The sequence below is a fragment of the Syzygium oleosum genome, unplaced genomic scaffold (assembly GCF_021117445.2).
Source record: "Syzygium oleosum isolate NSW1041296 unplaced genomic scaffold, Sole_v2.1 Sole_v2.01, whole genome shotgun sequence".
Classification (NCBI taxonomy): domain Eukaryota; kingdom Viridiplantae; phylum Streptophyta; class Magnoliopsida; order Myrtales; family Myrtaceae; genus Syzygium; species Syzygium oleosum.
In genome coordinates, this window is record NW_026607485.1 from 18492881 (window position 1) to 18564969 (window position 72089).

The window sequence follows — 72089 nt, forward strand, 5'->3', positions numbered from 1 at the left end:
ATCGAGATTATTGGTATTGGAGTTGTTAGAATTTCATTAACAACTTGCTCATAAAAAATGGTTCCCCAATAGTTGCTCCTTCCATTGTTGTTCTGCTTCCATTGTTGTTGTTCTACTGAGTCAATCAATTCAGCAACCATTTGGGATCTTGTTGGTTTTCTAACCATATATCCTCTCTGATTCTGATTCGCTAGCTATTATCCACTTTCCATCTCATCTCCTTTGAAATGGGTTCTCTATTCATTAGTAGGCTTTGCCAACCCCATAAAGGGTGAGAGCCCTTGGAAGCATATCATAGTTTGGGAAGTACCTTCCTTTTAGTATTTTGTACCATAAAGCATTCGAAGCTTGCATGACTTTCTAGGCTTGTTTTCTCAACATTGCTTTGTTGAAAGTAAGGATATCTATAAATCCCCAACCACCTTTGTCTTTCCTTTTCTTTGGCATTTTCCATTTTTCCATTGAAAGCCAGCTTTGGAGGCATGTGTTTTCCACTAGAATGAAGCTATCTTTCTTTTTATGACTTTGCAAATAGATACTGGAATTTAAATATAGACATTGCATATTGTGGTAAAGTCTGTGCTATTGCTTTGATTAATATTTCTTTTCTAGCTTTGCAGATAAAATTCTCTTTCAAGCCTTTCGACTCTATGTTTATTTTTACCAATATCCATGCGAACATTTGTTTTTTTTTTTTTTTTTTGTTTAGCCCCAATCTGATGAGATGCCCAAATACTTTCCAATTTTGCCAATCTCAGTATGCACATCTCTTGGGTCATGTTCCTTCTCAGCTGAAATGGGCATCCGACACTAAAAAAGATACCCGATTTGTTTAGGTTGATTTCTTGACTCAATGCGAGCAATATTGATGAAGGATAGATGCTAGGTTTTGGCACTCCCTGACCTTTCCAATCTAAGAAGAAGATAGAATCGTCTACGAACAGTAAATGAAATAGTGTGAGGTAATACCTGTTAAATCTTAGTCCTTTTTCTCACCAAAAAAAAATCCGATTCCTTTGAAACTCACGTCATCTTCTGCTTTTTTCACAATAATGACTGCATATGGGAACAAAGGGTCTCTCTGGCGTTGACCTCTTGAGGGGTTCTCCATGAAAATTAATGCTAAGAGAGGCGGTGGAGACACATTGCATAATCCAAGAAACCCATCTTGTGCTGATACCAAGCCCATTTTATGGTTAACACTCTTGATCGCCAATTCCAAAAAAATATTTCAAATCCATATTTGAAGATTTAAAGATCACCTCTTGTCATTATTAGAAATGAGAATACAATATGTTTTCTCGATCTGTAAAATTATTCTAAACAATTATGTATTGCGTTTATTTAGATTAGGAATTTGATGATACCGTTATTTATGTGAATTCGTATTTTAGGTATGCTGTACTTCTTTACTTGGGGTTACTCAAAAAGGTCCTAGGTTCTCAGCTCCCTAGGTCGTTTATTACAATACACAATTGAGAGGATAATAAATCTCAAGTGCCGTAACTTTTTTACGACGTTCACTTGAGTATAATAACTTTTTTTTATCACTTAGTGTGCATTTGTTTCGCGAATAATGAATTCCTAAAAGTGATTGATTATATTGCTCACAAAAATGAATCTTTGAAAAGTATTTTCATTGTCCACGAAAATATTTAGACATAAATTATTGTCAATAATGAAAATATTTTTCATTAATTAATTATTTAGAAAAATATTTTCCAATTCATTCACTTTATGCGAAACAAACGGAGCCTTAATGCAATAACTTCTAAAAAACGTTCATTTGAGTGCCATAACTTTCGATCAATCACTTAAGTGCCAAAAATTTTAAAAACTTTCACCCAAGTGCCGAAAATTCAACGTGGCATAGCACTTGTGGTGAACTTTTTTAAAAAATTATGAACTCAAGTGATCGATTGAAAAGTTATATGGCGCTTAAGTGATCGGAAAAAGGTTATGGCATTCAAGTGAGCGCTATACGAAAGTTATGGTACCTGCAGTGTCATTTTCCTCAAAATTGAGTTAGTGAATAAAGTTAAAATCTTGGGAGTCATCTCTTGTTATCTTTCTCTTTGTTTTCCCTCGGTCTCTTTTGATGGATTCACTATGCTCATGAGTGATCGAAAGTTTTGTAACCTCAGGATGGCTTACCAAGGTGTGATCACTAAGGGAAATTTAGATCATATAGTTTCTTTCTTCCTATTCTCGGTAGTGAGATTATCAACATCGCCAAGATTGAAAATTCGTTCAAGACATTTTTGTCACGCCGCACCTTTTGGGGCACGCTAAGGAGGTATTTCCATTTGTCGCGAATGGGAAAACTGTCCCCGAACGGGCTACTAAGGTCCGATGTAAATATTTCGTCCAGACGTCCCACAAACATCCCATCACTAGACAAACGGGAGGCCTCTCTCAAATCATACCTCACGTGATAGCGGGTTGTGATTTTCTTATTATTCTATTCAATCTAGGTTTTTGATTTGGAGTCGCCACTAGTCATTATTGGTAGGTTGACTGGAAACCTAATCGAGGTACGGGAGAAATACCACGATTCTGCGAACCATAGATTCTGAATACGGGGATTTGATTACACTAATGATTCCGAATCGAGATCCCTAACCTCTTTCGGTACCTAAAACGATATGATGTGTCTAACATGCCACACGAGTTTCCAAGGTCTATCTACTAACACTAACCATTCTAAACGTGAGAACTCAATTAATCAATATAAGCAACGCAATCAATTGCAATCAAACAAAATAATCCTAATTTGGGTCTCTAAAATGACAATCAATTCAAAACTCCAAAACCCTAGTAAAGCCCTAAAGGCTTATTCATTCAGTCATGTGTGTTGTTTTGGGATTTTAGGATTTTTTAGGGGTAAAAACCCCTAAACTAAGGATTTTCTAGAAATTATAATTTCACTTGCAAAGGTTAGCCACAATGTTTTTAGGTCATTCTGTGAATTTTTGAAACTTTTGATTTTTTTTTTGAAGTCAGGTTTTTTATTTTCTGAAAATTTTTCTGAAATTTTTATCGGATTTTGGGTTTTTTTTTTCAAATTTTTAAGAATTTTCTAAATTTTTCTCATTTTTATGAATTTTCTAAGAATTTTTTAGATTTTTATGGATTTTCTAAAATTTTTGATTTTTTAAGATTTTCTGGACTTTTATGATTTTTTTTATGATTTTTTCTGGATTTTTTACATTTTTGTCGATTTTCTGAAATTTTTTTAATTTTTATGAATTTTTATAGAAATTTTTAAATTTTTTAGAATTTTTTTTGGAATTTTTGTCTGCATTTTTTATTGATTTTTTTTATTTTATATATTTTAAAACTTTTCCCGCCGAGAAAGCGAACCATACCGGCCCAGTTAAGGTCGGTTCGGCCGAACCGAACCGAGCATCGCCAGTATCGGCTGACTCTCTAAAGAGAAAAAATGCAAAACGACGCAGTTTTGCATTTTTTCTCTTCAGCATTTCGCTGAGCACCTAGTGTGCATGATTCTGAATTTATTGTTATCAAGACTGTCAGTTCAAGCTCACTGTCGACGACCTTCCCGGTGAGATTTTAACCATTTCAGTTGGTTTAATGAAGAGTTCGTATCACCTGTTATCAGTCTAACCTAACTAGTTCGTCGCCGAACCACCGCCGGCCGATGAAAAACCGATAAAAAAAACCTAACTTGCAAACTATCCTAAACAATCCATTTAAGCTCACAAATTCTCATACAGATCGCCCTAGCCGTCTACATTGGTCCAAATCAATATAAAATCATCAAGGTGAGAAAAAGCTAACTTGGATGGCTTATGGCCACGGGGAACACTCTGGCGAGGATGTACAGGCTCTGGCGAGGTGGTTCATGGACAACCGACTCGGTTTATGCAGGTTTAACCATCAAAATGCAATCAAACAACGAAAAAATGTTTAGAAACATGTTTCGATCATCAAAGAACTCAAAGTTACAAAAGAAATCACGTGATCAGCAAGATTGAACTTAAGTCCATATTTGGGAATTTTGTAGAACTGTGATTTTGAACGAACTTTTGAACGAACTTTACCTGCTTCGTCAGAGGATCAAATGAAGTTTCTGAGCGAATCCGTGGCTATAGAACTCTTCCTTAGCACTTGAACTCTGAGCTGGTGGCCTCGGCTTCGTCAGAGAACGTCCGGATATGCCAGCCGAGCTTGACTTTTAGGCCAATGTGACTAGCTTCAACACAAGTTCACCGGTGAGGAGGTTCACCCTTTAGGCTGGAAAAGCGCCGATCACTCGATCTTGGGAGCTTCGACTCACTTTTTCTCTAGAAATCTCTCTTTCTCTCTCTGGTTCTCTCCCCCTTTCTCTCAGGAATTTTCTCAAACGGGTTCTCTTCTCGGATAATGATTTTTTCCTCTCTTTTGTAGCTCGATTTCCTGCCCAAAATTAGTTATCACCGACTCCAAATTGGTTAAATCAAATCTCCGATGCCAGCCAGAGATTCTCCAGCTGGAATCGGATATTAACACGTGTTTATTTGGCTGGATTAAGTCGATCAAGAGGCGGGCACGGGACATTTTCTGGGTTTAGAATGTTCTGGGCGAGTCAAGTGAGGAAGAAGGCCGACCCGGGTCCGGTCAGGTCGATCCGTTCAACCCGGCAGACCCGGGTTGGTCTAAATTCGCAAATTCGACCCGATTTTGACCCTATTTTTTTTTTAATCCCAAAATTGGATTCATCATCACATTTTACACCAAAATATGAGATTTGCCCTAATTTTTGTCACGATTAAACCCAAAATTCTCAAATTGTAAATTAGGATTATTAGGGTTTTTGTTCAATTTAACATCTAGATGACCTTATTGGGAAAAATTGATGCCAAAATTGGATTATCCATGACTGATTAACCCTAGAAATGATGGTCTCATGGTTCGACAATTTTAAATTGATAATGATCCTCAATTTGGGCTAAAAATCCCTAATCTTCAATTGGATTTTGGGGCTTTTCCATTTCTTTGGTAAATTGTGCAATTGGACCCACTATTATGCAATTCAAGGTTCCAGAATCATTTGTTGTGAAGACACTACAACTGAAAAATGACTAGAATTGAATTAATTGAATTTTTTATTCAATTTGGGCTTGTTTTTACCCAATTTTGCGAAAAACACATTCCCAATTGAATTTTTATAAAATTGACACTGTATTAATGAAATTGGATTTAAAATAAGACTAATGACTATTTTTATGGAGTTTTTGGATTCCATTTGCTATTTTTCTTGATTTTCACCCTTATTTTGACCAAAAGAAATTAAAAAAAATTCAGGAAAATTATAAAAAATTTATTTTTGGTTTAGAAATAGATTTCTAAGCTTGGCCAAGGTTCCTAATCCTAATTTTGTGATTTTTGGAAAAATCTGAAAAATGAGCTAAAAATGAGGTGTTAACAATTTTGCTTCATTTGTGAAGAAATACCAAAAAAGTCCAGAATCTAATGCAATTATGTCAATTCAGTTCTAAAATTTTTTTTTTGTTAATTGAGTCACAAACCTTTTGCATTTGTATCAATTTAGTCCATCTGGCCAATTTTGATTGGAAATTGCTAACATGGACACTGGCCATCCTATGAGGCGCAGCCGGCATTGACGTTGACATTTTTAAATAATATTTTCAATTTGTTTATTTATATTTTTTATTTTTTTATATTTTTTATATTTTTTCCCTTCTTCCTCTAGCCGATTGCCGAGGTCCGGTGACTAGCCAGATGTGAGGGCCAACGAGGGTGACCCTTTCTCACCCCCTGACGAGGCTAGAGGAAGGCTGGCATCTATGTCAGCAAATTTAGGTCAAAATTGATCGGATAGATTAAATTGGCGTAAATACATAAATTTTAGGACTCAATTGATAAAAAAAAAACTTATGACTGAATTGACACAATTGTAATAAGTTTATGAATTTTTTTGGTAATTCTCCCTTTCATTTGGTATTAGAGCTAAGGTTCAAATGCCTCAGGGTCAAAGAAATAATGCCGATCAAGTCAGGGATTTACACATACACCGAGATGGAGGCGATGCATGTCAGATTCAACAGCTCCAAGAAGGAATGCGATGTGTTAATCAACGTTAAGAGCGTGGTGCCGACTAGTGCTCGCGAAGATAGCGAAAGTTCTTATGGAGATTGTGATATAGATTCTTCAGGCAACTCTAGCAAGCTATCTTCCGAAGAAGATGGGAAGACCAATCCCTCAATGGAGATGGAGAATCTTCATCTACCAATGTATGACAATGCTGCAGAGAAAGGAGAACTCATTCCGATCAAGATCTTGGTGTTAACACGGAGATTATTCCTGATTTTGGAGGGCGAATGCAGCCTGATGAGTTCATTGATTGGCTCCACGCAGCTGAACGTGTTCTCGAGCTCGAAGAAGTTCGTAATGATAGGAGAGTCAGATTAGTTTCTGCTAAGTTGAAGTAGTACGCATCGATGTGGTGGGAGAACTTAGAAGCGAAGACATGAACAAGAAGGACGAAGCAAGATCAGAGCTTGGGACAAGATGCAAAGAGAGTTGACGCAAAAGTTTTTGCCCGTGCAGTATCGCCAAGACAAGTCCTTGAAAATTCACAAACTTCGTCAACATGAAATGTGTGTTGAAGAATACACCATGGAGTTTGAGCCAATAATGATGGCATGCGATACTAAAGAGCCAAAAAAAAGCAAAGGCTTGAAATCTGATACTGAGAATGCGATCAAGTCCAACCTTATAGGATAACTGCGGAAACAGGACTACTTAAAGTTCTGGGACTTGCGATATTAAAGAAACCTCGATGAAGTCTCGAACACACTATTGGCGATATTCTCCAAAATCCGACATGGCTCCTGATGCTTGAATTTCTCTAACATCAAGTTCGAAACATGATTAGGCTTTTTCAAAACCTTAAGTTCTTAATCGACCAAAATAATATCTTTAGATCCTCAATTGAGTGATGGTCTATGTTTCCGTGTTATTTCCCAACCTTATTTGTTTTTTTTTGGACAAACCCAACCTTATTGGACGTTGAATAATGTTATTGTGTTCCATCATCTCGATACATTTTATTGTGAAAGTTTGAATTTTTCATATACATGTTAATTTGAATGCAAGATGAATGTCATCCTTGAAAGTGGGTGACTGGTTGTGTTGACACTACGTGCGGGCAATCGGCCTGTTCAATCTAGAATCTGAATTGCACTGGTCTTACCCGGCTGGTGCCAAGCAATTCCACAGGGACCGGTTTGGTTCCTAGGTAAAAAATTTTGGAACCGGCCTTCAACCAGTTGTTCTACTTGGATAGAATCGGTTTTGTACCAGTTTTGATCGTGAGGTTGTAAGGTAAAAAATTGCTGAATAACTGACAAAAATGGGAATGGCGATTATGGTATTCTTTTTGTGGGTTAAATAGAGTTTGAAAGGTCAACTAGAAGACACATGCAGGTTTTTGTCTAGGAGACGGGGGAAAGTATTCAGTGGACACGTGTTAATTTGTGATTAGATTTTGGTCTGTGAATACTAACCATGTCAGCTTATGATAATAAAAATATACTTGAGTAGCCTCTCTTTTTTCTCTCTCTTCATTGCCGGTCCCTGGCCAAGCCACCACTTCGTCGTCACTCACGGTCAGCTAGTCCTTCGGTAGTTTGAAAGGTCCATCACCGAGCCACCCCTGTCTCATAAACAAAGCCACCCCCTTCATCGTAGCTCGCGGCCATGCTCGTCCTTTGCCAGATTCGGAGGAACGGTCCATGTCTGAGCCACCCCCTTCATCATTGCTCACGATCGGTGTCGTCCATAGCTAGATATGGAGCCATGGTCCAGTGCCGAGCCACCCCCTTCGTCAGTCGCCAAATCAAGGAACATGGCGGGGGCATAGCAAATTGTTTATGGGGTTCAACTTCAATGTTGTTAGCATTCAAGTTTATGTGAAGTGCCAATATCTTTCATTTTTTTCCCTCTCCCAGTGAAGCAAATGGACAAGTTGTAACGAAGTGGGTGGCTCAACCATGGACGGCAACAACTGCGAGCTATCGCGACGATGGAGGGAGTGGCTCGTGTTGGTGTTGTTTGAAAAACAAACAAATAAGGCTCTTTTCTTATCCCACGTAAGAAAGAAATGAAAGTTTTGGTCTATTTATAAGTTAAGATATTATTTCTCATTGTAAATGGAGAAAAATGGGTGAATATGCTAGACTCTACAATATCCGCATGCGGGTGTTCAAAGAGTTGTGTCCGAATTACAACTTTTCGAACATGAACGGTTGTGTCCGAATGGCAGTTTTCACACACGAAGGTTTATGTCCGAATTGCAATTTTTCGGACATGAATGGGTATGTCTGTATTGGCAGTTAGACACCAAAAGGTGTATTCAATTTGCTTATATATATTGGACAATTCTGTTCAATTGACACATGAACAAAACTCCTTTTATTTTCGTCCTTTTTAAGAGAAAAACGAGTCAGATGGGCGCCATTTGTCTCATTTCTACATCCATTCTCCGATAAAAGGGGAGCAGAGGACGTAGAGAAGCAAGCAAGCCGAGAAGAGAGCTCCAGAAGAGAGGTGTGAGCTCAGAGATATTCGTGCGTAGAGAGAGAGAGAGTCCATCGAGTTGAGTTATTAAATATTATGGGTATTGGATATATATTAGGGCTGGTAAATACTTGAGCGTGAGTGATTGTAATCCTATAATTCTTTAATTTATTAGTGGATTATTTTCCGATTTTCCCCGTGAATGTAGGTTCCGACATTCGGATCGAATCACGTAAATTTCTCGTGTCCTTTTATTGTTCCTCATTTTATTTCTCTATCGATTCTACGGCTCCCAACTTAATTACAAAGTTACGATCTGTTTTCGCCGCGTCGCCGATTCATACAACAATTTTGGTGGCAACAATTTTGCTCGTTGGAGTGAAGGAACTACCCAACAACTACAACAATGGCTCCACGATCAACGATTCAAAGAATGGAGACCTTTTTGTTCACTTCTGAATCCGTGAATGGGCCACCCCGACAAGTTGCGTGACCAGATCTCCGATGCTGTTCTTGATGCCTGCCTCAAGCAAGACCCTGACAGCAAGGTTGCTTGCGAAACATACACCAAGACCAACATGGTCATGGTGTTCGGAGAAATTATCAGCAAGGCCAATGTAGACTATGAAAAAATTCAAAGCCCTGATATTGTCCAGGGAGTCCACGACCGTCTCACCAAGCGCCCAGAAGAGATAGGTGCCGGTGATCAGGTCCACATTTTTGGATATGCCACCGATGAAACCCCTGAATCTGATGCCTATAGAGATCCAAAGCCTCCCACCTTCGTGCCCAACATCGAGGATGCCGAGACTCCGATCCACGAGATCAAGCGCAAGATGAGGAGGCTTTGTAGATACGGCCACTGTTATCGCAATCTCACTTGGGAGTACAATCTATCTCTGCCTACTGTGTCGCTCGGTGTTGTACCTACAATTGCGAATCCTCGGTCTTCGCATTGGATATAGTGGGGTTGTCCACGTCTTGTTGGAGTTTCGATGAATTCCTGTTTCCCCTACAGCACTCGGCTTCCATGGTCGGGGTCGCTGTGCACGAATGTTTTTGCACGGATGTTGTGTTGTTGGGGCGACCTGAAGACGGTTGTGGCATCGAGGACGATGATTTCAATAGCGATGCCGATAAGGCTTTGATATGGGGAGAAGATAGCATTCTGGTTCTTCACGTGGGTGGGGCGCTGGGAAGATTACGAACACGGGCCTCAGGCTTATAACGCGATGATTGACATACTATCAAGTACAAAGTACAAGGCAAACAGTTTTGAATTATCTGTGACGTGTTGGATCAGGAAGTGTTTGGACAGAACACTATGATAAGGTTTTATTCTCTCTATGGTGTCTGGCTATGCGCGACATGGCCAGGGAAGAGATCCCTTTGTGCTGTTAAATAAGATGAAGGAAGCAGGGTTACAACAAAGCTGCGATCTCCTTTGTTGGAGTCTTGAATGCATGTAATCATGCTTGGATTTTGAAAGAAGGTTGGCTTGTTTTTTTTTTTTTTGGGTAAGGGGGTTGGCTTGTTTTTGAGTCTCTTAAAAAAAATTTAATATCATGAAGAAACGAGGTAAGCCATAAATTCGTTTCACTATGTTTCATGAAAAGATAGAAAATCCACTTGGCTTATTTATTCATATCAGCCATTTGGTCATATGGAGGGCCATGACGATGATGTCTAGTTGATCTTGTGCCTAAGACTGCCTAGCTTGTGCTGCAGGTGGTCATATGGCTATATTTGATGTTAGCCTTAGTCATCTCAGACTCTTCATTCTGTAATAGAGTGGAAGACAATGATGATTGCAGGTACTTATGATGGCTTACTATTTCTGGATGTCTCCTGGTGCAGCAAACTATATTTGTGCTCAGCTTCCAAGACATATATGCATGACTTTCATCAACAGGACATCTGATTCTATTATGCTAACCATTTTCAAAATGTTTTTGCACTATCGATTGAAAGTACACTAAGGCCTTGGAACAAAAGGAATGCATGTGCAAGTTGCTTTTCTTCTTTTCATGATATTTCAGTGTGTTTATACATTAATGATATTCTTATTTTTGGAACTAATATGACTGGAGTCATTGAGACTAACAAGTATCTAACTTCAAATTTTAAAAATGAAAGATTTGGGTGAAATAGATACTATATTGGGCATTAAAGTTCAAAAAAAAAAAACATAGCGAGGGTTATTCTTTGAGCCAAGGAGATTACATTGAAAAAATGTTAAATAAATTTCAACATATTGGTTTCAAAGGAATAAGTACTCCATTTGATCCCAATATGAAATTAAATTATAATTCTAGTAGAGCAATAGAACAACTTGAATATGCGAGTACTATAGGGTCTTTAATGTATGCAATGCATTGTACTAAACCTGATATTGCCTTTTCTGTGTGTAAGTTGAGTAGATACACTAGTAATCCAAATATAGAACATTGGAATGCTGTTACCAGAATTTTTGGCTATCTTAAGACAATCGAAAATTTGAGATTGTTCTATAATAATTATCCAGCTATACTAAAAGGATACACTGATGCTAGTTGGATTACAAGAGTAGGAGATAAATATTCTACTTCTGGATGGATTTTCACATTAGGTGGATGTGCTGTATCTTGGGTGAGCAAGAAACAGACATGCATATCACACTCAACGATGGAATCCGAATTTATTGCTTCAGCAGCAGCTAGGAAAGAAGCCGAGTGGATTAAGAATTTGTTGTTGGACATCAAATTGTGGCCTAGTCCTATGCCTCTTATTTCTATCCATTGTAATAGTTAGGCTACTTTGGCAAGAGCTTATAGTAGCACTTATGATGGTAAGTCTAGGCATATTAGCCTAGGCATGAGTAGGTGAGACAATTGATTCAAAATGGTATCATAACAATTGTCTATGTGAGGTCAAGCAAGAATCTGGTTGACCCTTTTACAAAGGCACTACCAAGAGAGGTAGGTACAAATGAGCTCAAAAGAAATGGGGCCGAAACCCTTTAATTAAAATCACCAGTAATGGTAACTCGACCAAATACTAGCACATCACTAGTTATATGGTTTAATGGGTAAGAACAAGTTACTGAAAGTGATTGTATGATACTGACATAGCCTCGATATGAGAAATCAATATCGTCTGTTACGTTTTAGAGGTTGAATTATATTCTTAATGAAGTATAATACATTAATGTATCGTGTTCATGAGTAACAGAAAGACGTGATAGATACTTCATCTTTATCCGCTTCTTACGAAAGTTAGGGTTACTTTCTAGAGAGTTCATGAAAAGGTACAAACATAAGGCCATAACAGTGCTAAGTAAATTATAAACTTCTCATTGAAACAAGAGATTAGTATATGTATAGTATGTCCGGTTTTATTACTAAAAGTACCAAGTTTAAAGCCAGCATCTACTTGTGACTTTGATAGAGCTTTGAGATACTTGCACTAAATGAAGGCTTAACTCGAAAGAGACCTTCATGTATGTATATTGATCTTATTAAAAATTTTGGTTGTATCTTATTTTAATTTTTTATTATTATTTATTTTACAAACAAAGTGGGAGATCGTTGGTGATTGTGTGGCATTCTGAATTTTCGACCCATTTTCAGGATTTATGAAATGAATATTTCATCGATGCACTTTTAGTTAAATCTCAATCAGAATTGATAACTCTTGAGAAGACTAACTGTTAGAGAAATGCTAGCTAGGAATTAAGTACGTGGACATAAGAACTCGACCATAGATCGACACTTCGACCATAAGGATTGACGATGGAATATTTTGGGCATTATAGGCCGATCCAAGGAGGGTTATGGAATGATTCGCAAATATTATACGATCGGAACGCGGGTGATTCCGCTTGACCATTGTATGAGTTTCGAACGATTCTAAGCCAATTCCGAACGATCGTGTCCTTCGAAACTAGTGATTGACCCTCGCAATTACATGATAATCGAGATCGCGATGGCTTGAGTAAACTTAAACATGGTTGGATATTTGAATCAATCACGAGTCGATATGCGTAACTCCTAAAAGCCACCCGTTAGTTTGAGATATACTAAACTTGCGATTGATTGATTTTGACCATGAAATGGAATCCGAAATTTGGGTATCGAACTTTCAAGGTTCCACGACTAATTTATTGGACGTCGCCTCACTAAGTTTGGCCAATTGTCGGACCGATAAGAAATTATCAAAAAAATGAAATTTGGACCGGGTTTTGGAAATGACCATATTACCCCTAAGATATTTGAATTCCTTTGAAATGTTGAAGGACAACTTGGACAATTGCATTTTCCCTCCATAGCCGAAATTTATGGACAAGATTGCTTCTCTCCTCTTTGCTTATTCCCATTTTTGCCCTTGGATATTTTGACTAGAAGACTCAATGTGGACCCTTGGATCAATTTGATGAGGCAAGATGCAAGCCTAGCCCTTGGTTTTAGTTAGTGGGGTTAGTAGATGGTCAATCACTCTTGTCTCTCTTGCTCTCACTCTTGTTACCTTTGACTCACTCTCTCTCCTTCATTCTCTCCCTCTCTTCCACGATCACTCTCCCTCCCTCTCCTCTCTTCATCTTCGGCGACCACTTCCCCAGCTGAGACCGACCTTACTCAACCGCTCCAGCCACCGTCTAGCTGCCGGAGACACGTCGGAGCTGCCGACCGCCGCTGCTACTTACCACCGCCACCACCCTCTCTCTCCCTCCTTCCTTCTCATTTTCGGTCACCACCACCTCTAGCCGAGACCAGCACCACCCCTCACCGTCACTACCACCCCGTGCTCGTCCCAGTCGTGGTCCGCCGATGACCAACGCCGCCGCTGAGCCACCCGTCCGTCCGTTGGAGCAGCTGCTGCTGGCTTGGCTTTGCTTAGGACTCCTAATAAGTGACTCCCTAAACCTTGATTAGGATAATGAGTTACTAATGGACATGTTAGGGGCTGATTAGGGGCTATTGATAGGTAGTTTTGTTGTTGAATGAGCTTGGTTTGCTTGATGGTTTATGTTGGTTGATTCTCGGATTCTTTACTGCTGTGCCTCTGTGATCTGCTATTTTTGTGGAGATTGTTGTGGATCGAATCTGGAGCGGTGTTCTGCATGAAAGTTGTTCCTCACACCTTGAAGTATGACATATATTAAATCTGGAATTTTTGGAGGTCATGTGGGGTCATTCGGAAGTTCATCTTCAGACCATGTACAAACTGCCCTGAATTACTGTTCTTCGACCTTCCTGTCTTTCCGAATTTTTATAAATCTTTCCAAACCTCTTTTCAACAAAATTCCTTCACAAAAAGGGTTAAGGACATTTCTTTCTACGACATATAAAAATTTCAAAGCTTTCGAAAGAGATTTGGGTACTGAAAGAGGTGCGTTTTGAGGGCCAAGCAGCCGGTTCGGACGAGCTGGTTTCGGTCTGACTTTTAGTGACAAAAATACATGTTTACAGTTTGAACTGGGTTTCATGTTCTTCATAAGAAATGTTTATCAAGATGTTTTCTATGATATATCCAAAATTTAGAATTTTTGGAGTTCATTTACTATTTATTTTGAAAGGATTTCGATTACTGTACGAGCTGCCCATATTACCCCAGTTTTATAAAGGTGTTTGAAAATGTTTTTTATGTGCCGGATGGAGCAAGGACGTTCTAAAATGATATTGTGTAAAGTTTGATGGGTCAATTCTATGTGCACGATGGCGTGAGATTATTTTATGACACTTTTACGTGTGAAAGTTGTAATATGTTGACGCATGAGCACGGACCACGTTTGCAATAGCTAATTGAGAAAGATAACAATTGGCATTGAGTGATTTCTATGTGTGCTTATGTGGTCACGTAAAGATTCCGTTCGAGGCTGCATATGGTGGGGATTCCGGACGATGCCCAGCGGGAGTTCGGATGCCGCAGTGGTGAGGGTTCCAAACGATGCTGATCGTGGTGGAGGCCGGATCGATGCTCCTAAGTGGAATGCCGTCTCGTACCCGGCTTGCTTGGGGGCATTCGATCTCAGACGTTGTTGTCGCCGACGTAGCAGGACGATGCCTGGTTACGCCAGAAGATCGGCGGGAGTTCGGTGGCCTGGGGGGTCATTAATAATCTAGACAACTACAAGTGTGATGTGCATGGATGATTGCATTGGGCCTGAGTGTGGCAATTTTGCGTGTCTAGATTATTAATCGAATATTGTGTCTACTTACATACTGTTATGCCTCTGATTCATGAAATCATGCGATATTGTATGTGCTTGAGAAGCAATTGCCATGTTGTGACGGTTTACTAACGTGCAGGGCATGTGTATGTGCCGAAGCGAGGTAAGGGCGCTTGTGATTGTTATGGCACGTTGTCATGCTAGACTTGCATGTTTAGGGTGATCCGGAGATAACGTATTCTTCTAAACGAGGTTTAGGGAGTTTACTTGCTGAGTTTATCTCACCCCCCGTGGTTTAACATTTTCAGGTTTGGAGTGACGTATAGACGTCACGGGCAGTTCGAAGATCAAGGGTGATGATGCTGCTTTGGATGTATCATCCTTTCTGGATGCCTGTTTGATTAGAGGAGTTAGGTTAACCCGACCACCCAATTCCTTTTTGTATGTTTGGTTTGTTAGGAAGTTACCTTGGATAGGCTCGTAATTGTATATTTTGTGATTAGCGTTATGTTTATACAAGAGACTTGTTGGTTGGTGTAATTGATGTCTCCTTTGCTATCTCGATTCTTGGATGTTGATGGGTGTTATAGTTCGCTTCCGCATGCTTTACTTGTTAGTGATTCGATTGGGTCGGTGATAAGTCTTGGGATGTCGCGTACTTAACGACTGCTGAGGGGTGTCGTGCGCTCGTTGGGGTTCGGGGCGTGACAGTTTGTTTGTAAAACAAACACATAAGGCTATTTTCTTGTCCCACATAGGAAAGAAAGGAAAATTTTGGTATATTTATAAGTTAAGGTATTATTCCTTATTGTAAATGGAGGAAAATGGGTGAATGTGCTAGACCCCACAATACCTGCGTGCGGGTGCACGGTATATCTAAAATTGACAGTTTTCATGTTCGAAGAGTTGTGTTCGAATTGCAACTTTTCGGAAATGAACGGTTGTGTCTGACTGGCGGTTTTCACACACAAAGGGTTATGTCCGAATTGCAATTTTTCGGACATGAATGGGTGTGTCCGTATTGGCAGTTAGACACCAAGAGGTGTGTTCTATTTGCTTATATATATTGGACAATTCTGTTCAATTGACACATGAACATAACTCCCTTCATTTTCGTCTTCCTTAAGAGAAAAATGAGACAGCCATTTTCTCAATTGTTTCGCAGAGAGTTTTAGAAGAAATACTGGAATTGCTATTTAGTATTCTAACCGTGACTTTGTTGTATCCTGAAGAGAATTTGCTAGTAACTTATAGCAACTTCGTGGGGACAAATTGATCCTAAAAGAGAGTGATTACATGCATCAAAGTTCGATTACATTCCGATTCCATTTCCTACAAACACATTTTTCCAACAATCTAGACGCGCAACAGGGGTCGGCTTGAACGCAGCACTGGCGACTGCAGATGGAGGAGGTGGCTGCGGATGAAGGAGGAACAAGAGAGCTCAAAAAAGGGTGGCAGATTTTTAATTTTTTTATTTGCTTGTCACGTTATGGACACGCGTCTATAAGTGATTGGATTTCGGTATTGAAATGCTTGCTACGTCAGCCTATGATGTGGTACTACGCAACTGCTAAATACTTTCTCGGGAGATGGACTGATAGCGTCTTTGTGATTGTATTTGTATCACTTGAGCTTGATACTTATTTTTCTCACTTGAATTCTTATGATGCTTTCAACGATTCATAGTCATCAAGACATGAAAAATGTGGGCACTCTGGAGAGTATAAACAATCTTTGTTGCTCTGCTTAGCTGCGCATAATGGGTTGACACGGGGGACAGAAAAATGACAGCAGAAAAGTAAAAAAAAATAGATTAGGCCCGTTCTGTAAATCGACCTGTTTGGTACTAGAAACTAGAAACTAGCCCTGATAAGTTAGTTCCTATCCACTTTAGAACCGATCACTCCTAATTGACACTTAAGAGGGATGCCTCATACCATTCACAATATAACGTTTTAGGACCGGTCAGAACAGATCCTGTAAATACAAGTGAATAGGGACTGAACTTTGAGAATAACTATTAGGGGTGGGATAGTCGCTCCTGTTAGATATATTGTATATATTAAGTTATAGGGTTAATACCATGAAAAACCCCAAACTTGTATACTTGTGACAAATTTACCCCAAACTAATTTTTTGACCACAAAAAACTCTAAACTAGTATACCTGTAACAAATTTACCCTTAGTTTATTTCCGTTAAATTTTACTGTCAAATTGCTTTGTTAAATGGCATGCGGCAGTTAACAGATATATCGATTTTATGTTTTACCCTCCGTTTGTCCCAGATGTATTAGTTTATGATTTTTTTTGTATTAATCCAGTTTAACGAAAACTAACAGAGGGTAAATTTGTCATAAATGTACCAATTTGGGGTTTTTGGTAATCAAAAAATTAGTTTGGAGTAAAATTGTCACAAGTGTACCCGTTTGGGGTTTTTGATGGTCAAAAAATTAGTTTGGAGTAAATTTGTCACATGTGTATCAGATTTGGGGTTTTCGTAGTATTAACCCTAGGTTATATTGTATATCTTAGGGTTGAATGTATTTACGCTTATACCCTTCCTTGTATCTATATATTGGCCTTGTGCCTAATGAGAAATGTATCCATTCTAATTATCTAAACCTAACATGGTATCAGAGTTAGGGTTTTGCTTCTTGTAATTACTGTACACCAATTATGGCATTCCAGGCACGCCCCTTCCTAAGAGTCATTCTAACCTTACGAGTATAAGAATTCGCATGTAGAAGACGCTTCTCCTTAAGAACAACATTTATAACATGAATTATAATTAAGGAAAGTCTACTACTATAATTGATAGTACAGAAACTAAACTTCAAGCTTCTTCTTATTTATAAGCATAGGGTGATACAACAGTGAGTTTACATTTAGAAGGTTAACTGTAGGACTACTCCCTACCCGGTCTATCTACATGTACCCAACACTTACGTCAATCAAAATGGATCACCCTCCACACAACTCTGTCCAAAACATCAGTCATGCTAAAAAATGGTACTTCCCTGCTCCTCCCTCTCCAAGTCACTCCACTTCGCTGTCCCCGTCGTAAGCTCTATCCCCGTTGAAGTTGGGTAATGTCCTATCAATTGCCCACCCACTCGGGCAAAAACTGCTACAAACCCCATGAGAATAGGGTCCACTGGAGACCCAATGTCGACAGTTAAAATCAAGATGCAGCTCATGAACATCACATGTGGAAAATCCGGGTCCTGGAACTCCGTTAAATAGGCCGAGAAATCTATAGGGACACCATAGCTAATAAAGGACGAGGCAGGGAGGATCGGTATCTCAACTAGTCTGAAAAAGTTTAACCACTACAAGAATGAGCAATAGCTTAGCGGTGCAATGTCTATTAACCTATACCAAACAAAAATAACATGCATATCAATAGGCAAATGTATGACAGTCTTCCATCTGGATTTACTAATCAAACAAAACGCACGTCAATGTTCCATATCAGGAACTAACTCAAATGCGATACTTTAACCCCACAATTACAATAGCACGATTCAAACATACACACATATTCGACCAAAAAATAAAAACATACACACATAACTTCACACTTGCATGGGTATCATTATCTCACTCCAAGTCATAAGCTTGGTGCGCTCACCTGTCACGCAAGGAGGAAAACTCCTGTTTGACGGGGTTTGGTGCACACTCCGATCTACCGCGATGTACGCCAGAATTCTCAATGGCCCATGCAGGCTTCGTGATCCATTGACCACGGCATCCTGATCAAACTCCCGGGGTATCTAAAGGAATCCTCCTAGGCAACCGGTTCCCATAACCGGGCATCCCGCTTTCCCTTCGGCACCTCGGGGCATCGTTGGTTCACTGACCGACGACATTCAATAACTTAGCAAGCCCATACACATAATCAACTCATACAGTGCACATATCACCAACAGCAATCTATCTTTCAATGTCGCATAGACACCAACACAACAATCAATCCTTTGTAGCATCGCTTGCCAGTTCCAGGCTTGTTTATGAACTTGGCCTCACTTGCCCATCATTTGACATCCAATCAAGGTCTATCATATTTTATTTGAAAGCTCAGAATGTTTAGACTCTATCTCTAGAAGATATCCAATTGAGATTCCCATGTTTTCACATAGAAAATAATGAATCTTTGAAAAAAAAAGTAAAACTGGTAGTTTCGCACCATTTTTGAAATCAGCTTAAAATAATTAGTGAATGAACTCTAAAAATTATAAATTTTAAATATGTCATAGAGGACACCTTGATAAACAATTTTCATGCAGAACTCAAAGTCTAATTCTTTCTATAAATACCTCATTCGGAAGCATTAAAGTCAGACTAAACACTGTTTATTGGAATAGAATCCTTGCCTCTCAAAATGAGCTCAGTTCAGCACCCAAATCCTCTCTAAAAAATCTCAAATTTAAATATGTTGTAGAGAAAGAAGTTCCCAAGGAATTTTGTGGAGGGAGTTTGTTGGAATCCTTCTAGAAAATTTTATAAAAATTCAAGAACGTGAAAAGGTCCCTGAAACAGAGCACTCGGACATTGTAGCACGGGTTGGAGATTGGCCTTCGTGCTACCCAAAACAACTTCAAAAATTCTGAAATTAAAATATGTTATATTCCCAGATGTTTTGAACAACTTTCATGAAGTTTTGCAAAATTTGGACCACATAATTCTCTACAAAATTGGGAAGTAGTAAAGGTCCAGCAAAACCGAGTCTGGAATTCACCACCCAAGTTCAAAAACAACTAAATACTTGATCCCCACGACTTTGGTGTTCAAAAACACCCACAACTAGAAGCTAATTTTTCCTCATCGCCATCTATTTTCATCAATATCCTACACCTACAACCAATTGAACATGCAACCCATTCCAATCTAATATAGGGAGGCAGGATTTCACTTGCCTTAACGACGGCTCACGAGAAAAATTGTCGGAGAAGATGGGGATGTCGCTGTGCTTTCCGGCCCTCTGATCGGGGTTTTCGGCTCATAGCTCGGAGGACTTGTTAGTGCGAGGAACGTTTTGATCTGTCCCGTGGGGGGTTGCTCAGGCGGAATGGCGAATCATGGCTGGTTCGTCGGGGAAAGAAAGGCCGACCAGAAGATGAGAAATTGAGGAGGTAATTCGGTTGTGAAAGGTGAAATGAGAAGGAGAGATCAAATGATCTTCCCCCCCTTCTTCTGCATGTATTAGCGACTGAGTGTGTTGTGGTGTGGGCGTGAGAGTTGGACGATTAGCAAGGGAGCGCTACAAAAAAACAAGGGATTAGCGACGAATTTTGTGACGAAAAATTAGGCAAAATTTGTCGCAAATCGAATTTGCGACGAAATTAGTGACAGAAAAAATTCCGTCGCTAATAGGGCGTCGCAAAATTTTGCGACGGAAACAAATTCGTCGCAAATTAGCCACGAACACTATCCGTCGCAAAATTCGTCGCAAATAATTCGCCGCAAAATTCGTCGGAAATTTCGTCGAAAAATTCGTCGTAAATTTCGTCGCAAATTTCGTCGCAAAATTAGTCGCAAATTTCGTTGCAAATTTAGTCGCAAAATTCGTCGCAAAATTCGAATTTAAAAAAATGAGGTTTTAGCGACGAATTTTGCAACGAAAAATTTGGCAAAATTCGTCGCTAAACGAATTTGCGACGAAAAAAATTCCGTCGCTAATTCGGCATCGCAAAATGTAGCGACGAAAAATATCAATTTTCGTAGCTAATTTGCGACGAAATATATTCGTCGCAAAATTCATCGCAAAAGTCGTCGCTAATTATTCGTCACAAAATTCGTCGCCAAATTCGTGGCAAATTATTCGTCGCAAAATTCGTCACTAGTTATTCGTCGTAAAATTCGTCACAAAATTCGTTGCAAAATTCGTCGCTAATTATTCGTCGCAAAATTCATCTCTAATTATTTATCGCTAATTTCGACCAAAAAAAAATTCATCGCTAATTTGCCAATTTTTTTTTTCGGGTCCGTAATTTTTTTTTTGGTCAATAATAGCAACGAATTTTTATTAATTATTTAGCGACGAATTTTTATTAATTCTTTAGCGACGAATATTGTTTAGGGACGACTTCGATTTTAAATCTAATTAACAGCAAAATGAATTCCTACAATTTATATTTAACATTGATTAAGCACTTAATAACATCAAAATATTATAATAATATGAAAATGAAATGCATTCATCTGCATTTTCCACAAGAATGACATATATTTTTCTTTATAGTACACATAATGAGAGAATAAATAATCTTTCCTTACCAAAAAAATAAAATAAAATAAATAATCTTGAGCACTTTAAAGCACTTGCTTAAGCAACCTCAGGATGGCAATTCTTTCCAGGGCAGGAACATATTGGGCCAACTGCACTTCTAGCACTGAAGATGCTGAAGCAAAGCTTATCCCCGATATGTATGAAAAGATACTTCCAATCTTGCGCCCACTCTGCTTTCTCCTATAAGGTTTGCATGAAGTGCTTCATCACTTTCTCCAAAGAAGTGACATTCACTTGTTGACATACAATGCGATACTCAAAGTCCCACAAGCCCAGAGAAGAAAGTGAAATACCTACAATTGCCAAAATTTCACATCCAAAATTAAAAGGATTGCACTTAGAACATTTATATATCTTTAGGCCATGAAAGCAATTGCTAGAAATTTCTGGTGACACATTTGCAGTCTAATTGATCCTCTGAAAGAGCAAATTAAGAAGCCTAGATTAATGGACCTACCAATCAATATGCACACCGCACAAGGTTAGATTGGCTCTCATTGTACAATGATGTGTAATAATCCTCTTCTCTAATGTCCAATGTATCCCGCCTCAAAGTAACCTGCAGGGAAAGTGAAGAGAGCAGGAAGTGGTGGATTTAAGTTAAAAATCTTCGACATGCCGAATTGCAATTGTACACATATGCAAGAGAACTCACAATTCTAGGTGGAAGTGCAAGATCAGCAGCTCTTCCCTTTTTTGTGCGTCTCAGCAAAATGTTTTTCAAAATTGTGTTTTAGTAATATCATTGCTCGCCTTCTGCCAACGGCATTTCCATGTGCTTGTATAGGATTCGCTATATACTAGATAGAATATATACTCCATATCAGAGTTCAAATGAAAACATTCCATATGATTTGCCCAAAAAAAAAGAGAGAGAGGCCAAAGGACCAATGAAAATGCAACTCACTCGATTCCACCAACAAAAGTGCCATACAGAACTGTGAGAGCATTCAGAACATTGTTTTGAGGAACTGCAAATGAACAACAGACTTACAAAATAGGTAACAAAGGAAAAATACATTCACTGAACTCAGTGCATGCAATCAGCAGGTGAAGCTCTAAGACCAATCGATAAAGTTAATGCAGAAAACAAAGAGTGAGATTGTATTAACTAAGATAATGAAAGTGAAGTCAACCCAGACAACAATTCGAAGAAAACGGACCTGAAAAGTTTATTGCAGGACAATGTGATTGACTACAGAAGGTGAATAACAATTAACCACTCGTATAAAATAGAAACTTACAAGAGAATAGAGCTCCCCAACACGATTTTGAAGAGGTGTTCCACTTAAAGCCCATCTGTATGAAGACTCTAGTCCGAGAACTGCTTTTGCAGTATTACATTGCCTATCTTTGACAAAGTGAGCCTACATTGAATAAAATTGCATAGGCATAAGTGGGAAATGTACATGCAGATGAATGTTCAAAGATCACGAAGCAAATCATACTAAGAGATTCCGGATAGAAGTTTTTTTGATAAATTGTGGAAAAGAACATGCATATACGGTTCCCTAAAAGTAATCAAACCTTCAATCGAAAGGCCTAATCTTACAGAAATTTGTCTTGCCAAGAGCAAATTAATGCATTCATGCGTGGCTTCACCCAGCCAAACAAAATAACGAATCACGTGTTGCCAGCATTAACATATCAAAATCTTTATATCGGTTACAAAGCATTGAACTATGTCAGCACTCATATCACCGCAAGATACTCCCATTCACTCACCTCATCCAAAATAATGCGCTCCCACTTCACTGAGTGTAAAAGCGACTTCCCCACACGATGGCTTTGACCATCCTCCAAATCACTAATGTTCTCTACTGTAGATTCTATCTCTTTGTTGCGTTGCCTGTCTGCCTTTCTTCTTTACTTGCATTGCCTGTCGTGCCAAATTATCCGCCTGCAACAAAAATCAAGAAACTCATCAAACCAAAACGCAACGTCAAACGAACCAAAAAAACATTCCTACAAGCAACCTCAGATCCAGAAGTGGAAAATCTGCCTTTGGGTTTTGATCTCAAGACCGTCGATTTCTTCTCTCAATTTACCCAAAATTCCATCGAAATCGACTCGGAAAACTCACGGTGTTCACGGTGCTCTCGAGATTCTGAGCAGCACCGTAGGCCGAGAAGATGAGTAGGAACCCACAACTCAGGATATGGACATCACGGGCATGGCCTCTCGGAGGCGACGCAGCCGGCGGGGCCTCGGCGGCGACCAGCAGAGCCTCCTCGTCGGAAGCCTCGGCCTCCTCCTCCGGAGCGGCGATCTCTCGGTCCTCTTGCTCCGCCTCCTCCGCCTCTAATTTCTTGGGGAGCTCCTCCTTGCCCTCGACGGGGGGAGGAGCTGCCGCCCCTTCGGGCTCTGCGGCCTCTAGGGCTCCGAAGGCCATGGCGAGGAGTCGCCAAAGGCAGCGCAGGGGGGGAAGGGGTACCGAAAACCCTAGCGAGCGCGAGAGGTTTGGGGGTGTGGGGGAGGGAAGAAGGAGAAGGAGAAGCGGAAGCACGAGGTGAGGGGATCTAAGGAATCAGCAGAGAGAGACTGAGAGAGAAAATGGGGGTGAGGGCGGGCAAAGCAAAATTAGCGACGGAATTTTTTTTCTGTCGCAATATTTGCGACGGATTTTGTTTTCCGTCGCAAATTTTGAGACGGATTTTGTTTTTCGTCGCAAATTTGCGACGGATTTTTTTTTCCGTCCCAAATTAGCGACGAATTTATTTTTCGTCGCTAATTAGCGATAGATTTAGTGACGACCTTTTAAAAAAGAATTAAAAAATTCAAATTTTTACAAAAAAAAAATAAAAAATAATTAAGAAATTTGATTTTTTTAAAATAAAAATATTTAAAAATTCTTTTATTTTTTGGATCTAAAATAAAGTCATGAGATTGAAATTATTTTCCAATGAAATCCAAACATTAGAAAACGATTTCCATCGTATATCACCAAACGAATGAAAACTAAGCGTATTCATGGAAAATGATTTTCCGGAAAACACTTTCCTTTATCATTAAGTTTTCCGCAAAACAAACGTACCCTTAGAGTGATTACCAACTTCTCCTCTATCAAGTTTACCATATTGCATTACCAACTCCTAATTGAGTTACTTACCAATGTTTATTTTCATTTTTTTTCTACACCAACTTCTCTAATCTCTAACCAAACAAAGCTTCTGTCATTGTTTACGAACTTTTATTTACATTTTTTACCAATAATTTAAATTTACCGAGTATTATATGAAACTATCAGCCTAGCTTTCTTTGCGTGATTTGGGTAAATTTTCTCCAATCAAATCAATTAGTTTTGGATTACCAAATCTCATTTGAGTTATTAGCATTTATTTGTTATTTTCTCAAATTTACTAGCTTTTTATTAAGTTGCTATTTTTATTTGCATTGGTTTCCAACTTTTTAAATTTACAGGCTCTTTTAGAAATTACTAACTTTTATTAGAGTGATTACCAACTTTTTTCGATCAAGTTACTAACTAGTTTTATGTTACCTTCTTTTATTTGAGTTACTTACCAATGTTTATTTGGTTTTCTATTTTGAAATGACCGACTTTTCTTATCTCTAACAAAAATACATTTCTAATTTTCTACCAGCTTTGAATTTACCTTCTATTACATGAAATTATCAACTTTGTTGTGTGCCTCATTAACTTTTGCCCAATTAAGTTACCAATTAATTTTGGATTGTCAACTCTAATTTGAGTTGCTTACCCATTTGGTTTTTTAACTTACCAATTTTTATATTGAGTCATACTTCTTTTTGCATGACTTACTACTCCCATTTTACGATTTAATACCAATTAATTTTCTATTACTAACTGTTATTTTACTTAATTACTATCGTAAATTTGCGACGGAAAATAAAAATCCGTCGCAAATTTGCGATGGAAAAAAAATTCGTCACTAATTTGCGACAAATTTTTTTCCGTCGCTAAATTCGTCGCAAATTTGCGACGGATTTTTATTTTCTGTCGCAAATTTGCGACGGATTTTTATTTTCCATCGCAAATTTGTGTCCGATTTTATTTCTGGAGCAAATTTGCTACGGATTTTTTTTTCCGTCGCAAATTTGCGATGGATTTATTTTCCGTCACAAATTTGCGACGGATTTATTTTTCCATCGCAAATTTGCGTCCGATTTTATTTCCGGCGCAAATTTGCGACGGATTTTTTTTTTCCGTCGCAAATTTGCGACGGATTTATTTTCCATCGCAAATTTGCAACAGATTTATTTTTCCGTCGCAAATTTGCGACAAATTTATTTTTGTGTCGCAAATTTGCGTCAGATTTTATTTTCGGCGCAAATTTGCGAATTTGCGACGGATTTTTTTTCTCCGTCGCAAATTTGTGACGAATTTAGCGACGGAAAATAAATCCGTCGCTAATTAGCGACGGATTTATTTTCCGTCGCTAAATTCGTCGCAAATTTGAGACGATTAGCGACGGATTTTTTTTCCGTCGCAAATTTGCGTCTGATTTTATTTCCAGCGCAAATTTGCGACGGATTTATTTTCCGTCGCTAATGTGCGACGGATTTATTTTCCGTCGCTAATCTAAGACGGAAAAAAAAATCCGTCGGAAATTTCATCGCAAATTAGCGACGAAAAATTCCCCGTCGCAAATTTTCGTGGCAAAATTCATGTTTTTTTGTGGTGGACGTGGAAAGAGAAGAAAAGAAAGAAGTGGCTTAGGGTGAGTCAACGTGGCTTGATGGCCGACTGCATACATGCATGAGGGTGGTGTGCTGGGAGGAGTGAAGTGGAGGCGTGGAAAATTTTGAAGGGTGACTTAGATTAGGGAATCCCGCGGGATGATGGTGGTATGTTATTGGCGGAAGGAAATGATGATATGGAAAATGGGAAGAAGTTTATAACATGAATTCCGAGAAATGGAATTATCGTGCGTGAATTCAGTTGGAACGGTTAGTTCATAAGATGATGTTATGAACGGAAATACGGGTAATTATAGGATGGTCTTGCGGTGATTGTCATGACAATGGTATGGTGGTATCATAACAGCGTCCACGTCTTCCGAAGTTGACTCTTCTGTAGCTCGCCGCCAATTGTTCAATTTCCCACATAACGTTCCGTTACGTACGCTCGTCAAACTAAACGACGAAATTTTTGGGATGTCATAACTCTCCCCACCTCATGAAATTTCGTCCTCGAAATTTGGGTCCTTACTTGTTCCCTCAAACAATTGTGGGTACTGGAGTCTCATATCTTCTTCACTTTCCCACGTAGCCTCCTCATTATCATGGTACTGCCATAATACCTTAACGATAGGAATGGTTCTATTTCTGAGGATCCTTTCACTACGATCTAATATTCGTGCCGATTTCTCAATGTATTTTACCCTGGTATTGATATCCACCGTCTCAAAATCTAGCACATGGTTAGGGTCAGGTTCATACTTCCTCAACATAGACACATGAAATACATTATGTACATTGGAGAGTTTTGGTGGCAATGCTAACCGATATGCCAATTCTCCGATTCTCTCGAGTATCTCAAAAGGTCCTACAAATCTAGGACTCAATGTTCATTTCTTTCCAAATCTTGATATACCTTTCATTGGTGATACTTTCAGGAACACGTTATCACCCACTTTGAATTCTGAGGGCCTCCGACGTCGATCGGCATAGCTTTTCTATCGACTCTGACCCATTCTTAGTCTATCCCGTATTATTTTCACTATATCGATAGTGGCTTACACTAATTCTGGTCCTATCAATTTCCGTTCTCCAACTTCATCCTAACACATAGGAGTTCTATAGGCTCTCCCATACAATACTTCAAATGGAGCCATTTGAATACTTTTCTGAAAGCTATTGTTGTATGCAAACTCCACCAAAGGTAGCTTCTCGTCCCAGTTGCCTTTGAAGTCAATAACGCAAGCCCGAAACATATCCTCCAATATTTGTATTAGCCGTTCTGATTGTCTATCCGTATGAGGATGAAATGCAGTACTATATTGAAGCTTAGTCCCTAGAGCCACCTGGAGACTCTTCCAAAAGTTCAAAGTGAATCTTGTGTCTCGGTTTGACATGATGGTCACAGGTAGTCCATGCAATTGTACTATTTGCTTAACATATAAATCTACATACTTATCAAGTGAGTAGTCTATTCATACAGCTAGAAAATGAGCAGACTTAGTCAAACGATTTACAATCACCCGATGGAATCGTGACCACTTGATGTCCTTGGTAAACCTTGCACGATATCCATTGTTGTATGTTCCCATTTCCATTTGGGAATTTCTAAAGGTTTCAGCATTCCAACCGGTTTACGATGTTTTCCTTTGACTTGTTGACACGTTAAATACCTTGCGATATGTTTGGCTATATCGAACTTCATTCCATTCCACCAGTAATGTTGACAAAGATTATTGTACATTTTCATATTCCCGGGGAGAATACTCTAATTAATCCGATGGGCGTCCGTCAAAATTTCCCGCCTTAATTCCTCATTGTCAGGTACGCATATGCGTCCATGGAATTTCATGACTTCTTCCTCAGTGACGTGAAATTCTGATTTCTTTCCTTTCACGATTTCTTTCCAAACCTTTGAGATTTCGAGGTTCGTTTGCTGTAGTGCTTTAATTCTCTGTATAATTACAGGCTCAATTATCAGCGTAGCCAATACACGGGAAAGATCATCAATCTCAAGTTTAAAGTCAAATTTTGAAACCATCTCAAGTAAATATTATTCCTTGACCATCAGACTAGCTATAGTCAAAGCAGACTTCCAACTAAGAGCGTCTGCCACTTTATTTGCTTTTCCTGGATGGTATAGGAGTTCACAATCGTAATCCTTTAATAACTCCATCCATCTTCCCTGTTTCATGTTTAGCTCCTTCTGAGAAAACAAATACTTCATACTCTTATGATCTGTATAAATTTCAAACTTTCCTCCGTATAGATAATGTCTCCAAATCTTCAGTGCAAAGACAATTGCCGCCAATTCTAAGTCATGCGTAGGATAATTCAACTCATACGGTTTTAGTTATCTTGAGGCATAAGCGATGACCTTCCCGTGTTGCATCAGAACACACCCAAGGCCCTTGTGGGAGGCGTCGTTATACACCACGAATCCTTATGATCCATGTGGTATTGTCAGAATTGGGGCAGTAGCCAATTTTCTCTTAAGCTCTTGGAAACTTTGTTCACACTCGTCGTGCCATTCAAATCTCGTCTCCTTCCTCGTCAATTGAGTCAATGGACTAGCCAGTCGTGAAAATCCTTCTACGAATCTCCGACAATAATTGGCAAGTCCTAAGAAACTTCGAATCTCTGTTACTATCGTTGGTTTGGGCCAATTGACTATTGCTTCAATTTTAGCTGGGTCAACTATTATACTACCTTCTCCAGTTATTATGTGACCCAGAAATGCTACTTGATCCAACCAGAACTCATATTTACTAAACTTCGCATACAACTTATGTTCTCTTAGAGTCTGAAATGTAACCCTAAGGTGTCGTTCATGCTCTTTTGGTCCTTTTGAGTATATCATAATATCATCAATGAAAACTATCACGAACTGATCTAAATAGGGTTTAAACACTCTATTCATTAAATCCATGAATGTAGCTGGCCCGTTAATCAACTTGAACGGCATGACCAAGAACTCATAATGTCCATATCGTGTCCTGAATGCCGTCTTAGGAATGTCTTCCTTCTTAATCCTGAGCTGATGATAACCTGATCTTAAGTCAATTTTTGAGAATACGGATGCTCCTTGCAATTGGTCAAATAGGTAATCAATCCTAGGCAAAGGATACTTGTTCTTGATCGTGATCTGATTCAGTTGCCTATAGTTGATGCAGAGATGCATCGATCCATCCTTCTTCTTTACAAATAGGACAGATGCGCTCCATGGTGATGCACTTGGTCGAACAAATCCTCTATCAAGCAATTCTTGTAATTGTACATTTAACTCCTTTAGCTCTATTAATGCCATCCTATATGGAGCTTTCGAGATGGGATCTGCTCCTGGGGCCAATTCAATAACAAATCAACTTCTCGCTCGGGTGGTATTCCTGGCAACTCTTCAGGAAATACATTCGGAAATTCTTGAACTACTGGAGTTTCTTCAAGTTTTGATTCCTTCTTAACTTGATCTTTAACCATTGCTAAGTATCCTCGACAACCATTATTAAGGAGTTGGTGTGCCTCGAGTGCTGAGATAAGTGGCATAGAAGAATTCATTCCATTCCCGACAAATTCAAAACTAGGATGATCTGGTGGGTTAAACTGAATTACCTTCTCATAACAATCTACATTGGCTCGTTTCTTACTAAGCCAATCCATTCCTATGATAACGTCAAAGTCGTACATAACTAAAACTACCAGATTTATCCTCTGATCCACTATACCTATAGAGATCTTACAATCCCTACATGTCCATGTGTCGCGACCTCCCCGAACCGGCCCCGCCACCTAAGGGGTTAGGCTAATGGATTACTAAGTTAAACCTAACTCGAGCTCTCCCAAGCCCCTACCAATTCGCGACTTAAGTTTAAGTTATTAACATGTAAATCAATTTCACCTAAGAGTCAACACTAATCAGTTTTTGATGGGTCGATTAGACACCCAAGTAAAGTATAGGAGAAATTCTTCACTTCTACGAACCAGAGATTCAATGGGTATGGGGACTTGATTACACTAATTGACCAATTAGTGCCCTTTCGGTACCTAATCTTGTTCAATTCACCACCTAACGTGTTCACACTAATCAGGAGTCTCGAAATTCTATCCCTAATAAAGTTAAGAGAAGCAATCGTCAATACATAAACCCAACATGCATGGTCAATCACGTTCGAGGTTAAATTAAATACGTGATTCAAAGTGTGCGAACCAAATAACGTGCAACTAAACATGACACTAATCACACGAAAGGGCAAGAAAAGCCAATTCCAAAGCCCAAATAACATTTTTTAACTTTCGATTTTTTTTTTAATTTTTTAATTAAATTTTTTTAAAAATTAAAATAATAAAATAATATTAAAATAGTATAAAAATCGGATCCGGGTCGGATCTCCACAGCCAACCTGGATCTGGATTGACCCGGGTGCGCTGGCCGGGTCTACGACCGGATTGGGCTCATTCGTTGAGCCCGGTCTGGCGAAATAAATAAAAGGGGAAAGGGCCCAGCTCGAAAATTTTTTAAAAAAGAAAACTAAAAAAATAAAAGCCCAGGGCCCAACAAGAAAATAAAACCCTAAATAGGCTGGCCCACTACCTATTCTAGCCCATTTAAACAAAACTCTAGAATCAAACCCTACCCGGTTGCAACCTGCGAACCTGACCCGACCGCGAGCCACCGACCAGACTTGCTGGAAACCCTAGTGCCCGCGACCTGACTCTCGACCCGACTCGCCACTGCTGCTCCGGCTTGGAGCGCCTTCGCCGGCCGGCGTGAACACCGGCCCTCCCCCGAGCCCCAGCCTTCGCGGCCGGGGTTTCTAGTCTGGCGGACGAGCTCGTGCTTGGCAGCCATCCACCAAGCCCCGGCCTTCGTGGCCGGGGTTTCTAGTCCAGCAGCCGAGCCCGTGCTCGGCCATCACTAGACAAGCCCTGACCGGGGAGGTCAGGGCTTGCCGTTTCGCGGCCGAGCCCCATGCTCGGCCACCGTTTGGCTCACGCCCATTTGGCCTACACGGCCGGGTTTCATCCCTTCGCGGTCGGGCCCGTGCCGGCCTCCGCTCGTCTCACCTTAACCGGCCAAAAGCGATGGAAAACTCTTTGGACAATTTCACAAACAGATGACGTGCGCTATGAAAACGAGAGATCCTAGGCTTGATCGAAGCTCAAAACGGACCAAAATCATCGAAACGAGACGCACGGAGAAGCCGAAACAAGCACAAGGCGTCATGGGCCGGAACTCGCTTGAACCGGACAGCCGCAAGCTCCGGCCAGTGAGCTCGAGAAACAGAGGACACGGGCAGAAATAGGGGAAGGGGGGAAGGAGGGGCGGCCGTTTGCAGCACTCCCTATCTGGCTTGGCGGCGGCGAATGAGGGCGACCGTGAGAGATCGGACCACATCCGGTCACCTCGCACGCCTCCGAGCCGAAATCCTCGGGAAATCGACCTCGAATCACGCTAAATGAAATCCAACAAAAACTCGAAACCGAGACCTACCAATAGAAATAGGGCGCGTCGGAGCTTTGCCGGCCACGATTAAGGCGTGGCGGTCACCGACGGGAGATCGTCTCGGATCTCGCTCTCTATCCAATCTCTCCGTCTCACCCTCCCTTCTGGAACTCTCTCTCTCGGGTCCTCCGATTTAAGGCCGGCCGGCAGGCAGGCGCGCATGGCCCTTGCCATTGCCAGCCTGCCGCGGCCGGCCGATCGTCCAACCCGTGGATCGCGCTGCCACCTCCCGCGCCTCTGCTTTTGCTCTGTTTCTGCTTCTGGCCTCTACGTTCTGCTTCTGCTTTCGTTCTTCTCCTCTCCCGTATGCCCAGAAGGTTGACCGGTATGGAGAGAAGGAAAATAGTGCGTGGGCCGGGCCCTGGGAGATGGGCCGGTCCGCGCGAAAATAGAAAAGGAAAAAGATGGGCTGTGCGCAATAAAAGAAATGAAGAGAAAAAGAATGGGCCGACGGACCCGGCCCGGAAATCCCTTTTTTTATTTTTTATTTTTTTTGAATAGAAATTTAAGAAAAATATGTCCTAATCGATCCTATTAATGCGAATGCACCTAATGTCTATATGCAATGCAATTTAATGAAAATATTTTTGGTTAGAGGTTAAAAATTAAACCCTAATTTTTTATGCGATAAAACCCTAAATGATTGGGCAAAATTTAGGTGTCAACAGCTGCCCCTCTTTAAAGGGGAGCTCAAAGACGTTCTCTTCAAAGATAAAAGACACCTAAATTTTGTTGGCGGAGGGCATGGGATGGCGCAATGGTTGATGCATGGTGATTTTTTTTTTTTTTTAGGGGGCAAAACTAAAATGACGTTTAGGGACTAAAACCCTATAAACGTCGAAAATTCCACCTAGGGATTAAAACCCTATGAGCAGCTAAGATCCTGCCTATGGACTAAAACCCTATGAATGACAATAGGAACAACAGCTTGAAGGAATGCCTAGGGACTAAAACCCTATGAAAGTTGAAGATTCCGCCTAGGGGCTAAAACCTTATGAACGGCAATAGGAACAACACCTTGGAGGAACGCCTAGGGACTAAAACCCTATGAACGTCAAAGATTCCGCCTAGGGGGTAAAACCCTATGAACGGCAATAGGAATAGCATCTTGGAGGAACGCCTAGGGACTATAACCCTATGAACGTCGAAGATTTTGGCTAGGGACTAAAACCCTATAAACGATGAAGGGACTAAAACCCATAAAGTATGCCTAGGGACTAAAACCCTACGAATGACAATATGAACAATGCCTCGAAGGAGCGCCTAGGGACTACAACCCTATGAACGTCGAAGATTCCGTCTAGGGGCTATGAACGGCAAAGGGGATAAAACCCAGAAAGAACAATATTTCCTATCAAAATGCGGAGCATCTCCACAATGAACAGGCTAGGAGAGACATTACGAGCCATAGTGATGCTCCATGTAGAAAAAGTGTTTCAAGCAACTGTTGAAGCTTGATGCATGTCGATTTCACCGGGAAAATTTGCTGTATTACAATGATTCCGGGCTGTTAAAGCTCACCACACTTGTCGATTTGCAAGCTACTGAAGTGGTCACTGCACAAAATGTGTCTTAACAAACTCCCTGATAGCGAAGAACATCATTACTGAGAGAGTGTTTATTGTACGAGCAATTCAAACTGATTTTAATTGTCCAGCAAACATTCGGCATCAATCAATATCACAAAATTGCCATCAAGCTTGGAGAATGTCATTAATCATCAAATTCCCTTAGAAGACAAATCTTTATCAAAAAGGACCTCGGTCCACAAAGAGGGCTTGTTAAGTATGCCAAGCAAGAGCTCTTTAGTCGGAAAAGACTTTTCACATATCCTCAAGAAGGCTATTTGTCACGCCCCGAACCCCAACGAGCTCGCGACATCCCCTGCTCCGGTCGAAATGATGCGACGTCCCAGGAACGTCGCCGACCCAACCCAAACATCAGAGCCACATGCGGAAGCGAATAACAAAACCCCGGACAAATAATGACGACAACGGGGTAGAACAACAGAACAATCCAGCAACCACATATTCATACAACACCAAATATACTCATATTACAGACATAAATACAGACTAACATCCTCAGTCACCGATTAAACAAAAGTTCAGGGGTTTGGTTATCTTAACTTCACTATCGGATAACCCAAGTTATACAACCCCTAAAACACCTTAGGGAAAAACCTAGGGGTCGCCCTCTTCCATTCTGCTTCTGAATTTCTGGCTTGAATCTCTGGAACTCACCTGCAGCTCCACTGGGCACTAACAGCAGCTCCCCGGACTTCCAAAAAGAAAAGGCGCACTTCCCGGGTTTAGGGCCGGGGGTCTGAAAGTGGCGGTTATACAACCGTGAGACGAATCTCAATAAGTGTACAACCCCAAACCCCACGTAGGCACTCACGTACCGCCAGACGAAAACACACATAACACACAACGATTGGCCAAACTAACAATCACATGCGACCCTACCTGGAATCCATCATGCACATTCCTGCACGTTAGACAATAACACAGCTAACACATCACAGCAAGGAATCACAGACGCGCGCGTGCCTTAATTATAAGACAGAAACCACTTGGGCACGTCCCATACCGTGCCTAGCAGTTTCTACCCCATAAGTAAGCATCACATCACGCGATACAAACACACTCGCACGCTACTCACACCATGCGTCACTTTCCACAATCCTCTCGCTTGTCTTGCCAAATCCCACTCATTCTCAACCTTTCCACCACTACCGCGCCCCCGTAAAACGCATCAGACCAACGGTCTTCTGACCTCGTCAGGCATCGACACCCCGTCGGGCCGGGCATCGTCACCTCGTCAGGGACAGCATCGTCCCGCGTAAACGTACACGCCTCAGGACGGAATCCTACACATACTTTCCTTCTACCGCGCTCGCGTAAAACGCATCAGGCCAACGGTCTTCTGACCACGTCAGGCATCGACACCCCGTCGGGCCGGGCATCGTCACCTCGTCAGGGACGGCATCGTCCCGCGTAAACGTACACGCCTCAGGACGGATCTTTCCAACCAAACCACATTTCCATATCCTCGTTCCACTCAAACCACACTTACACACGGCCAACAACCACACGACCCACCACAATTCCACATTGCACACACAATTCACAAGTCACATACACTTCGCAAATATAAATTCTCACCACGCAAGTACACCACACTATCATGCACATATAACACGCGATCCCAAAGCACAATCACACATTCTTGGCACGCGAACATATTGCGCAATCGCATTGCCACACCATCACACCTCACGGACACACACGTGACATATACGACCACACGTATACAACCCGAAACACAATCCCAAATCAGCCAACTACCATAAATCGCATAATCACGCACAAAATTCCATTCAAGGCACAATCCCAATAATTAATCGCACAAATTAATTCCGATCAAACCTCAACATCACAGCCCTAATCCAAGCTCCCTAAACCTCAAAATTCTTCGCCTAATCAGTCCGCAGCCACAAAATAATCATTCACTCAAATCAGTCCCGAACAGTTCCTAAAACAGTCACAAAATCGCCTAAACCGGGTCCTAAACGAGTCTAGAAATACCCGAGCTCCTAGGTAGTTTTTGGGGGAGACCCTTACGCAAAAAGGCGAGACAGAACAGGGCTGGAACGGGCCGGGACAGCAGCAGCAACGGGAGCGGCGTCGCCGGCGACGTACGACGGCGTGAACAGTGCACCGTACGGACGCGGTGAACAGTGCTTTCGTACGGACACCGTACGGACAGGTCTGGGACGGTGGCCGGCGAGGTGCCGGTGACAGCCGCGCGTCCGTACGGCCGGCGTGAACAGCGATCCGTACGGACGGTGAACAGTACCGTACGGACACTGTACAGACGGTGCTGGACAGCGACGTACGGCGAGGCTGGATGGCTGGGTGTCGACGGAACGGCGATCGGAGCTCCGTCGAAGCTCCGGCGGTACTGTTTGCAGACCGGGAAAGAGAAAAAGAGAGAAAGAAGGCTGTTTTGGACAAAAAACCGGGGCTGTGGTGGCTGAACAAGTGAGAGGGAGGTCCAAGGGTGCTGTGGCGACGGCTGGTGGGCGGCCAGCAGCCCGGCCGTGCATCGTTCGGCGTGAAAGATTCGGTTGAAACAGTAAACGTAATCCGGTAAATGGAAACGGGAAAAGAGAGAAAATTTTGGGGGAAAATGGCTGAATGGTCTTCACGAGAGAGAGAGAATAGTCTGGTCAAATGAGTCAAAGTTGGTGTGAGTGGAATCCATGTGTCTCAATCTAAGCCAATTGGACAATTTTGCCCTTGATCCAATGGCTTTCTTTCCTTCTCATCCAATAATTTAGGGGTAGAATGGTCATTTGCTCTTAACCATGGTTGACCAGACCTGAGTTAAGCCTAACTCACCTTGGTTAATCCCAAAATTAATCCAAATTTCGGAATTAATTAAAAATGGCCTAGGGGTATTTTCGTAATTTTCCGATCCCGAACCGAAATTCCAATTTTTGCACATACGTGTTCCATATGTGCGTGGCCAACATAATACGGCGTCGGAATCGCGAAATTCATCGCGCAAGCCCTCGAAAATCCACGTCAAAATCTCGGGAATAAAATAATATTATTTTTCCAATTTTTGTCGAAATTCCAATTTTTGTCCATAACGACTCCCGGTATGCGTGGCCACCCAAAAATGACGCTAGCCTCAAAAAATAACCTCAAATGACCTCAAAATCCAACATTGGTGTCCTCAGGGGCAAAACCGTAATTTTTCCGGTCCCGGATCGAAATCCATTTTTTTGCAGAAATGGGTGGCCCCAAGGTTAGCCAAGCCAAAAACGTCATCGGCCGCTCAAAATTGTCACTTTCAAAATTCTCGATTCCCGGGCCCGAATTCCAAGAAATGACTAAAATTGAACAATCGCGACTTTAGCTTATCTCTGGCTAACGGGTGGCTCTCTGGAATTACGTGCTCTTGACCCGTGACCAACACTAAGTCAAATCACGTTTAAGTTTACTCTACCCAGGACGACCTCGATTGTCATATAATTGCGAGGGTCTGTCACTAGTTCCCTTCGGACACGATCAATCAGATAGACCGGTCTCGGTTGGCTCAAAACATTCCCTCGTCAATCCATATGGTCGAAGATCGAACCCAGGTCGAGTTCTTTGGTCGTGCGAACTCAATCCCGTAATGGCCCTACCCCTAAGGTTAGTATCCCGTGAATGCGCATTTCCGGGTGAGATCTCACTATAAGTGCATTAGCCAAAATATTCATTTCATGAATCCCGGGAAAAGGATCGAAAATTCAGACTGTTACACTATTTGATCCCGTCCATTAATGCGGAGGATAGTCTGATCATTCAACATACCTCATATGACCACTGTCAAAGGTTTTGAGAATCATTCGCAGTAAATACACATTGACCAATCTAAGAGGTCTTTTTAAAAGGGCCGTAATACAGGTTTAGTTCAACAACGGATGAGCATTATCGGCTAAGAAAATGAAATAATCATCAATCAGCATCTCCGCCAGGTTTACAAGTCAAGAAACCTTGAGATGAGAGGAGATAACTTTGCCCCCACTTCTTCGAGTGGTAGCTTCTTTGGAAGTCCATGTTTGACTTGAATCATCCCAATCAGAAGAGACTTTGGAAATGGTTGTAATGTCGGTTTGGTGAAAGGCTCAAAAGGCTTAAGCTTCTCAAAAGAGATTTAAAATTTGGTGATGGACATGGCATCATTACCATTTCATCTGATCCTTTCAAAGGCACTCGACTTTTGAAATCCAACTTGTCTCGAAAGTCCAATGGCTAATCATTTCAACAAAAGATTTGCTCTTTTGTCTAATGATTTTCACATCTGTAGTAATCCTTTTTTTTTGGGTGGGCATTGGCCTTGCTTTTACCAGGCACACTGCTTTTCATGCCCCCGGCTTCCTTTTGACTTTTGATCATTTGAACCTTTCGAGTTCCTAGGACTTTCAAGAGATTCTTTCTTTTTCTTCTTCTTCTCTTTTTTTTTCTTTTTGTCACAAAAGCAACGGCAAAAGGACACTATAAGTGCCATAACTTGTGTACGGCGCTCACTTTGGTGCCATAACTTTTTTTCGGATCACTTTGGTGCCAAGTCAGAGGAAAAACGATCACTTAAGTGTCATAACTTTTTTTTGGATCACTTTAGTGCTAAAATTTTTGAAAAACGATCACTTAAGTGCTAAAATTTTTGAAAAACGAACATTTAAGTGCTAAAAATTTTGAAAAACGATCACTTAAGTGCCAATCTCCGGCGAGACTCCGGCGAGCCACGTCAGCTTCAGAAATTAATAAAAAAAATGCCACGTCAGATTTCCGGCAAAAAATTGTATACGGCACCGGAGTTGGCACTTAAGTATGTTGAGGAAAACTCCTATTGATTTTGAAGTTGACAAAACCTTCTATGTTATTGTAAATCTGATACTTATTCTGAACTATTCCAGGTCTGTATATTCTGGAAGCTCAGAAGGAAATTATTCAGACTTTACAAACTGTCAAATATGTTTTTGAAGACCCACATAATCTAAGTTCTGAGATTCAGAAGCAGAAGTTATTCAGATGCAGATGCAGACGCAGAAATTCTTCAGACGCAGACGCAGAAGTTCTTCTGATGCAGACGCGAAATTTCTTCAGACGCAGAATTCAGAACATATCACAACAGCTAGTAATCTGGCATGGATTTCACAGAAGGAATGTTATGATTGTCTCAATCTTAATCAAATTGATTGACAATCAAACATCACGACAAGAATGCATTACAACGGACAAAGCTCTACTTATGGAAACCAAGATTCTAATTCTATGGGCGACCAGAATCAGCGGGATTCAGAATCTGTTATCCAACGGCTACTCAATCCTTTATATACAAATCTGTCCAAGGTAAAGATTGGAAGATGATCCTCTGAATGCTGTCCAATGGCTAGTTTGGAAGTAGAGGAGTATTTAAGGAGATCAACGAGCAGCAGAAGGAAGTACAGAATCAAGAATCAACAAGTCCAAAGCCTGAGCTTACTCCAACCATTTTTCTTGTCGTTCTGAGTCAAACATTAAGATCTTGAGGGACACTTTGTAAGAGTGATTGTGTGAGATAGAGAGTCCTATCATACACAAGAGTGTTAACACTCAGAAATTGTAATTCCTCTTGATTACATAGTGAAATCCAGCCAGTAGGCTGTAAGCGTGGGAGAGTGGACGTAGGCTTGCTATAAGCCGAACCACTATAAACTTGTGTGCAGATTCTCTTTCCCTTATCTCTTACTTTACATTCTGCACATCAAGAGCACTGTCTATATACTATGTCTTGAATCTGAATTTTATTCAAACTCTTCTGTGATTTATTTTGTTTCCGCACAAATTATTATAAATTGTTTTAGATCACCTATTCAGCCCCCTTTAGGTGATCCTTGCTAGCTACATCAATTGGTATCAGAGCAAGGTTGCTCATTTATTGAAGTGTCTTACTTCTGAGCTAACGATCTATATGGCTAGCTATGGTGCTCCAGGGCTCATTGAAGGACAGAGCAACAATAGACCACCATATTTCGATGGCAAGGAATATAGTGTCTGGAAGAATAAGATGAAGGCATCCATAAAGTCAATTGATCACATGCAATGGGATGTCATCATCAGAGGTGTCAATCCAAAATCTTCTGATTCAAAAGAAAAGGCAGATGCAAGCAAAGCAGCAGATCCTCCATTATCTCAAACTGAGATATCCAAAAGAGAAACCTTAGATTCCAAAGCAATTTATTCTCTTTATTGTGCTTTATCACCTATTGAATATAAAAAAATTGCTGCTTGTGAATCAGCCAAGGAAATCTGGGATACTCTCCTTGTTACTTATGAAGGAACAGATCGAGCCAAGGAAACTCAAATCAATCTTTTGCTTGGTCAATATGAATCCTTCAAAATGAAGCCTGGAGAATCAATTGCTGATTTGTATGACAGGTTTACTGATATAGTAAACGGTCTTGCTTATCAAGGACAACCAGTTCTAGATGCAATGAAAGTCAATAAACTTCTGAGAGGACTGACAAATCAGTGGGATAACATCAAAACATCTCTTCGAGAGACACAAAGGATCAAGCCTCTATCAGTGAATGAGTTGATTGGAACTCTTCAATCATATGAGACTGAGAAACGAAATGAGGAAATTGAATCCAAAGGTAATAAATCAATTGCTTTAAAGACTAACATTGATTCTGATGCAGATTCTGAAGATGAAGACGTTGATGATGAAGAATTAGCTCTCTTTATAAAGAAGTATAAGAAAATGAAGATCAGAGGAAGAAACCTCAGAGGTAAGAAGCCTTTTGAGAAGAAGAAGTCTTTCGATGAAACAGAGAGATCGAAGGATGTTATATGCTTTCACTGTAAGAAACGTGGACATATCAAGCCAAATTGTCCACTTCTGAAAAAGAAGACCAAGTTTGAGAAAGCAAAGAAGGCCTTAAAAGCAGAAACCTGGAGTGACATAGAGTGTGAAGATAGTGATGAAGATATCTCAAATTTCTGTCTAATGGCTAAGTTAGACTCAGACTCAGATTCTGATTCTGATCCCAAAGTGGAGATTGAGGTAAAACATTCTGACATGCCTATTGAAGTATCAAATTACATTGATGAATTATGCTTTGAATTCAAGACTGCTCTTAAATGCATCTCTTCTTTGAAAAAGGAAAATTCATCACTGAGGCAACAGGATGTTTCACAAAAAGAAAAAATCGATTTCCTTCAAAAAGAATTTCATCAAGTCAAGGAAAGTCGAGATTTTCTTTCCAAAGAAAATGCGGTTTTGAAAAAGCAAGTTTCAGAAATTACTTCCAAGTTTTCAAAAGGTTCAGAAACCTTGAAGCATATCCTTTCTATCCAAATTCCTTACTACAACAAATCTGGTCTTGGATTTGTGAAGGAAAGTGATAGCTTGATTGATTTTCCAAAGGTCAAGGAGAGATTAAAACAAAGACCTCCTCGACAAGCTTATAAAAATCATTTCAAAAGGAATTTTGTAAAACCTGTTGGCCGAAGTGCACTCAGGTGCTCAAAATGTGGAGATCCACAACATTTTGAGAATGAATGTCCTAAGGTCTGGAGACCTGTTCGAAGAGATTTTGTTAAGACAGCCTATATTAATGCTCAAGGACCCAAACAAATTTGGGTACCAAAGAAAACTTGAGATGTTGTGATTCTTGCAGGTTACCACAAAGAGAAAAAGGAAGTGGTACCTAGACAGTGGATGTTCTAGACATATGACAGGAGATCCAAGCATATTCGCTGATCTACACAGTCTGAATGGTGGGAAAGTTTCCTTTGGAGGAAATACCAAAGGAAAAATCATTGGCAAAGGAACAGTTGAAATTGGAGGACTTACAATCAATGATGTCTCTTTGGTGAAAGGACTCAACTACAACTTGATAAGCATAAGCCAACTATGTGATACAGGTTTCAGAATCAACTTTCAAGAATATACATGCTCAGGGACAAGCAAAGATTCTTCTCAAACATTTACAGGAAGAAGACATGGCAATATCTATCTTCTAGATGTCAATCCAAACTCCACTCATTGCTTGATCTCAATCAAAGAGGATGAAGATCTATGGCATAGAAGATTGGGGCATATCAGTATGAAACAAATCTCAAAGATCTCAAACAAGAAACTGGTTCGAGGTCTACCAGATTTGAAATACAAGAAAACAGAGTTATGCAATGCCTGCACTCTAGGAAAACAAGTAAGAAGTTCTTTCAAGTCTATTCATCATGTTTCCACTGATCGTGCTTTGCAGCTTCTTCATATGGACCTATTTGGACCAACCAGAACATAAAGTATTGGTGGTAAGAAATATTGTTTAGTCATTGTTGATGACTTCACAAGATTTACTTGGGTGTTCTTTCTTGCTCATAAAAATGAAGCATTTTCATATTTTTCAAAATTTGCAAAAAGAGTTCAGAATGAAATGGGCTATTCCATTTCTTGCATTAAAACTGATCATGGGGGAGAATTTGAAAATCAAAGTTTTTCAGATTTTTGTGAGGAAAATGGCTTTCAACACAATTTTTCTACTCCTTATACACCAGAACAAAATGGTATTGTGGAAAGGAAAAATCATTCTTTGCAAGAAATGGCAAGAACTCTGCTGATTGAAAGCAAAATTCCTTTTTATTTCTGGGAAGATGCAGTTTTTACAGCATGCTATATCATTAACAGAGCTTTTCTTAGACCCATTCTTGAAAAAACCCCTATGAGCTTTACAAAGGTAGAAAGCCCAACATTTCATATTTTCGTGTGTTTGGTTGTAAATGCTATATTCTGAAAAATCCAAATGACCGCACTGGAAAGTTTGATGAGAAAGCAGATGAAGGATTTTTCCTTGGATACTCTACTTCAAGTAAAGCATACAGAGTCTACAACAAGAACTCTCAGACTGTTGAAGAATCAATGAATGTGAGGTTTGAAGAAAACATTCAGACTCACAGAGATGAATCTGAACCATCTCCCAACATTCAAGAATTATCAGAAGATCATCAACAATCAGTATCAGAAGGAAAAGAAGGAAAAGAAGATATAATACAGACTCAACCAGAAAGTTCAGAGTCTGCAGATTTTCAGAAGGAAAGATTTGACAAAAACTGGAAACATAAATCCAGTCATTCGAAGAACCTCATCATTGGAGAAATAGAAGATGGCATCAAGACAAGATCCAAACACAAAGAGAACATCAGCAACTTGGCATTGATATCAGAAATAGAACCAAAAGAAGTTGGTGAAGCTTTATCAGATGAAAGCTGCATCGATGCTATGCAGGAGGAACTTCAGCAGTTCAGAATCAATAAAGTATGGGAGCTTGTGCCAAGACCCAAAAATCATCCAGTAATTGGAACAAAATGGGTATTCAGAAACAAACTGGATGACAAAGGGAAAGTTACAAGAAACAAAGCAAGACTGGTTGCAAAAGGCTATTCTCAAGAAGAAGGCATAGATTATGATGAAACATATGCACCAGTTGCAAGGTTAGAAGCCATTCGGCTACTATTAGCTTATGCTTGTTTCCATAACTTTAAATTGTTTCAGATGGACGTGAAAAGTGCCTTTCTAAATGGATATATCAAAGAAGAAGTATATGTGGAACAACCACCTGGTTTCGAAGAACCAAGAAAGACTGATCATGTCTACAGACTCAAGAAGGCTCTTTACGGTCTGAAACAAGAACCCAGAGCTTGGTACGAAAGGTGAAGTAACTTCCTTCTGCAAAATGGTTTTACCAAAGGTAAGGTTGATATAACTTTATTTGTTAAGAAAAAGGGTAAGGATTTCCTACTTGTTCAAATTTATGTTGATGATATAATCTTTGGATCCTCTAACGAATTGCTATGCAAGGAATTCTCATAGAATATGCAGAACGAGTTCGAGATGAGTATGATGGGAGAATTATCATTCTTTCTTGGCCTTCAAGTGAAACAAACCAAAGATGGTACATTCATTTGCCAAGAGAAGTATGCAAAGGAGATTATCAAGAAGTTTAGATTACAGAATTGCAAGAAGACAGACATTCCCATGTCTCATTCATCCAAACTGGACAAAGATGAAAATGGTAAAAAGGTTGATCAGAAGGTATATAGAAGCATGATAGGTTCATTATTGTATCTAACTGCATCTAGACCTGACATTCTTTTTAGTGTCTGTATGTGTGCGAGATTTCAATCAGACCCAAAGGAATCTCATTTTTCTGCAGTAAAGAGAATAATCAAATACATTGGAACATATCCAATGTTAGGTCTTTGGTATTCCAAAGATTCAAATTTTACTCTTACTGGATATTCTGATGCTGATTTAGCTGGATGTAAAGTGGACAGGAAAAGTACTTCAGGTACATGTCAACTGCTTGGAAATATGTTGGCATCCTGGTACTCAAAGAAGCAAAATACAGTTGCACTTTCTATAGCAGAAGCAGAATATGTAGCATTGGGAAGTTGCTGTGCACAAATTCTGTGGATGAAACAGCAATTACAAGACTTTGATATTGAAGAATCAAGTGTTGCAATCAAATGCGACAACACAAGTGCAATCAATTTGACAAAGAACCCGATTCTTCATTCTCGAGCTAAGCATATTGAAATCAAGCATCACTTTATTCGAGATCATGTTCAAAATGGTGATGTAAATATTCAATTCATTGATTCTAAGAATCAATTAGCTGATATATTTACAAAACCTCTTGATAAATCTTCATTTGAATTCATAAGAGAGAAACTGTGCATCACTTATCCATTTTCTTGAAGTGTTTGATAGATAGGAATTTTTCAGACTCAAATATTCTTAGTCTGAACATTTTTCAAACTCACAAAGAAAGGTACGTTCCTTATTCAAATTTTGGCGGGTATATATTAGACATTTTTTTCAGGATATTTTTATAAATCGTTATTTTTGGAAGCAAATCAGGTATGTCTTCTACTTTATCTAATAAAATGTGCTTAATATATTGTTATAATATCATCATGTTTGGTTAAGTTTTAAAGAGTATATTTTCTTCCTACTTGGTTGGGATATCTTTTTAATTTCTATAAGTAATTTTTTTTTTCCAAAAGATATCCACCTCCTTTTTAAACCCGTCCTTCTCTTTTCAAAACCCTATCAGTACGATCTTTTACTCTCCAAACCCTTCCGATATTCAGAGACTCTCCTCTTCTTCCTCCAAAAGATCGAATCTTTCGTCTCCAAAGGTGATCATAATGCCGGTCAAGATGGTGGCCCATAGAAGATCTTCTCGTATTCTCAATCAAGACTCAAAATCTACCGCACCGGCGGAATATTTGGAAGTTTCAGACTCAGAATCCGATCATCCTGCAGACCCTTCTGAAGAGTCAACACCTCAGCGACCGTCTCCATCGAAATCATCTGGTAAAACTGATTTTCGGTTCATAAACATTAAACGTGTGTGGGGAAATTATCAAATGTTGAAAAGGAATAATGCCTCTGAGTCGGCTCTTCGTGCTTGTCTGAAAGACAACGATCTTCGCTCTAAAACTCACCTTGTGAAAATCTATTCTGAATACTGCACTAAATCAGGGCAAGTTCCAACCAGCTCTACTCCACAAGAAACTTCCTCCAGAAAGGGCAAAGAAAAAGTTGGAGAAGCTTCAACTCCATCTGAAAAGAAATCGGTTCATGTAAGCCCTAAGTCATCTAGTACATCAAAATTTGTTGTTCCTGATGATGATGCACGATTTTTTGAGACTTTTGAGATAAAAGTGGGAATAGCATCTGGCTTGCCTAGAACAGGAGGCTTATTCAGAAGCACTGCGCATCAGATGTACTACAAGTTGTTACTTGCTAGAGGAGTAATGAACAATAGGACTGTGGATTTCGAATATCTGGAGAAGGCTGGAATTTCTGTACAGAACCTGTTTGAAAAATTAGGGGTTTATGAATTTTGCCTTCAATCTGCCGATACTTATACTGAATTAACTGCCTACTTTTATTCCAATCTTTCAATTCTGTCACCAAATTGGATACAGTTTACTGTTGGTGACAAGAAGGTTGATTTAAAGGCGCATGAGTTGGCAAGGATAATTGGAGCCACACACTCCACTTTTACTCCGTTGGCAGTAAATCTTGAAGAAGCTTCACAGGTAGCTTCTGAAAATCTGAACTTTGCTCAAGGATCCAAGCATCATCTCTCATATTCTGACTTATCAAGACGATCTGTGATCTTGCATAAGATCATAATAAACTGTTTGAAGCCAAAAGATGCCTCAAAAACTGACCTATCAAAATAAGAGATTAAGCTCATTTGGGCTATATTGAAAGGTCAATCCTTCTCTCTCCTCATCTCATCATATTCCATATGTACAGAGCATTACAGAAGGATAAGGGTCATCTGCCATATGGAGCTTTAATCACTCGTATCTTCATGTATCTCAATATATCTATTCCTGGTGAGTTGCGAGAAACTATGCTTCCTCTTATGTTTGTTGGAGAAAAACTGCTCTCCAAAATGAAGAAATTTGAAGATGTAAGGGACATAGTAAAAGGAAAATAGGCTCAAAAGTCAGAGGCAAAATCTGTTGGCAAGAAAGTTCAGAAAGAAAAGGAGCAAAGGAAAAGAACCAGTTCAGCCAGAAAACAAACTGATTCTCCAACCCCAATCAAAGTGTACAGAAAGAAAAGAAAAAACTCTTCTGCATGATGAAAATGATGAAGCAGAAGCTGAACACTTTGAATCAGGTCACACTGCGGAAACCAGAACATGTTCCTGAACCAGTTCCCAATGTTTCAGAACCAATTCATGAAGAACATGTTTCTGAAGTTCAATCACCTGTTCAGGGGGAGATTCCACCAGAATCAGCCACAAGGTACAATCAGTCTGAGGAAGCTAATGACCAAGGTCAGCCATCCAAAAATCAGAACATCCTTTCTATTCTGCTCGAGATTAAAGACAAGCAGGCTGCTCTAGAACAAAATATGTAGAATCTATAGAAAATTGTTGAGGAAAACACCAAGGCTCAACAACTTCAAGTAGCAGCAGATAAAGCAGAATTAGAGGAAGCCATTACTATGTGCTCATCCAGCATGGATAAGGCCATAGGTCAATGCAGTTTGAAGATTGAGGAGGCTGTCTCAATATTGGAAAATTTTCAACTGATTCATACTCCTAAAAAATAGCCTGTTTTTCAACATTTCTCTCTATCTTTTTTCAATTGGTATGTAATATATCTCATACTTGTTGTTAGACTGGTTGATTTCTTAATCTCAGTGCATTATTCTATCCATTATTATTATTTTTGTTGATGACAGAAAGGGGGAGATATTATATTGCAGATTTACAGGTTATTCTCAAAGGAAGAAAGACACAGATATCAACAAAGTTTGCTCTTTCAATCTGTGTTTATTGAGCTTAATATGTTTATTTATTTTCAAAATAATTCAATCTGCAAAGAAAGTTTTGTTACCATAAAAAAGGGGGAGATTGTTGAGGAAAACTCCTATTGATTTTGAAGTTGACAAAACCTTCTATGTTATTGTAAATCTGATTTTGAAGTTGACATAGCCATCCAGAAGTAACCCAGTCTCATGATTTTTCTGGCCAAAAGATGACCGTTCATGTGCGGACCGCATTCGCCCTCATATATTTCTCTCATCAACTGATTAGATTCTTTGGCATCAACACATTTAAGCAAAATTGAGTCGAAGGACCTCTTGTAAAGAGCATTGCCATTGATGAAGAATTTCGATGCTAGCTTCCTTATGTATTTCCGATCCGCTAGTTCACTTCCAGGAGGGTATTCACCCTTTTGAAGATAGTTCATGATGTCTTGATACCACAGCTTCTCATCAGGTTCATCCGCGATTGCCGAACAGTAAGCCGGACGTGTCAGTATTTCGATTTTCAGTGGCTCGATGTCTAACCCTTCCATGACTTGTAGCATTGATGATAAAGTGGCCAGGGCGTCGGCGAACTGATTCTGCGATCGGGGTAAATACTCAAAAGAAATTTCCTCAAACTCTATTATTAAACTCTCAAGGAATTCGTGGTAGGGGATCAATTTGGTGTCATGAGTTCGCCATTGACCCTCTGTCTGAAGAATGATGAGGGTCGAATCGCCGTAGACTTGCAGATTTCTAACTTTCATGTCGACGGCTAATTGCAATCCAAGTATGCGAGCCTCGTATTCTGAGATATTGTTGGTACAAAGGAATACCAACTTGGCGGCCACAGGGTGATGTTGACCCGTCGGGGAGATAAGAACTGCCCCAGTCCCAGAACCAGCCGGGTTAACGGCACCGTCGAAGTACATAGTCCATTTATCACTCACTATTTCTGAAATGCGCTCTTCTATGGGATTTGACTGATCATGGTCTTCTGAGCTTTCGACGTTTTCTGCCAGCATGTCAGCTATGGCTCTTCCCTTGACGGATTTCTGCGCCATGCTGTTGACGTCGAATTCGGACACCAGAACTTGCCACTTTGCTAACTTTCCGACCAACACAGGTTTTTTTAGCAAGTATTTGATAGGATCATTCTTAGTTACAAGCAGAATCCGATGATGGAGTGTGTATTAGCGTAAGCAGTGTAACACCCATACCAAAGCCACACACGTTTTCTCAACTCTGGGGTAATTTATTTCGGATGAAGTAAACTTCTTACTGAGATAGTATATTGCACATTCTTTGTTATCACTTGGTCTCTTTTGAGCTAGCAAGGCTCCCAACGATTCATCATGAATAGTCAAATAGAGTATCAATGGTACTCTAGGGACAGGTGGCACTAGAACCGGCAGATGAGAGATGTATTGTTTTATTTCCTCAAAGGCCTTTTGACAGTCGGTATCCCACTTGACTTTGGCGTTCTTTTTCAGGAGCTTGAAGAAAGGTTTAGCCGTCTCAGACAATTGAGAAATAAATCTCGCCACATGGTTCAGTCTTCCTAGCAAACTTTGAACCTCTTTGATAGTTGAAGGAGGTTTCAAATCACAAATGGCCTTAACCTTTGACGAGTCAATTTCAATGCCTCGACTACTGACCATGAACCCCAATAGTTTCCTAGACTTTGCCCCAAACACGCATTTGGTGGGGTTAAGTCTTAGCTTGAACCTTCGGAGTCGGTCAAACAGCTTCCGCAATACCTCGATGTGGTCCTCTCCATGTTTGGATTTGGCAATCATGTCGTCTACGTAGACCTCCACCTCCTTATACATCATATCGTGAAACAGGTTGACCATTGCTTTATGGTATATTGCCCCGGCATTTTTCAAGCCGAAAGGCATTACCTTGTAACAAAAGGTCCCCCATGGGATAATGAAGGAGGTCTTACTTTTATCTTCCTCTTTCATCTGAATTTGATTGTAACCAGAAAATCCATCCATAAAGGAGAATAGTTCAAACCCCGCGGTGCTGTCGACCAGCACATCGATGTGAGGCAACGGGAAGTCATCCTTTAGACTTGCTCGATTTAGATCGCGATAGTCAATACAAACCCTGACCCGACCATCCTTCTTCATGACAGGGACGACATTGGCGGTCCAATCAGTATAGTGCGATACTTCTATGAAGTCCACTTTCAATAACTTCATGACTTCTTCTTCGATTTTCTTGGATAATTCGGGCTTTGTTCTTCCGAGCCTCTGTTTCTTAGGCGGGATACTTGGATCAGTGGGGAGAGCATGCTCTACAATTTCTCTATCTAACCCCGGTATATCCGCATACGACCATGCGAACACATTTTGGTATTCTTTTAAAAGGTCGACCATCCTTCTGGCCTTGATTTCAGAAATGCCAGCTCCAATCTTGATTTCTCTAACATTCTCCGAATCGCCCAAATTTATTGTGATTGTAGGCTCCGTAGTCAACGGCTTAGACTCTTCATGCCGAATCCAATCTCGTTCGATACTTTTCCGATCGCAGTCATCCTTGTCATCATCAGACCCAGAGGAATTTTCGTCAAGCAAATCCGACTCACATATATACCTATCATGTGAAATATCATGCCTGAGATGCCTCGAAAAAGGTTAGTAATTAAATTGGTAAATGTTATTGCAACTAATGATATGCATCTGTTTTGAAAGGGTTTTCAACATTGAAAATGAGGGATCCGTCCTCATATCCTCGGACATCCCTACTAGGAAGCTTGTGGAAGTTCAGGCTTCAAAGCATCATCATCAGTCTGGTTTGGGTACTTCCACACGTCCTTAATAAAACATGATCATAATTCCATTAACAAGATAAGGCCGTTTATATGACTCGAGGTCTTGGACCGACAGCTCGCAGTCTAAGACTTTGATTACAAAGAAAAACGACACCTAGACCTAAACAGATTTCCCATAGAAGGGATAAACATAGACTTAAACAAGACGAAACAGGAAAGAAAAGCAGCATCCCTACTCAAAAGGGTTAGCGGTGGTAGCAGAGGGCTTGGCCTCTTCATCTTCCAAGATAGCGCAGGCAATTTCTCCCTCGAATAAGTCAACTAGGCCAAGAACAACCTCCTCCTCTTGCAACAGCTTGGGTGGACCCGGGAATATCTCTTTTAATTTCGGAAGAAGTAAGCCCTTCTGACCTTTCCCTAATCCAAATAAATTTCCACGACCTCCGCAACCTCCACGAGTAGCTAGGTCTCCATAGTCACCACGGTCTTCATTGCCTCCTTGGCCACCATGATTAATTTGGCCTCCACGGCCACTGCGGCCTTCATGATTACCTCGATCTCCGAAATTGCTTCGTCCTCCATGGTTATCTCGGCCACTAACATCGCCTCCATGATAATCTAGGCATGTCCTTTTGCGCCACTTGGAGACCTGAAGAGGTTCTTTGATACCTTGGCCACGCGATCCCAGGCTGGTTCCGGGGACATGGCCATTTTCAAGCAATACCCTGCTCGACATGATTGAAGGCTTAGCCATTTCAGGGTTTCGCATAATAATTTCGACGGGCACATGGACCATCGAGACTAACTCCAAAGTCTGATAGCTCGATTCAGCCTTGTTCCGAGGACATGGCCATTTTGACCTTTTGATGCAAGCTGGAAGGTATAGCTCTGGCGGTGTGTATCCAGGGTCGTCCCAATAGAAAATTGAAGGCACTAGGAATATCCAAGACTTGGAAGTTGACCAGAAAAAAGATTGGACCAATTAGCAGTTCAAGTTCAACCTCACCAATAACTTCTTTCTTCATACTGTCAAAAGCATGAACGGTAGATTGAGATACCAAAATTTTCTCTTCGTTCACTCCCAGACAACGAAGGGTGGCAAGTGAGCGAATGTTTAATGCAGACCCATTGTCAATTAGTACTCTCGCCACCATTCTATCACGACACTTAACCGAGATAAGTAGCGCCTTAGTATGATTGCGACCTTCCGGTGGAAAATCTTCATCGGCGAAAGAAATCTGATCTTTTAGCAGGATAGACCCAATAAACTCCTCCAACTGGGTGTCATTGATAGTTTCAGGAACGTGCACTTCATTTAGAACCTTGAGCAGTGCATTTTTATGTTTTTCGGAGGATTTGAAAAGATCCAGAAGTGATATCTGGACCGGCATCTTCCTCAACTGATTGACAACATCAAACTCGCTAGTCTTAATAATTGCTAAAAACTGCTCAGCCTCTTCACTTGAAACAGCCCTTTTCTCAACCACCTTGGTGGGATCATAGCATTGACCAGAGCGAGTAACAGCATCAATTTCATTCACCTTGTAGCTCCAAGGGACTGCCTTAGGATCATAACTAGGGGCCATATCCACTATTATGTCTTCTTCGTCCTCGAGCGGGAGTTCAATCGCCATCGGTTTCATGGCATAATCCTCGATTTCTAAAGTAGCAAACTCTTCGCATGTAAGGTCAATGACCACATGCTCAACATCTCGTTCATCGGGATCTTCTTCGATCGACTGGTCAATGACCACAGGGGTGATCATGTTGACCATCTCCCCCTCGGGCTTAAGTGGATCGTCCATACCTCCCCATCCATCAGGAACAACATCTTTGGGATCGATGAAGAAACTCGACGGAGGTGAATACTTTACAAGATAGTCGAATTTGCCGCTAGGTTGACCCAGTGTGTCAACCACTTCCCTATTCTCATGGGCGATCTTCAAGAATTCATAGTTCCAATCTACATTGCTAGCTTGAGGACAATAATCATCATATGAATTCTCTCCTTCACTGTCAATTATAGTTAGGTCTTCCGACGCGCCATCATTAGTCGGTTCGTTAGTTTCCGTAAGCTCGACAGGTGTCTCTGCCGAGTCCTTTTCACAACATGAGTCAATAACAGCTGCCAGGGTCATCGTACCATCTTCCTTCATACTATAGATTACGCTAATGTCCACCATCCGAGTGATACATTTCAGCTTATCTTCCATCGAAATATCCTCCTCATCTTCGAAGTGTCTAGCTGACACTAATAGCTTATACAGTTTATGAACATCTATCTTAAAGGTTTGCTTACTCTCATTGCCCTTCTCTGTAACTACGTTGATATTCTCAGCATGATTAGGCAACGGATTTTGTTGGATATTAGGGGGTGGATCCTTAAAGGATAAAATGCCATTGTCGAGTAAATTCTGAACTTTGTTATTGAGAGTGAAGCAGTTATCTACATCATGACCCTTCTCGCCTCTATGGAACTCGCAAGACTTTGACAAGTCGAACCTAGGGAATTTTGGAGGATTATCCTGAGGTACTTCTTTGGCTATCTTTCCCCTTCTCAACAGCATGTGCAACAACTTGGATAAAGGTCTAGGCAAAGGAGTGAATTGCCTTGGCACCTTCTTTTTGAATTCATAACTCTGATATGCCCTCTCTCGAAACACAGACGGGCCTTGAGAGGATGAGGCAAGAGGCCTTGTCACAATCGGCGCTTGTACATACGCGATCTTTACCTCCTTTTCTTTTCTATTCGGGATCTTCCGATTAGCCCCTTCGTTCAATCTACCATCATGCATGGCTCCCCCTACCCTTTCTCCGACGTCTACCAACTGAGAGAAGGTCAAGCATCCAGAACCCACTAACTTCAAATAGAAATCATTAGGTAAGGCATTGAGGAAGAGATCCAATAGCTCCTTTTCATTGAGCGGAGGACGGACTTGAGCGGTGAGAGTGCACCATCTTTGAGCAAAAGCTCTAAAGGACTCACTTCTTTTCTTTTCAGTTCGAGTCAGCACTTCACGTGTGGGAGCTATCTCGGTGTTGTATTTATATTGCAGGACGAACGCTTCGGCCAACTCCTCCCATTTCTCGAACTTCTCGGGCTCCGACAACACATACCATTGCAAAGCAGGCCCCGTTAAACTCTCTTGAAAAGTCTAGATCATTAATGGGACATTCTGGGCATATCTCGCCATTCGATTCAAATAGTACTTCAAGTGAATCTTTGGGTCTTCGGTCCCATCATATTTAGTAAAGTCGGGGATCTTAAACTTCTCGGGAAAGCTCATTTGTGCATATCGAGACAGATCCTCGATCATGTGCTTTTCATATCTGCGTAGCGCACGGAGTTTTTCTTCTATCTTTGCAAACCTCTTGTTGTGCTCTTCCTCCAAACGGGTCGTGATGGCTTCCGAAATGGGGTCTAGTTCGACCACTACGGGTGTAGAACCCAATGCCTCCTCAGTAACATTCCTTCTCGTAGGCCCTTCTACGGGCTTGGGAACAGCTTGAGGTGCAGCTTGACCGACATTTGGTGCTGCCAACGCGGCCTTCATATCATTAGCGAACCGAGTGAGCTGAGCCGTAAGATCATTGATCTTGTCGTCGAGAACGGCAAAACGGGTATTTTGCTCCTCGATATTCATCTGTGCGGCTCTTGATCGGGTTCAAGTCGGCGATTGCCTCAAAGCCGTAGCTTTGACTTAGTGGAGGAAAGGAGTGTTGGCGGGTCGTTAGATTCGGCGTGGACACAGTGATTGCCAGAAGGTTTCACTCTCCAGCCTCTTGATTTCTCGATTCCTCTCTTCACGTGTTGAATGAGCTCAAATACAGACAATTTGTGATCACTTGAATCATAAATAAACGAGCATACATAAGTGCATGATTCATATAGAAGACCGGTCTGTGACAATGGTCTAGCCGCTTTCATTGATTCCTAAACTCGAAAAGCGAACTAGAAATTGAAAACTAAAAGACCCTAAACATCAAGTTAATAAAACTAAGAAAAGAAAGAAAGGAAAATAAAATCCTAAGACAAATGAACTTAGAAAAGGAACGACTAGATCTAAAACAACAAACTCGACCCATTTTACTCCTCTTGTTCTATATGCGAATGGGAAGCCAGTACTCGACGCAATTGCCTATTCTCCTTATCAACACGTTTTAGACTTCCTTCAGCTTTCTCTGCCCTCCTCTTGAGATAGTTGATTTCTGCTTGGCGAGTTGGCTTCTCTGTCACATCCGGGATCTTTGAGAGGAACTCGATCGGGATCTTATGCCGACGGATGTATTGGGTCGTGGCATAGTATGCCTTTTCCTTCCCTTCGAGCTTGTCTTTAGGCCAATTTAGCTTTTGAGCACGGCAGTCGAGCTAGGCTTGTTCAACACGGCGAAGCGCTCCTTTGTAATCTTCTTCCTTTCTAAAAAATCGAATTTGAAATGAATCCAGTTTGAGAGGGGGCGGTAGATCTTGGACAACTCGATATTGGCGGGCCACTCGGAGTGGGTGGTAGGAGGTGATGCCAGTAATTCCCAACAACGGGATCGGTTCATTATCGCCATGAGAGAGACATGCCTCGCAAAGTCGGAACCATTTAGCTTGCCATAGGAAAACCTTAGTTTTTGGATATTTCAACAAATTCACCCATTTTGAGAAAGAAAGGTTCGGGGTTCGATCTTGATGACTCTTAAATGCCTGAATAGGGTGATTAGTCTTACTAATGTCACTAATGCTCATGTGAATACCGAACCTACATATATGGGAAAAAATACCAGATTTGGAGAAGTTCGACAGGAGTACGAAAAACCTTTTCTTCGTTTTCTTTAAATCGGGCGAGCGACAAAAAAGTTTTGACCAAAATAGTGTTGATAAAACTAACTCCACCACATATTTATCTGACCACCCACGTGAGAGCATGATCGATAGCATTCTTACGAAAGGGAAATATTATGAACCCAAAGAAAGCTAGAAGAAAGATATTTCCTTTTAAAAGAGGTGCAGCATCCACAAAACATTGACCTAGAAGGAGAGTGGGCATGCATGACAATTATCTTTTAGCACTCTTCCTATTTGGTTCTTATTCATCCTAAGAAAGTCAGATAAAATCGATTCCGGCTCTATCCCAAGGGGTGGATCGATTAATTCCAAGTCCAAAGGTTTTCCTATGGCAACGCTATATTCTTCCAAAGTCGGAGTCAACTCATGCTTATCGAATATGATCGTGGATGTTTACGGACACCAGAAATGAGCTGTTGCCTGCATGACTCCACTTTGGATGTCAATGTCGTGGAGAGGCAAAAGTCAACCAAGTTTGTTCTCTACATAGGCTCGGCCCTCACGATCCAATTGATCCTACCAATGCTTGAGTTCGGCCTTCAGAGTAGGAATGAATCGAATGTCGGATCTTCCCATTGCATATAGACCAAGACTCGACCAACCAAACTATCATGGACCAGCCAAAGCATAAAGGCAAGTAAATTGCAAAAGTAAAGGGTATGAAACTTACTTCACCAAACAATCATGTCAACCACATAGACATGTGCATGAAACGTGCGGCTCGACTTAACAAATCGGAGCTACAAGGGCGGGATGACTAGTCGCGGCCTCGTGAACTAAGCCAAGTCCTCGTGACTTCGGCTCAGTCAAGAATGATACCCCGATGCGACGCGGCCTCGCGGGCAAAGGTAAACATTCTTGACACCAAGAAAGAAGCTTTCGGAATTGAGTTGGGCAACCTCTACTACGCGGCCTCGCGGTCAAAGTCGTATCCAACTCAATACCATCCTAAACATTCCTAGTGCAGCCCAGGTCCGGCAGCATGGTTGTGTGTGCAACAGTGTAGTACTAAAACATTTAAAGCATGCACAACAGTTTATAAGCAAACAATGCTTCAAGCATCTAAAAAAAATAAGCATTCATTCCCCAAATCCCAAACCTGCAAAATAAGGGGTCAATGGCAAGAACATTCACGTTAGGGACATATTTGAACAAGATAAACGGCCTAAGTCCACTAAGAAACCCCCAGCGGAGTCGCCAAGCTATCGCGATCTCCCCGAACCAGCCCCGCCGCCTAAGGGGTTAGGCTAATGGATTACTAAGTTAAACCTAGCTCGAGCTCTTCCAAGTCCATACCAATTCGCAACTTAAATTTAAGTTATTAACATGCAAAACAATTTCACCTAGGAGTCGCCACTAACCAGTTTTTGATGGGTCGATTAGACACCCAAATAAAGTACAGGAGAAATGCTTCACTTCTACGAACCAGAGATTCAATGGGTACGGGGACTTAATTACACTAATTGATCAATTAGTGCCCTTTCGGTACCTAATATTGTTCAATTCACCACCTAATGTGTTCACACTAATTGAGAGTCTCGAAATTCTATCCCTAATAAAGTTAAGAAAAGCAACCGTCAATACATAAACCCAACATGCATGGTCAATCACGTTCGAGGTTAAATTAAATACGCGATTCAAAGTGTGCGAACCAAATAACGTGCAACTAAACATGACACTAATCACACAAAAGGGCAAGAAAAGCCAATTCCAAAGCCCAAATAACTTTTTTTAATTTTCGATTTTTTTAAATTTTTTAATTAAATTTTTTTAAAAATTAAAATAGTATAAAAATCGGATCCGGGTCGGATCTCCACATCCGACCTGGATCGGGATTGACCCGGGCACGCTGGCCGCGTCCACGACCGGATTGGGCTCATTCGTTGAGCCCGGTCCGGTGAAATAAATAAAAAGGGAAAGGGCCCAGCCCGAAAATTTTTTAAAAAAGAAAACTAAAAAAATAAAAGCCCAGGGCCCTACAAGAAAATAAAACCCTAAAATCCTAAATAGGCCGGCCCACTACCTATTCCAGCCCATTTAAACAAAACTCTAGAATCAAACCCTACGCGGTTGCAACCCGCGAACTCGACCTGATCGCGAGCCGCCAACCCGACTTGCTGGAAACCCTAGTGCCCGCGACCCGACTCCCGACCCGACTCGCGGCCGCTGCTCCGGCTTGGAGCGCCTTCGCCGGCCGACGTGAACACCGGCCCTCCCCCGAGCCCCAGCCTTCGCGGCCGGGGTTTCTGGTATGGCGGACGAGCTCGTGCTTGACCGTCATCCACCAAGCCCCGGCCTACGCGGCCGGGGTTTCTAGTCCCGCAGCCGAGCCCGTGCTCGGCCACCGCTAGACACGCCCTGACCGGGGAGGTCAGGGCTTGCCGTTTCGCGGCCGAGCCCCATGCTCGGCCACCGTTTGGCTCACGCCCATTTGGCCTACACGGCCGGGTTTCATCCCTCCGCGGTCGGGCCCGTGCCCGGCCGCTGCTCATCTCACCTTAACCGGTCAAAAGCGACGGAAAACTCTTTGGACATTTTCACAAACAGATGGCGTGCGCTATGAAAACGAGAGATCCTAGGCTTGATCGAAGCTCAAAACAGACCAAAATCACCGACACGAGACGCACGAAGAAGCCGGAACAAGCACAAGGCGTCACGGGCCGGAACTCGTGTGAACCGGATATCCGCAAGCTCCGGCCAGTGAGCTCGAGAAACAGAGGACACGGGCAGAAATAGGGGAAGGGGGGAAGGAGGGGCGGCCGTTTGCAGCACTCCCTATCTGGCTTGGCGGCGGCGAATGAGGGCGACTGTGAGAGATCGGACCACGTCCGGTCGCCTCACACGCCTCCGAGCCGAAATCCTCGGGAAATCGGCCCCGAATCACGCCAAATGAAATCCAACAAAAACTCAGAACCGAGACCTACCAATAGAAATAGGGCACGTCGGAGCTTTGCCGGCCACGATTAAGGCATGGCAGTCACCGACGGGAGATCGTCTCGGATCTCGCTCACTCTCCAATCTCTCCGTCTCACCCTCCCTTCGGGAACTCTCTCCCTCGGGTCCTCCGATTTAAGGCCGGCCGGTCGGCAGGCAGGCACGCATGGCCCCTGCCATCGCCAGCCTGCCGCGGCCTGCCGATCTCTCGACCCGCGGATCGCGCTGCCACCTTCCGCGACTCTGCTTCTGCTATGTTTCTGCTTCTGGTCTCTGTGTTCTGCTTCTGCTTTCGTTCTTCTCCTCCCTTGTACGCCCAGAAGGTTGATCGGTGGGGAGAGAAGGAAAACAGTGTGCGGACCGGGCCCTGGGAGATGGGCCGGTCCGCGCGAAAATAGAAAAGGAAAATGATGGGCTGGGCGTAATAAAAGAAAGGGAGAGAAAAAGAATGGGCCGATGAACCCGTCCCGGAAATCCCTCTTTTTTTTTCTTTTTTTAATAAAAAATTAAGTAAAATATGTCCTAATCGATCCTATTAATGCGAATGCACCTAATGTCTATATGCCATGCTATTTAATAAAAATATTTTTGGTTAGGGGTTAAAAATAAAACACTAATTTTTCATGCGATAAAAATTTAGGTGTCAACACCATGTTGATAATATTATATCCTTTAGAGGTGTAGAGACACACAAAGGCACTTCAAGCAATTCAGACTTCAATCCAACTAATCGCATAAATCTTGCAGACACAAAGGAATGTGTGGCACCTGTATCAAATAATGCGTATGCCATTTGATCACTCAAGGAAAGCGTACCTAAAATAATAGTCTTGGAAGCTTCCGCTTCCTCCTAGGTGATTGCATACACTTTTCCTTGCGTTGGGAGCCTTTGCAAGATTCTTTGTGGTGGTACTCCGCCCTGAGTTGGTCATTGTAGTTGCCGCGTTGGCGATGCACTAGGTTGTGATCTCCCTTGGGGGCAATCCTTAACAACATGACCGGGTTGTCCACACCCAAAACACCTCTTTAGCATCGGACACGATGCATTCCCGTGTTGTCTCCCACACTGGCAGCAGTTTCCATTTAGAAATGGCCTCCGCTCCATCGACTGGTTATTCCACGATCTCATGTTTTTACGTCTCTTATCGGAAACAAAAGAAGGTTTTCCAAACTAGAGGGGCCTTTTGCCAAGTCTGACGTTATTCCGTGTGGCTTGATGACTTGCCTTACCTTGTCCCATGGCCTCTAGTTCTCCTTTCATCAACTCCTGTTCAATGAGTTGAGCATGTCTGTAAAGTACATTATAGTCCCTTGTATCGAAGGGTACTAACTGCCTTCTGATATCAGTTCTTAGCCCATTTAGAAATCTCTTGGCTCTATCCTCCCTATTTTCCACCATACGAGGTGCAAACCTAGAGAGTTCATAAAACTTAGCCTCGTACTGATCCATCGTCATATTATTCTGACATAGCTTTATGAATTCTGCTATTTTCTTATCGTTAGCACAATCAGAAAAATACTTCTCATAAAATACTTCCACAAAATTCTCCCAAGTTATTTCCATATCTGCGGGAAACACTGCTTTTTTCGATACTCTCCACCAGTGTTCCGCATTTCCTTCCAGTTGATACTCAGCCAAGAGTATCTTATCAGCATCAGTATAAGTTAACAGGTTGAATATTTTCTCCAAACTACGTATCCACCTTTCAGCCTCGTTGGGTCTCCCCCTCCAGTAAACTTACTTGGTTTCAATTTCAGAAATTGTTCAATAAGTCCTTGCACCCGACGATCACCATTCTCTGCTGCCGCTTGCTGTTAGGCTTGTTATTCAAATAATGCCCCTACATTGGCCAATGCTTCCAGGATTCCATCTACTCGAGGATCTCTTCCTTGAGCGGCACCAGAAGATGATGCACCAGTCCTCACCATCTTATATTACTAAGTTCTGCAAATTGATCACCAGTTACTACAGATGATCAATTGTCATAGGTAACTAATAAGTAACAAACATTACTGATATCACATAAGTAACCATAGTTTCTTGTATCTCCCTAACACAATACCAACAAACACATGTATTAGAAGTCTTAGGGCGAACACATCCCAGCCTACTTATCACTAATGCACCTTATCACTCCCATATAACCAACCTTATCGCTCTAATGTAAGCTTCACCTTATCACTCCAATGTAAACTTATGCACTGATACCAATCAAGAAGGCTGTGGCATCCCAGGCATGCCCCTTCCTAAGAGTCACTCTAACCTTACGAGTATAAGAATTCGCATGCGGAAGATGCTTCTCCTTAAGAACAACATTTATAACATGAATTATAATTAAGGAAAGTCTACTACTATAATTGATAGTACATAAACTAAACTTCAAGCTTCTTCTTATTTAGAAGCACAGAGTGATACAACGGTGAGTTTACATTTAGAGGGTTAATTGTAGGACTACTTCCTACGTGGTCTATTTACATGTACCCAACACTTACGTTAGTCAAAATGGATCACCCTCCACACAACTTTGTCCAAAACATCAGTCGTGCTAAAAAATGGTACTTCCCTGCTCCTCCCTCTCCAAGTCACTCCACTTCGTTGTCCCATCGTCAGCTCCATCCCCGTCGAAGTAGGGTAATGTCCTATCAATCGCCCGCCCACTCGGGTAAAAACTGCTATAAACCCCATGGAATAGGGTCCATTGAGGACCCAATGTCGACAGTTAAAATCGAGATGCATCTCACGAACACCACATGTGAAAAATCCGGGTCCTGGAACTCCGTCAAATAGGCCAAGAAATCTATAGGGACACCATAGCTAATAGAGGATGAGGCAGGGAGGATCGGTATCTCAACTAGTTTGAAAAAGTTTAACCACTACAAGAATGAGCAATAGCTCAGTGGTGAAATGTCTATCAACCTATACCAAACAATAATAACATGCATATCAACAGGCATAGGTATGATAGTCTTATATCTGGATTTACTAATCAAACAAAATGCACATCAATGTTCCATATCAGGAACTAACTCAAATGTGATACTTTGACCCCGTAATTACAATAAACAGCACGATTCAAACATACACACATAACTTCACGTTTGCATGGGTATCATTATCTCACTCCAAGTCACATGCCCAGTGCGTTTACCGGTCATGCAAGGAGGAAAACTCCTGTCTGGCGGGGTTCGGTGCGCACTCTGATCCGCCGCGGTGTACGCCAGAACTCTCAATGGTCCGCGGAAGCTTCATGATCCACTGACCATGGCATCCTGATCAAACTCCTAGGGCATCTAGGGTAGAATCCTCCTAGGTAACCGGTTCCCATAACTGGGCATCCACTACAAAAAAACCGGATTTTTGCCACGAAAATTTACGACGAAAAAATTTTCGTCGCAAATTTGCGACAAATTTTCTAACGAAAAGTAAAATTCGTTGGAAATTTCCAACGAAAAACTTTTCGTCGCAAAATTCGTTAGAAATTTCCAACGAAAAACTTTTCGTCGCAAAATTCGTTGGAAATTTCCAACCAAAAATTTTTCGTTGGAAATTTCCAACGAATTTTGCGACGAATTCAAAAAAACCCGGTATTAGTCGGCATTTTTTATATTCGTTGGAAATTTAGCCACGAGTTTGTAATTCAAAAATTTTGTAATTTTTCCAACGAATTTAGCCACGAGTTTTCCAACGAAAAATTTTTCGTCACAAATTTCGTTGGAAATTTCCAACGAATTTTGCGATGAATTTCAATTTTCCGGGGAATTTTTTCAGTGTGTACTATTTTCGTTGGAAAATTCGTTGGAAATTTCCAACGAATTTTGTGACGAATTCAAAAAAAATGGTCTTGTTCGGCATTTTTTATATTCGTTGAAAAATTCGTTGGAAATTTCCAACGAATTTCAATTTTCCGGGGAATTTTTTCAGTGTGTACTATTTTCATTTGAATCTCGTGACGGACAGAGTCACTCTCTCTCTCTCCTCTCTCTTCTATCGTCGCGTCCCTCACCTTCTTCACCACACACGTACACATGCAGAGACAGAGAAGCAGAAGCAGAAGCAGAAGAGCAGAGAGAGCAGACCGGGGAAGATGGCGATCCTCACGCAGGGCATCCTCCTGAAGCTCCTCCGGTCCATGAACTCCTCCAACGCCCGCATCGCCGGCGACCACCGCTCCGCCCTCCTCCAGGTCGTCGGCATCGTCCCCGCCCTCGCCGCCCCCGATGACCTCTGGCCCAACCACGGCTTCTTCCTCCACCTCTCCGACTCCCTCCACTCCACCTACGTCTCCCTCTCCGACCGCGACGCCAACCTCATCCTCTCCAACCGCCTCCAGCTCGGCCATTTCGTCCACCTTGACCGCCTCCTCCTCGCCCCCGACTCCCCCATCCCCCGCGCCTCCGGCCTCCGCCCCCTCCCCGGCCGCCACCCCTTCCTTGGCTCCCCCGAGCCCCTCGTCGCCCGCCTCTCCCCCTCCTTTTCTCGACCGCCTCCTCGTCGCCAGCCCGCGACGAGGCTGGGCCTCGCCGGCGACGAGGCTGGCCCTCACCGGCCATGGTGAGGGCCGAGCTCGCCATGGCCGGAGAGGGCGATTTTTCGAAAAAAAAAAAATTTCGTTGGAAAAAAAATTTCCGTGATTTTTCAAACAAAAAAAAAATTGTAATTTTTCCAACGAAAAATTTTTCATTGGAAAAAAAATTTCCACGATTTTTCGACCAAAAAAAAATTTTGTAATTTTTCCAACGAATTTAGCCACGAGTTTTCCAACGAATTTTCCAACGAAATAAAATTCATCGCAAATTTCCAACGAAAATTGAAATTTTTCGTTGGAAAAATTTCTGACGACCTATTACCAACGAATTTTTTTTCTTTGGGAATTTTTCCAAACTTTTCGTTGGAAATTTCGTCGGAAAAAATCAGTTTTTTTGTAGTGATCCCGCTTTCCCTTCGGTTCCTCGAGGCATCATCGGTTCACTGACCGACGGCATTCAATAACACAGCAAGCCCACACACATAATCAAGTCATATAGTGCATAGATCACCAACAAAAATCTATCTTTCAATGTCACACAAACAACGACACAACAATCAATCCTTTCTAGCATCGCTTGCCAATTCCAGGCTTGTTTATGAACTTGGCCTCACTTGCCCCATCATTTGACATCCAATCAAGGTCTATCATATCTTATTTGAAAGCTCAGAATGTTTAGACTCTATCTTCAGAAGATATCCAATTGAGATTCCCACGTTTTCACATAGAAAATAATGAATCTTTGAAAAAAAAGTAAAGCTAGTAGTTTCACGCCGTTTTTGAAATCAGCTTAAAATAATTAGTGAATGAACTCTAAAAATTATAAATTTTAAATATGTCACAGAGGACAACTTGATAAACAATTTTCATGTAGAACTCAAAGTCTAATTCTTTCTATAAATACCTCATTCGGAAGCATTAAAGTCAGACTAAACACTGTTTATTGGAATAGAATCCTTGCCTCTCAAAATGAGCTCAGTTCAGCACCCAAATCCTCTCTAAAAAATCTCAAATTTAAATATGTTGTAGAGGAAGAAGTCCCCAAGAAATTTTGTGGGGGGAGTTTGCTCGGAATCCTTCTAGCAAATTTTATAAAAATTCAAGAACGTGAAAAGGTCACTGAAATAGAGGACCCGGGCAGTCTAGCACGGGTTGGAGATTAGGCCTTCGTGCTACCTAAAACAACTTAAAAAATTCTGAAATTAAAATATGTTATACTCCCAGATGTTTTGAACAACTTTCATGAAGGAAGTTTGCAAGATTCGGACCACAGAATTCTCTACAAAATTGGGAAGCAGTAAAGGTCCAGCAAAATCGAGTCTGGAATTCACCACTCAAGTTCAAGAACAACTCAATACTTGATCCCCACGACTTTGGTGTTCAAAAACACCCACAACCAAAAACTAATTTTTCCTCATCACCATCCATTTTCATCAATATCCTACACCTACAACCAATTGAACATGCAACCCATTCCAATTTAATATAGGGAGGCAGAATTTCACTTGCCTTAACGTCGGCTCACGAGAAAAATTTTCGGGGAAGATGGGGATGTCGCTGAGCTTTCCGGTCCTCTGATCATGGTTTTTGGCTCACAGCTCGGAGGACTTGTCAGCGCAAGGAACTTTCTGGTCTGTCCCGTGGCAGCTTGCTCAAGCGGAATGGCAAATCGCGGCTGGTTCGTAGGGGAAAGAAAGGCCGACCAAAAGATGAGAAATGGAGGAGGTAATTCGGGTGTGAAAGGTGAAATGAGAAGGAGAGATCAAATGATCTTCCCCCTCTTCTTCTGCATGTATTAGCGACTGAATGTGTTGTGGTGTGGGCGTGAGAGTTGGACGATTAGCAAGGGAGTTAACGTGGCAAGAGAAGAAAAGAAAGAAGTGGCTTAGGGTGAGTCAACGTGGCTTGATGGCCGACTGCATACATGCATGAGGATGGTGTGCTGGTGAGAGTGAAGTGGAGGCGTGGAAAATTTTGAAAGGTGACTTAGATTAGGGAATCTCGCGGGATGATGGTGGTATGTTATTGGCGGAAGGAAATGATGATATGGAAAATGGGCAGAAGAAGTTTATAACATGATGTCTCTTTGGTCTCAACTTGATGTGTTGGCTCGTCCAGCATGTCCCACATGTGCTGGTTGCACTACTTGTGTTGCATCTAAGCTTGAAGATCAGAACAAGTGTAGTCTTTACAAATTCTTGATGCAACTCTCACCAGATTTTGAGGGAGTTCGCAGTCAGATTCTCTATCGTTATCCCGCTCCATCTCTTTGTGATGAAATTAAGGAACTTCATGTCGAGGAAACTAGACAAGGAATTCTTGGTGCTCCTCCATCTCTAGATCCCTCTACAGTACTTGCCACCACACATCCTATTTTCCAGTCCAGTTCCTCTTAGCGTGGTTCCCAGTGTGGTTTCCAACTTCGCTCATCTCAGCGTAACTCTTCTCAGCGAGGTTCACGTCCTTTTTGTAACTACTGTAAACAAAATGGACATATGAAAGATCGATGTTTTTAGAAGTTGCGTGATCTTTCTGATGGATCCTTGTGCTCAATTGCACCTACCCCTTCTCCATCCGTGGACCGTGCCACTTCATCCTCATCTTCAGATGATCGTCTTGTTGTTATTGAGGCTCAGCTTTCTAGTTTAGCTCAGCTTCATCTTGGTTCTTTTGGTGCATCTTGCTCTGTTGCTATTGCAGCTACTACGTAATCCTCAAGTGATAAATCCTCCTGGATTCTTGACTCTAGTGCTGCTCACCACATGACTACCTCTGCTTAGCATCTCACTCAATAGACTGCACTTAAAAATCTAGAAGGGTTCTTTACAGCTGATGGATCCTCTCTTACTGCCACTATGCATGGCCACCTTACTATCCCTTGCAGTTTTTATGTGCCTAATGTGTTGCATATACCGAATTTAGCTCTTAATCTTTTATCTGTTGGGCAACTTGCTGATATGGGTTGTATTGTGACATTTACCGCTAATTCTTATGTTGTGCAGGATTGTACGAGTGGCCGGACGATTGGCAGGGGTAGTAGACATGGAGGATTGTATATGATGTGACATCTTCAGCTTCCCTCACCTCAACCTGTTCTTGCCATCCTCGACCTTGACCATTGGCACTAGCGTTTGGGTCATATATCTACATCTCGTTTTTCTTTTCTGCTTTAGCAGGGTGTACTTGGGCCTGTTCCATCATCTGTTATGCTTACTTGTACTAGTTGCCCTTTAGCTAAATAATTTGCACCTCATTTTCCTGTTAGCTCTTCTGTTTCTAATGCCTATTTTGATTTAGTACATTTAGATGTTTAGGGTCCTGCCCCCCACATTTCTAGAAGTAGTTTTAAGTATTATGTATCGTTTATCAATGATAATTCTCGTTATACTTGGGTTTATTTCATGCGTTCTCGTGATGAATTTCTCTCTGTCTATAAAAATTTTACAACCATGATTTCTACTCAATTCTCTAAAACTATTAAAGTCTTTCATTCTGATTCGAGTGGGGAGTATCTCTCTACAGCTTTTCGTTCTTTCTTAACTTCTTAGGGAACCCTACCTCAGTTGTCTTATCCTGGTGTTCCTGCTCAAAATGGTCTTGCTGAGGGAAAACACCGTCATATTCTGGACACTACCCGTGCTCTTCTGTTGTCTAATTCTATTCCCTCTTAATTTTAGGCTGAAGCACTCTCTACTGCAGTCTATCTCATAAATCGACTTCCTTCTCTTGTCCTCTCCAAAGCCACCCCTCACCAATGTCTCTTCTCGAAACCACCCACTTATCACCACCTTCGTGTTTTTGGTTATACGTGTTATGTGCTTCTTTCTTCCCATGAGCACACCAAACTCTCCGTCAAGTCAGTTCGGTGTGCTTTCTTAGGCTACAACACAGAACATAAAAGGAGTGTTCAGTTCTTTGAGCACCTATCGTTCTGTTCCGCCTCTTCTAATTCTTCACAATCATCTCCAACTGTTTTTATGGATTTTCCTCTTGATTCACCTCATGATCTTCCTCTTATGTCTTCTCTGTCTAACCCAGTGTCACCACATTCTCCTGTTATGCCTCCTCCTTCGTCTACTTCACCTACCACTCCAACACCTCTTGATGATTCTCACCCATTGTCCCCTCGAGGGAATCGTCCGCTGGATCGCCGTCCTTTGGCTAGGTATGTGGCAGCTACGAGTTGTTATGATGAGTTTGGTTCTTTTATGGCTACTGTCCACACTTTGCAGGAATGTCACATTATCGTATGGCAGTACGTCATGCCGAGTGGCGTGAAGCTATGTTTGAGGAGTTGTCTGCTCTTGAGCGCACTGGTACATGGGACCTTGTGCCTCTTTAACCAGGGAAGTCCTTGATATCTTGTCGCTAGATCTACAAAATAAAGACTCGCTCTGATGGTAGTATTGAGCGATATAAAGCGCGTCTCGTCGCACTTGGTTTTGATAAGGAGTATGGGTTGATTATGAGGAGACCTTTGCTCCTGTTGCCAAAATGACTTCCGTTCGCACTCTTCTTGCAGTAGCCTATGTTCGTAATTGGTCTCTATTTTAGCTTGATGTGAAGAATGCTTTTCTTTATGGGGCCATTCGGGAGGAACTTTATATGCAACCACCTCCTGGTCTTGCTCATTCTCCTGGTCAAGTATGTTGTGTTCGTCGAGCCCTTTATGGTCTCAAACAGGCTCCTCGAGCTTGGTTTGAGCGTTTTGCACATGTTGTTCAGTCAGCTGGTTTTATTCAGAGTGAAAATGATCATGCTATGTTTACTCACACTTCTCCTGCTAGTTGTACTATTCTGCTTATCTATGTTGCTGATATGATTATTACTAGAGATGACTCTACTAATATTGCTTATACTAAGCAACATCTTCACCGTCAGTTTGCTGTGAAGGATCTGGGTTTCTTACGCTATTTTGTCGGTATTGAGGTTGCTCGTAGTCGACGTGGTATTCTTCTCTCCCAGCAGAAGTACATCACTGACATTCTCGCTCGGGATGAGTTATCTGATAATCGTACCGCAGCTATTCTTGTTGAACTTCATTTACAGCTTCGTCTGGATGATGGTGAGCCTCTGTCTGATGTCACTCGCTACCGGGCTCTTGTTGGCAGTCTTGTCTATCTTATGACCACTCATCCTGATATCACCTATGTTGTTCATCTTATCAGTCAGTTTGTAGCGACTCCTTGCATAATTCATTATGCTGTTGTACTCCGGATTCTCCAATATCTTCGTGGTACTATGACACGCTTTGTTTTTCTCCCATCGACTTCCTCACTTGCTCTTCATGCTTACTCTAATGATGACTAGGCGGCGGATGTTACTAATCGCAAGTCCATCGCTGAATTTTGTGTTTTTCTGGGTGATTCTCTGATTTCTTGGCATGCCAAGAAGCAGCCTATCTTGTCTCGCTCCTCTACTAAGTCTGAGTATCGTGCTATGGCCGACACAACAGTTGAGATTATTTGGCTTTGTCGTCTCCTTGCTGATCTGGGTGTTGCCTCCTCTGCTCCTATTCCTCTTCACTGCGACAACAAGAGTGCTATCCACATTGCTACAAATCCAGTCTTTCATGAGCGTACCAAGCACATCAACATCGATTGCCACATCACGCGACATCAGCTTCAGGCACGCATCATTTCTCTCCCTTTTGTAGCCTCTGCTGCTCAGCTTGCCGATTTATTCACGAAATCTCTTACATCACAACGTTCTGCTACTTTTCTTTCCAAACTCTCTTTGGTTGACCCACCTTGAGTTTGAAGGAGGGGGGGGGGGGAGGTATTAGATATATTTTATATATTAGGTTATATTGTATATTTTAGGGTTGTATGTATTTACGCTTATACCCTTCCTTTTATCTATATATTGACCTTGTGCCTAATGAGAAATGTATCCATTCCAATTCTCTAAACGTAACAGTCCCTAATAGATCTCTTTGAGGATAGCGGCTAGGGTCAGTCTCTAAAATGCTCAGCAATGAGCTTCACAAAACAGTCGCCGGTTTCATTTGACGGCAAGCACAGGCGATGACTAGCGACCGGCTCTTCTGACTCTCATGACCATCAGGGACGGGGGCCATTGGATTTGCGTGGAACGGTTTTGCATCCCTGCAAAAAGGACCCCCAACAAGCTAAGCTATTGTTCTCTACACAATTTGGAAAGTTAATCACACGTTTAGATTCGATGATCTCTGCATCGAAATCCATTTCGTGTATTCTTTGCTTGGTTTCTTAATGCGGCTACATGTTCATGACATCAAACTTGGACTTGGCTATTCTTGACAAATGAACAAGGCCAGAAAATTACCAGGCATTTGTAGAAATTCAAGGCCTGAAGTTACAATCATAAGTTAATTAGCTTCTCTTTATCATTTCGTTTTCCTTTTTACTTCTTCTTTTTTTTGGTTGTTTCTCTTTCCTGGGAAGAAGGTTCGTCCGTCTTTCGTTCGTCCTAGTGTAGAATGGACAATTCCATGTGCAGTCGTATGTTTGAATTTGACTTGCAAGTGATGACTAAGAGTGTGGAAAAGGAGAAAAGTAGTAGTTAACTCCACCACGGAGAAAAGTGGTCTGACATAGTTTGCACTTCCCTATCATAGAAGCTTTTAAGTTGTTTGATTAAAAAGGATTGAATTTTCAAATACCATTAAGATGAGAATGTGGGTCCTTGAATTGCGATATGAGCATTATTCGTCCGCCAAATTTACGATGGACAATATTTATCATAACGAGATCAAATTATATCAAACTTTAAACTAAATGTTCACTGAAAAAATAAAAAGTTATACATTCGATGGTGAAGACAAGGCATGTCTTTCTATATAACAATCTTCCATAGTCTCATCAGTTGCACTTCCCTAGCTAGCTCCTAAAATCATGATTCCTCCCCACTTTCTCCTTGTAGCGCTCCCGAACCGCGGTGCTATGAACCTGGCCCTCCAGCTGGCTGAGCGCCTCGCCCGCATCGGCAGTTAGGTTACTTTCCTCACCACCGTGTTTGCCCACCGCCACATGATCGATCCGGTTCGCCTTGAAGGTGTAACCTTCACCACGTTCTCCAATGGCTATGACGACGGGCATAGGCCAGGGACTGACTCCGAGCGCTTCCACGCCGAGATGAAGCGGCAGGGGTCAGAAGCTCTTAGAGGCATCATCGACCATAGTTCTGGACGAGGCCTCAGGTTCACATGCGTGCTCCACACGATAATCCCTTGGGTCGACGATGTTGCTCGTTCCCTTCAAATCAAATCCGTTCTCGTTTGGATTCAACCTGCTACCATGTTCAGCATATACTACTATTACTTCAATGGCTACGAGGATGTCATTAAGAACATTACAAGCCAAAGCTGTGATACTACGTCGCTCATCCAGTTGCCCGGCCTACCGTCACTAAACAACCGTGATGTCCCCTTGTTTTTCAACCTTGAAAACAAGTATGCTTTGGCTCTTCCAAATTGCGAAGCCAATTCGAGCAGCTAAAAGAGGAGGGAAATCCAAAAGTAGTACTTGTGAACACCTTTGATGCGCTTGAACTCGAGGTATTAAGAGAGATCGGTACACTGAATATGGTCGGAATCGGGCCCCTTGTCCCAATTCGTTTCCTAAATGTGCAAAATCATAATTCTTCTAATAAATCTTCTAGAGGAGACCACTTTCGGGGCTCTGAGGATTATATTAAATGGTTGAATTCAAAGGAGGAAGCGTCGTTAATTTATGTAGCCTTTGGAAGCATAGCAACATTATCGAAGGGGCAAAAGCGAGAAATGGCATCCAAGGAAGGTGGATCTTCGGATAAAAATCTCAAGGCCTTTGTTGAAGAATTCGCTCAAGTAGACTGATTCATGATAAAATGTTACATGTTAGCTTGAATTTATATGTTCCTACTGTTCTTTAAATTTGCTTGATTTTTTTAAAATTGTATCCAGTTGAGTGGCAATATAGTTGATGTATGAATATGGACTCTTATTTCGAGTACTAAAAGAGTAAATGGAAAGAATTTTAAAGGGAAAAAAGCTATAAGAGAAAAAAACTCAAACTATGCCCACTACGACACATTTAACTTAAACTTTTTTTGTAACATTAAAAATCTCAAACTAAGCAAATATGACATATTTACCCTAAAATTTTTCTTTTATCATAAAAAACCCTAAACTTGTACCTATGTGACACATTTACCCTCCATCAATATTTCGTTAGATGCCTTTTCAACCAAAACAACTTCAGTTTTATTTTACTTAAATTACACGAGAGTCATGTCAACATTGTTTGCTTTCTAATGTCAATATATACAGATTTTTAACGGTTCTCAAAATTGTGATGGAGGATAAATGTGTCACACTTGTACAAATTTGAGATTTTTAGTGTCACAGAAAAAAGTTTAGCAAAAGTGTCATAGTGGGCATTCTTTAAGATTTTTGATGGCTTATGCCCAATTTTAAACAAGCCTTCTTGATAGTTGGTCGTTCATATAGTAGTTGAATTTATTATTCCATGTATAGGCGAATTATCCTATTTTTATACTACTAGTATGAAACGTTATTCACTATATTGAGTGATGTTTTTTTTTTAATTTGAGAAATAGACATCATAGGACTCCATTTCCAAATTGTTCAATAAGATTCCTGAATTATTTTTTTGTGCAATTAGGTCCTTGTGTTCTCTTGTTCAAGTTGGTCCTTCTGTTAAAATAAAAACAAAATTGTTGACGTGGACTGACACGCGAGCGTCGCATCATTGCTTAATGGATAAATCACTGTTTAGATGTAAGTTTTAGGTTTTGATAGACAAAATTTTGAAAAAAATTATATGAAAAAGAACAAACCCTAAGCGAGATAGAAAGAGAGAAGACGTGGGGATGTTGCTAGGACAGTGCTGACGAGGGTTGCAAGGCTCTTCCAAGCCGTCGCCGGGGTCAAGGGACCCTAGGCGATGCCTAACAAGTGTCATGAACCCCTGCAACGGCTAAATCTAATTTGAGTTGGGCAATCCAAGTCAAATCTGGTCGAGGTGCACAATCCCGACGAGGGCCAAATCTGGTTGGGGTAGCACAACCCAAGCTAGATCTAGTGTGAGGTCATGCGACCCTGTTAGGTATCACTGAGAGAGTCGAATTAGTTGCTGCCAAGTTCAAGAAGTATGCACCAATTTGATGAGGAGAACTTGAAGTGAAGATCGTGAACAAGAAGGACGAAGCAAGATAACAGCTTGGGATAAAATGCGAGGAGAGTTGAAGCAAAAGTTTCTGCCCAAGCATTGTTGCCAAGACAAGTTAATTCTTGAGACATCACAATCTTCAATGACATGAAATGTTTGAGTTGAGTTGCACGTGTGAGTTGTGTTAGAAAAGTCTCACATTAAGTAATTGGTGTGGTGTGGAGCAGTTAATATATCACAGCTGGCTCATAACTCATAAGCTCAAGCTTTTGAATGAATGTACATTGGGCTCGGACTTGGGCTCCATCTTGGCAATTTCCTCAGTCGGGCTTCTGGTGCATGCTCCCAATTAAATTTGAATATGTTTCCTAGTTGAAATTGGTTTCCTTGTATGAATGGGTCTCCTGTTTTGGAACTAATTTTTTGTATATGCATAAGAAGCGTGACTTCTTGTGAAGTGTATCAAAAAGGTGACTTCTTCATGAATTACACCTAAAGATATTTTAATGTTGAAGCCAATTAAATCTTGTCAATAAGATTTGTGAATTCCTTCATGAGATTGAGAGATTATTTCATGAGAAATTGCTGGGCTAAATACTGTGTGAGTTATTGGGGCTTGAAAAACACTGAAAGTATTTGAGTGACTCGAGTGTGGTTATAATTTATGTTGTATCGCTTGATCTATAGTGTAATTCTTTACTACTCTCCCCATATACGTAGGTCACACCGACCGAACCACGTACATTTGGTGTCCGATCTATTTTCCTGTCCTGTTTATTAGTGTTGGATCGCCTGTTTCCGCAACAATTGGTATCAGAGCTGATGGTGAATTATGGGCTCCCAATCTGTTATGGTATTTGGTAAGTATCTCAAGGAAGGAATCTGATGATCAACGCATCTTCTAGATCGATGTGGTGTGGCAACGCGGTCTCAATGGTAGACTTTATGGTTTGGTGTAGAGAAAGAGACCATGGATAAAGGTGGGCGTTGGATATTCAAGTTGAGATAAGTTGATGCAGACGGATACTTGAATTAAGGGGAGCAAACCTAACACTAAGCTCACACGTCTCATACACCTCACACGCAAGAGGGATATTGTTGAGTTACACGTGTGAGTTGTGCTAGAACAATCTCAAATTAGATAATTGGTATTGTGTGGAGCAGTTAATATATTCTAGTTAACTTGTCACTCATTGGCTTAAACTTTTGAGTGAATGTGAGTTCAACTGGATATGTTAACGGGCTCGAAGTTGAGCTCCCTTTTGGCAATCTCTCCGAGTAAAGGTATCAAACCTTTGCTTCGCGCTCCCATTAGTCTGTTGAAGAATACACTCGGGAATGGCATGGGATGTATGAAGCCAAAAGACCAAACCATAATAATGTTACTTTGGTGGCTTCAAAAATGAGATTAGGAACGTCCTTCAACTCCAACCTCATGGGATAAGTTCAGAAACTGGACTTAATGTTTTGGCGACAATGCTTGGGGACAACGGGTCCTATATGGGACTTTCTCAGAGCAGCCCCTTCATTACAAGTAGATGGGGACAGAAGTTCAAAGTAACTATATATTTGGGGCAGGATAGCCATCCCTAATAGATCTCTTTGAGGACAGCGGCTAGAGTCGGTCTCTAAAATGCTCAATGACGAGCTTCACAAAATAGTAGCCGCTTTCATTTAACTGTGAGTACCGGCAACGGCAACGACTGGCAAAGGGCAGTTCCGACTCCGATGATCGTCAGGGACGGGCTGCTGGATTTTTGTCGAACACTTTTGCCTGCTTTCATCCCTACATAATTTGGAAAGTTAATCACAATTTCAGAACCGTTGATCT

General features: G+C 41.3%; 2 protein-coding genes and 1 long non-coding RNA gene across 4 annotated transcripts; 1 reads left to right on the plus strand and 2 right to left on the minus strand.

The window, feature by feature from the left end:
• Positions 1 to 20994: 20994 nt before the first annotated feature.
• On the minus strand, positions 20995 to 22871 carry LOC115683486 (uncharacterized). Of its 2 annotated transcripts, none has more exons than XR_004006021.2 (6): positions 22711 to 22871; positions 22230 to 22352; positions 21893 to 21956; positions 21641 to 21785; positions 21443 to 21544; positions 20995 to 21278 (listed from the first exon to the last, which is right to left on the minus strand). It is a non-coding gene; the product is annotated as an uncharacterized LOC115683486 (long non-coding RNA). The 2 variants fall into 2 exon arrangements; XR_008817962.1 differs by having other exon boundaries at positions 21439 to 21544.
• Positions 22872 to 45390: 22519 nt separating this feature from the next.
• Positions 45391 to 49566, minus strand: LOC130135193 (uncharacterized). Its single transcript, XM_056303754.1, has 4 exons — positions 49049 to 49566; positions 47254 to 48634; positions 46281 to 47142; positions 45391 to 45422 (listed from the first exon to the last, which is right to left on the minus strand). The coding sequence occupies exons 1-4, from the start codon at positions 49564 to 49566 to the stop codon at positions 45391 to 45393; spliced, it is 2793 nt and encodes a 930-aa protein (XP_056159729.1).
• Positions 49567 to 67965: 18399 nt separating this feature from the next.
• LOC115683458 (crocetin glucosyltransferase, chloroplastic-like) lies at positions 67966 to 68869 on the plus strand. The gene has a single exon (XM_056320884.1). It carries the CDS (start codon positions 68117 to 68119, stop codon positions 68582 to 68584), a length of 468 nt encoding a protein of 155 aa, XP_056176859.1. The 5' UTR covers positions 67966 to 68116; the 3' UTR covers positions 68585 to 68869.
• The last annotated feature ends 3220 nt before the right edge of the window (positions 68870 to 72089 follow it).

Bases quoted from the DNA above. Each gene is read 5' to 3' on its own strand.
- LOC130135193 (XM_056303754.1), bottom strand. From the start codon at position 49,566: ATGGCTAAGCCTTCAATCATGTCGAGCAGGGTATTGCTTGAAAATGGC. The intron at 48,635-49,048 runs GTAGGGATGCTG...TTCACATGATAG, and splicing joins ACCACCGCTAACCCTTTTGA to GTATATATGTGAGTCGGATT. The intron at 47,143-47,253 runs GTATGGGTGTTA...TTGGTCGGAAAG, and splicing joins AGAAAACGTGTGTGGCTTTG to TTAGCAAAGTGGCAAGTTCT.
- LOC115683458 (XM_056320884.1), top strand. From the start codon at position 68,117: ATGATCGATCCGGTTCGCCTTGAAGGTGTAACCTTCACCACGTTCTCC.